General features: G+C 41.4%; 1 protein-coding gene across 1 annotated transcript; it reads right to left on the minus strand.

The window, feature by feature from the left end:
- Nucleotides 1-2,655: 2,655 nt before the first annotated feature.
- Nucleotides 2,656-60,152, minus strand: IPCEF1 (interaction protein for cytohesin exchange factors 1). The gene is made up of 11 exons (XM_065401444.1): nt 60,034-60,152; nt 55,004-55,055; nt 49,864-49,900; nt 49,051-49,220; nt 38,231-38,304; nt 35,692-35,763; nt 33,175-33,236; nt 28,993-29,084; nt 21,296-21,662; nt 6,348-6,538; nt 2,656-2,820 (listed from the first exon to the last, which is right to left on the minus strand). The coding sequence occupies exons 1-11, from the start codon at nt 60,150-60,152 to the stop codon at nt 2,656-2,658; spliced, it is 1,401 nt and encodes a 466-aa protein (XP_065257516.1).
- Between the last annotated feature and the right edge of the window lie 11,937 nt (nt 60,153-72,089).

Raw genomic sequence — 72,089 nt, forward strand, 5'->3', positions numbered from 1 at the left:
CTTAAAACAAGAGAATCTATACACACACACTCAGACATAAAACAAACCTTCATCATGTTACAGTTAAGGTTGCTAATGCAATTCAAGAGAATGGTCTGAATGGTAAAGGCTGGTGTCAGATCTATTTATGTCACTTAGCTTGTGCTTTCCATAGTTTAGGAGGTTTAGTTAAAAGATTTTGTGGTTTTGTTTTTAACAGATGTGCCCAGTGATTGTTTCAGTTTCTTTCTCTGATTCCTATACTAGTTCTTACCACCCAGTTCCAGTCCCCAGCCAGTCCTTGTTCTCTAGCTACAGCTCTCCATAGTCCAGTACTAACGCTGATTCAACAACCAGTCCCACTCCCTAGTTCCAGTCCAGAGGCAGTGCTGGTATCCCAAATCCAACCCTGCGTCTGAGCCACAGCACCCAAGCACCTCCTGCTTTTGCCTCCTGTGTCTCCCCATCCCTCAGTCCACTCTTCTCCTCCCGCTAATATCTGCAAAAGGGAAAACCTGCTTCACGGGAACCTATACAGTCCACCTAGGCAGGGCTCCCTTCAATCAAACTTTAGTAGACTTACCAGCTGCCAAAAGTGCCCATACATCAAAGTTCAGAACCTCACTTCTTCCTGGCTTCCTCCTGCATTCAATTCCCACATCCAACCCATCTCTAATGATCCAACATCTCCGGGATGTTCTGGGATATAGCTAAGTGTTTAGATCTAAAACATTAATTGCTTAGTAATGAAATAATTCCAAGCAATTAAAACTAATTGCTAAGCAAGTGGAGGAGAGCCAATCTGTTCCAGTGAAGATGGTTAATATTCGTTTTCATAATCAAAATTCTAGTAACCCACACTATGCATACAGGTAGGTCAATATCTGCATTTCTCTGATTTTTGGTATTTATAGTGTATTCTGTTTAAAGCTAGATGAGTCCAAAAACTCTTAAGAACATTTTTACACACTGGCTAACTTTAAATGCTAGTTAAATGCTAGTTCCTGTGATGGGGATCCATTTAATAAGGAGGATTATTTTTTAAAACTCAGTGACTTTACAAAGTCATATATGCTGAAATGTGCAAATCAAACTATACTGCACATGGCCCAATTAGGAGTTCAAACGCGTATCCTGTGCTGAGAAACCTAAGGCTGAAAATTATGCCACTTTGCAGCAAAACAATGTAAGTGTTAATTTTTGATTAACTAGTATGTTAATCAAAACTATGCCACCTGTGGTTATGAAATTTTATAGTAAAATATTTTCCTACCCTAGAATATACAGTGAAATTTTTAAACAAATCTCACCCTGAGATGAAAAAGTAGAAGCAAGGTAGTTAAAATAAAGCTTACAAATGCAACTCCCAATGCGTCCATAACTTTAGAATGATATGAATATATAAATTTATATTAATTATATTTGGGTATGAAGACTGAGCAGGCATTTCTCTTGAAATCAACAGATAAACAATCTCATCTATAACATGTGGTCCTTTTTACAGTAGGAAATGTACAGTACATAAATATATAAATAAAAATATATACAGTACATGGTCACACATTCACGTAAGCCATAAAGTGACACATATTAAAAAATATATAAGCAACTATGTTTTATATGTTTGGATCTGCCCAGCTCCATCACTGCCTGCTGAGTGTCATCGGGCAAATCACTGCCGTCCTGTGCCTCAGTTTCCCCATCTGTAAAATGGGGATAATATACTGACCTCCTTTGTAAAGCATTTTGTGTTCTACTGATTAAAAGCGCTATATAAGGTCTATTATTATGAACAGGAATTCAAGATAAACTTGTACTTTACGTATTCACTACTGTCAAAAATATGTAAGCAGAAAATTGTCCTTTACTGAGTCCTATATTCCATAAGAAAAGTTGAAACTTGATGAGACAGAGTTTCCGCATTGCAGAACAAATTTATTTGTCACCAACACACAATAAGGGACCCTCTCCAGATGATGTAGGAAAACAGCATCTTGATCTTGTCCGTACACAATTAGGAAATGTTTATGGTGTCCACTGACTGGGTGCCTTGAAAATTATTTAAAATTCAGATGTATGCATAATAATTATCCTAGTTGCCACTGTTTAAATGGTAATGCAGTCAAAACAAGTGTAAGTAGAGATAAAAGTTCTTATTTGTAGTTATCTTGAAGAAACAAGTGGTAGGAGAGAGGATTGTATCCTGTTAGCATTATCATAGCTTTAAAAAAGTTCCTTCCATCAATAGGTTACATGAATAAAATGACCCCGAAGGTCTAGTATCTACAATATGTACATTCCTCTGTGACTTTCAGGTCTTTGTGTGCTCGGTTTACCTCTGACGAAAGATCAGCCATTCTTGAATGTCAATCCATTTCCTCTCTGCTTCAGATAATGTTTGCCTCAGACATGTGCCCAAAGGGGGCATATTTTTTTAATTTTGGGGTTCCATTTTATTGGCATGAAATGAGTTTGGAGAGAGGAAATAATGCTTTGGCGAATGGGTTGTTTTCCTTTTAAAAGGGAAGAGATAAGCACTTGGAAAAAACAAAACCTGAAACTGTAGTAGCTTAAAGCATCAGTAGGTAAAGAGGGACAGGGAGGAATCCTGTCATGTACTTCAGGTTCCACTGTCCTCAGATAGCGTTTTCAATTAAAGAAAGATGGTGGATTCATCTATGGCTCCTTGCTATTCCCTCCCGGCACAGCTAGGGCATCCTGCTGCTGATAGATCTCTTGGATCAACATTGTGTTTGTATTCTTCCATTCTCTATACTTCCTTGCTGTCAGCTCAGGATCCTCCAGCAATTGGTTAATCATGGCCAGGTCATGCTCTTTACACTAGTAGGAAATCAAGAGGGTTAATAAATATATATATATTTCATACAAACTGTACACAGTATTTCCCTTAATAAAAACTGTATGAACATAAAGCTGGCAAATTGCTCATTTTGGCAATGTGATTCCCTTTTTGAGTATGGGAATTTTAAAACACAGCCCATGGCAAAAGTTTCTTCCAATTGAAGTTACGTTTATACCTGGGAATTTAAAATATACCAGATTTTTCACAAAAGCTCAAGAGAAGAGTTACATGAAGAACTGATCACTTTTCACATCATTTTACAAAAATGCTTAATTTAAAAAAAACTGGTAACAGCAGCAGCAATTACTGCAATTCAGACATAGTTTTTGACTTTCCTGAAAAACACTCCCTTCCCACATTGTAAATACCCTACTTTAAGTCCTAGACATATTCCATTTAGATGTAATCCATACTCACATAGGGTAGTTATCTGTCCCACTCTAGTGGCTAGACCACATAGGGAGGTTTACAAGGCTGCTACTACTTTTAAGTTAATGCACCCAGTTCCTTTAGCTCAGTATGTAAAGGCTCACATTTTTAGGCCCAGAGATCTCAACTTCAGCCCTCACAGAGGATGTGAGCAGAGACATCAGTACATGGAGAATAAACACCTCAAGGTGGACAGGGATGGTGTCCCTAGCCTCTGTTTGCCAGAAGCTGGGAATGAGCGACAGGGGATGGATCACTTGATGATTACTTGCTCTGTTCATTCCCTCTGGGGCACCTGGCATTGGCCACTGTCAGAAGACAGGATACTGGGCTAGATGGACCTTTGGTCTGACCCAGTATGGCCGCTCTTATGTTCTTATGTTTTCTATTGCAGAGCTCCATTTTCCTTTTCCAGGTCTACAGTATCTTACTATCCTTTTAGTGTGTCCCAGGCACACAGGGCTCCTCCAAGTGGTGATACTGGATTTCAACTATGGACACGTAGACGTCAACAAAATGTTCTTAGTAATTGGAGGGTGAGGACAAAGGGATCTGAACTGAAATGGTTCTCCACCAATCATCATTTAACTATGCCAGCTCCGGGCAGAAGCCTCTGTTGAGACAAATTAACTGCAAAAGTGGCCAATTCCCTCTGGCATATGCTCGGAGCAGGCCTCTGCTGTTAAACAGCCCCGTGAAATCAAATTCTAGTGTTATAATAAGAAGGGATAAGCAAATACCCATTCTGGGTAGAAAAAAATAATAAAAACTATGTATGTGAGGCAGCGGACCCCTCCACTGGCCTATGTCAAGCACCTCTAGTCAGCCTCAGGCAAGGGTCATTACGGAAGAAAGGCAAAAGTAAGACAGAAAAGGTTTCCAGGTCAGAGCTAGGAGGATGAGACAGAGAGTAAGTGGGGAAGTAAAGGCAGGTAAGTGGGCCCAGAGCTTTCTTGACCCCAAGAATTATGCACAAAAGTGGTCCTGACCCATAGCCTCAACAACTTTCCCGGAAGGCCTGACCTCTGTGATCTGTGCTTCTTGAACCAACTGGAACTGGACAGCTTATTAAAAAGGCAGATTACTCAGGTTCAACCCTATGTCTAGCTGGCAACCTTTATAAGAGGACAGCATAAGGCACAGGACAGAGAAACAAAGACGTGCTGGTAACGTAGAAGAGGGGATTTTTTTTCCCAATGGGGAAATTTTCTTATTTTGTGGATCTTTCTTCCATATCTCTGGAGAAAAGACTAATTTCCCCCATTCATTTAGCATGTGAAACACTCTGCACACAGCTTCCCTCTCTTCCTAGCCATCCGAAGTATGTTTTGCTAATGATATACTGTGGCAGCAGCAATGATTCATTGCTAGAGATGTGGAGTAGCAAGTCCAAACTAAGAATCCCAGTCAGCTTCGGTATGTTCATAAATCACTCTGCTTTAAGCTCATAAAGGTTTAGTCAAAGCACAGCAAATATGGATCAGATGTAAGACTTCCCTGAGTTCTGCATTTCCAATAGATCATGCAGGGTTAATTATGTCCTGCTTCATATAATATTAAAAAGAAATTACTTTAAAAGCATACTTTTCTACTGATGCACAGTTTGGCATTTTCCTTACTATGAGAATGTGCCTTTCACACTAGCTAATGTAAACACCATTGCTTAAAGAATTCTATTTGTCTCCGTGTGAAATTCTCTAATGCCATATTTATTTTGTTGACACTCCAACCTCCTGGTTTGAATATAGCAGAACCCATATTTTCTGCATTAAGAAAAGTATCCAAGAAAATTATCTTTCCATATTCAACTAGTGTTAGATCAAAACAAAAAAGTCTGAAGTTCTAAAGAGTGCTATCCATTGTCAGGTCCATGATTTACTCATTTACTTTCCCAGAGGGATGTGAATCCCCTTAGGAAATAAACAAAAACTCTATCCCCAACTCACCATTATCCCAATCTGAAGATTTAACACTAACATGTGAGCTACCAATCCACTTGGCATTAAGCGGTTCTGTTCTTTCCTTTACTGGTGATACACATTACACTGGAAAAGCCATGTAACGTTTTTCTGTCTCTCAGTTTCCTCACCTGTAAAATGTGGATACTATTTATCTATCTTACAAGTGTGTGGTGGGGCTTACTTCATTAATGATGAGATCCTCAGACAGCAGATGCTATAGAAGAATGGATTATTATGAGTCTCAGAACAGCTGATTTGGCATTAATACCAGTGAGAAATCTCTTTATAAATTTCTCCAGAGTAGACATGACTTAAAGCTAAGTAAAAACATTTGAGGTAAGATACTCGGTTCTTACTTCTAGTGACAAAAAAGCAAGAGGATGGGGAAGGCAACTTTTTTAATGTTCATTCAAATCTCTCTATTTACAATTTAATTTTATATTAATAAGTTTTTTTTCTCTCTCTCTTCCAGTAGCACCCAGAAACAGGACTAGAAATTCCATGAGACACAAATGAGGCTCCAAATGATTCCTATCCATCAGAGCATCGCAAAGTCTATCTATCTCTCAGACCCTCCAGGGAATGTTCTGAGAAACCCTCTCATCCTCTGCCCATGGTAAGATTCCAACATGAAAGCAGGATGCCTGTGTTATTAAAACTATTTTAGTTCCAGGAGGCCCTTAAAATAGCTTTAGCACATCCTGTGCATTCTACAGTAATCCCTTAAGGAAAACTTTCTTGGATAAGGATCATTTGTTTGTCCATTACCATCAGTGTACTTTTTCTGCTCTCCCTCCTTTGAGGCTGCCCCATTCAGTGCACTCACCAAACACCCACTGAAAGTGTGAATTTTACAACTGACTACAATATGATCTCTTATAAATTCCTGACACCTTCTCCAATCAGGCTGGAACTACAGCAAGACCTGAACTATTGCTTCCACTTTCAAATATAGCCACAAAACACAGAGGCAGGAGAAAGTGAAACATTATTTCAAAGTCTTAACTGAACAACATTCACTTTGAGATTTGGGTGAAGTTTAGGATTGTTTCTTTTTCAATTCAAACTGTTTCCCCTCTTTTTAGGCTGGAACTTTACCCCTGGTAACACCTCACCTTTAATGTGCTATTCAGCATTCGGATTTGGTGGAGTTTCTCGTTCATGGAGGGGTTTTTGCTCCGTTTGGCGAAGGACTTTCTGAGTTCTTTTTTGGTTGAAGGTCGACGGTCCCCGATGGGAGACAAACTTGCTTGTTCTAATGACTTGTAAAGTCGCTCCATTTCATCTTCGGAGCATTTTGCCTGTTCTATAAAGAAAAGAATAATAATAAATAAGAATGTGACTATGATAGCAAGTTACAGTGATGCTGGATTCAATTAACAGGATTTTAACAAAGTTAAAGTGACTATATTTTCAAAATAAAAACAGATGGCAATTTTTCAGTAACATACATATGACAAAAAAAAAAAAGTAAGTGCTAGTATTGATACTTCCAGCTTCTGTCTCAACAGTGACAAGTCTATTTCTTGAAGTGAAGGGCTATTTTGTGTTCTGAATGTCTTTACTATGTAACTCTGAACAAGTGTTAACAACATTCACTTTGAGCAAAAAGAAGCTTTGATAGAATCTACTCTCATTCAGCTTTTCCCTTCACTCCAAACACTGTTCATCACCTTGAACACTTGTTCCACTGGTCTCTTTCTGTTCCTAGAAAACACAGAGCAAATTCTGTTTGATACAGCAGCATATCTTGAACTAACATTTTGTAGTTTTTAAACACACAACCAAAAATATTTGATTGAGGGAATAAAAAAACAGGGCATTTCAGGAGTCACGAAAGAAGTTTCCAAGATGCTGGGACTATGTATGAACAACTAGGACATATGGTCACATTACATATAGTTGCCAAATTTCATACACTGACAGTGGCACAGAATTCCTCATGGAACTTTCACAATGAATCCTCGTTTAAGAGTGTTTCAATTATTCCTTTCAGTATGACAGCTTTCTAGGTGCAGCACCATCTCCTCTAGATGGGGACATTTGGGAGAAGGAGAGAACAGCTGGGAATTAAGCAGAAAGATAGGACAAAAGCAGCCCTGTATAAACGGTAAATTTTTAAAGACACTATTTAATATGAAGGCGCAACAATTAATATGTGCCAGGTTTAGATGACTGAAGGTTAGTAAAAAGCAGGGCTGTCACTTAATCACAGTTAACTCACGTGATTAACTCAAAAAAATTAATCGCAGTTAAAAAAATTAATCACGATTAATCGCAGTTTTAATCACACTGTTAAACAATAGAATACCAATTGAAATTTATTAAATATTTTCGATGTTTTTCTACATTTTCAAATGTATTCATTTCAGTTACAACACAGAATACAAAGTGTACAGTGCTCACTTCATTATTTTTATTACAAATATTTGCACTGTAAAAATGATAAAAGAAACAGTATTTTTCTATTCACCTCACACAAGTATTGTAGTGCAATCTCTTTATCGTGAAAGCGCAATTTACAAATTTTGTTACATAACTGCACTCAAAAACAAAGCAATGTAAAACTTTAACGCCTACAAGTCCACTCAGTCCTACTGCTTGTGCAGCCAATCGCTAAGAGAAACAAGTTTGTGTACATTTACGGGAGATAATGCTGCCTGATTCTTATTTACAATGTCACCTGAAAGTGAGAACATAGCTGGCATTGCAAGGTATTTACGTGCCAGATATGCTAAACATTCGTATGCCCCTTCATACTTTGGCTACCATTCCAGTGGACATGCTTCCATGCTGATGGATGTTCATTAAAAAAATAATGCATTAATTAAATCTGTGACTGAACTCCTTGGGGGAGAATTGTATGTCCCCTGCTCTGTGTTTTATCCGCATTCTGCAATATACTTCATGTTATAGCAGTCTTGGATGATGACCCAGCATGTTGTTCGTTTTAAGAACATTTTCACTGCAGATTTGACAAAACGCAAAGAAGGTACCAATGTGAGATTTCTAAAGATAGCTACAGCACTTGACCCAAGATTTAAGAATCTGAAGTGCCTTCCAAAATCTGAGAGGGACGGAGTGTGGAGCATGTTTTCAGAAGTCTTAAAAGAGCAACACTCCAATGCAGAAACTACAGAACCCAAACCTGACTCAGATGATGAAAATGAACATATGTTGGTCTGCACTGCTTTGGATAGTTATAGAGAAGAACCCATCATCAACATGGACTGATGTCCTCTGGAATGATGGTTGAAGCATGAAGGGACATATGAATCTTTAGCGCATTTGGCACGTAAATATCTTGCAACGCCGGCTATATCAGTGCCATGCGAATGCCTGTTCTCACTTTCAGGTGACATTGTAAACAAGACGCAGGCAGCATTATCTCCTGCAAATGTAAACAAACTTGTTTGTCTGAGCAATTGGCTGAACGAGAACTAGGACTAATGGACTTGTAGGCTCTAAAGTTTTACATTGTTTTATTTTTGAATGCAGTTTTTTTTTGTACATAACTCTACATTTGTAAGTTCAACTTTCATTATAAAGATATTACACTACAGTACTTGTATTAAGTGAATTGAAATATACTATTTCTTTTATTTTTACAGTGCAAATATTTATAATAAAAATAAATATAAAGTGAGTACTGTATACTTTGTATTCTGTGTTATAATTTAAATCAATACATTTGAAATGTGGAAAACATCCAAAATATTTATATAAATGGTATTCTATTATTGTTTAACAGTGTGATTAATCACAAATAATTTTTTTAATCACGCGATTAATCGTGATTAATTTTTTTAATCGCGGGATTAATCACGATTATTTTTTTTAATCGCGGGATTAATCACGATTAATTTTTTTAAGCACTTGACAGCCCTTGTAAAAAGGCATTTTCAATATGGGAATCTTGACTGTAGGACTCATTTTGCTGCTGGTTTGACAAGGCCAGAGATTTTTGGTCATCAGCTCATACTACAAGCTACACAGTTTAGGCTCATCTAGCCCACATAATCTCTCAGGAAAAAGGCCTGGGTTTATTGTTTCTTTCAGTGATATTGGGTCCTTTAGCTGGCAGTGGTATAACATTCAATTTTATTTCACTTTTTTTTTTTTTTTTTTAAATGGCCACCTATGTGCCAACTGAATTTTGTTGATCAGAATATTTTATAAACTGAAGTAAATTAAAAAGTGAAAGTAATCCTTTCCTTTCATCCTACCAAACTGTCTTTTCTTGTCTGAAGGAACAGGTCCCACCCATCTTCCCCCCCACTCCCCCCAACACACACACTCTCTCTCCTTTATACAAAAGAGCCTTCACATTATGACTGCCCTAACCTCTCCAAGGAAAGGATTAATTAATACTGCCCAGAGTGATCCATCTTCTTGGATCTCCACAGTAAATATTTTAAGGAAAAGGTAAATGGAAGCCACCACTGTGTCACACGCTTCTTTTATAAGCCTATGTCGTACAGGTTCTTAAGTGACACTTGCCATTAGAGAGCAGCACTAAGGGAGATCAAAGAATCATAGAGTAGGCTAAGAGCCAAGATTTGATCCTAAGAATATCTTTGTAAGGTTTTCCTACAGCACCCATGACCATAATGTCTAAAGGCCTCATCCTGTATCCACTGAAGTGAATGGGAATCTTTCCATTGACTTCAATGGGCAGTGGCTCAGGCACAAAATGTTGAAGTAGTATAAAAGATGTTTCCCACATTCTAGAAAATGTTGCTCTCTTTCCCCCTCCCCACAATGCTTTTTAAAACCCTTTGGCTATAGTGAGAAAACTTTAGCTTTATGATACTTTACACATATTTGTGTTTCCAGTGCTCAAGGCGTGTGTGGGTTATCAGACATTTTTACATTACTTTGCAAATATAAACAGACTGACTGTACCTTGACTGGAACTAAATATAGCTTATGGCTTTGATACAATATTTGAGGGGAGGGGGAAGCAACTGCTGTATATTTAACAAGCTACAGGAAACAGAAAAAAAATGCACGTGCTAGGCATAATACACGGCAGTAATATTTCCTGAAAATTGCTGGCTCGCACTGTTTACTTTGGAAGAAGCAGCTGCATTTGGTTCAAAAGTGGATTTCTGCTCATGGCAGGGTTGGCTTTGCTGGTAACATGACATATTGGGATCGTAAATGTGACATTCAATTTCAGAGTGAAGGTAACAATTATCAGGTGTATAAGCAACTCAGGAGACAAAAAATAAATGGAATTTTATTTTATTAGCTTCATGCCACAGCCCAAAACACACTAATTAGGGAGTAGGGTTCAAAAAAGAACTAGATAAGTTCATGGAGGATAGGTCCATCAATGGCTACTAGCCAGGATTGGTTGGGATGCTCTGAGTGTCCCTAAACTTCTGACTGGGAATGGGCAACAGGGGATGGATCACTTGATGATTACCTGTTCTGTTCATTCCCTCTGAAGCATCTGGCACTGGCCACTGTCAGAAGACAGGATACTGGGCTAGATGGACCATTGGTCTGACCCAGTATGGCCTTTCTTATGTTCTTACACAAGACTTTCTTTTGGAGCTACTCAATGATGACCACCAATGCACTACAGGGGCCACTGAGGAGCATGAGACATGCCATCCATGAACACACCTCTTCTGATTTCTGCATGCTGAAATCTCATAGAGCAAAATTACTATTCTTAATAATAATAAATAAATAATAATCATCAGGGTATTTTATGTGGCAACACAGAGCACTAATTCCTAGGCCAACCAGACAATTTTCAAACTCTTTTTGATCAATTCCCCTTTCCATCGCCTCCACAAAACAATCCAATTGGAAACATTCTCAACTTGCTACTAAAACACTCACATGGTCGAAGGCCAAAACCAGCTATTTATCTCAGAGCCTATATGACAATGAGCTGATGAAAATTCACATTTAATTAAATCACTTCATCAATTCGGAGCGGTTAAGGCCAGAAAGGACCATTAGATCATCTAGTCTAACCTCCTAAATCTCACAGGCTATTAAATGTCACTCATTTACCATTCCACTGAGCCCAATAACTTGTGTTCTCATCCTACCTGCCTATTTTCTCAATTTAAACCTTATGATACAAGAAGGGAGGATTTCCTTATGGCCAAAAACTCAACACAGCAGCTCCCAAGTAACTCCATACAGTAGCTCCCAAGTGACTAGCACTTCAAAGGACAGACAGAATAGGGTGACCAGATGTCTTGATTTTATAGGGACAGTCCTGATATTCAGGGCTTTGTCTTATATAGGTGTCTATTACCCCCCTCCTCCCCATCCCAATTTTTCATACTTGCTATCTGGTCACCCTAGACCAGAATTTTGAATTCCACTTCCAAAGCCTTTCAAAACTGCAGAATTAAAGATTTTTTTCCCCAAAAAGGTGGGTCAGAGTCAGTAGATTTTACATAGAATGTTAAAATACGAAGCTGTTTCGCTCAGGTGAATAAAAGTAGCAACAGTGTAGAATCTAAATGGAATTTTAGAAAATGGTTTAAAACAGGGTTCTGTTGACCATGGTATGTGGAGCACTGGTGGACTGGTCACATGATGTTCTTGGTTTCCAGTTGCTCATCAACCAGGAGCTATAACCAAGGAGAAGAGTTGCCACCGGAACAGTTAAAAATAACTAAGTAAATACTTGCCTAATATTTCTCTTTTGTAAACAAATCCTGTAGTTATCAATAGATAACATGCCTGTCTATAGATCAGAAGATTTCAAATTTGACTCCTGCCTGGCTTGTAGTCCTGACCTCAGCAGCCTGCCTTTTGAGCTCCCCTTCCCCAGAAGCAAAGCCCAATGCTTTGTGGTCTTGAAGGTTTTACTCAATGCTTCATATTCAATGCTATGTGATTGCAAATGTGAGAAGTGATCCAGGTGACTATAAATGGCAAAGGAGTTGTCCACAAGACACTCACTTTTCAGATGTGGTCCATGCTTTTGAAATGCCTCATTTTAATATGTCAATTAGGTGTTTCAACAAGTCCAATAAACAATTTGTGATAATAAAAAATACTTAGCACTTGGACAGTGCTTATCAACTTTGAAGTGTTTCACAAGCGTTTTGTCATGTCAGAAAACAAGAAGACATGAATTGTAGTTTTGTTTCCATAAAAATATTAGGGAAAAAATTAAGGTTGGATGGTTGTGATAAAGTAAGCACTGACCCAAACCTTGACCTGCAACTGAACTTTTTCTGAAGTTCAAATCATAGGTGCTGACTCCATGAGTGCTCCGGGGCTGGAGTACCCACAGAAAAAAAATAGTGGGTGCTCAGCACCTACAAGCGGGCCCTGCTGATCAGCTATTCAGCAGCGGGCAAGAGGTGCTGGGGCGGGAGGCGGAGGAGCAGGGGCAGGAAGAGGCGGAGTGAGGGTGGGGCATTGGGGGAAGGGGTGGAGTGAGAATCGAGCACCTCCGGGGAAATCTGAAAGTTGGTGACTCTGGTTCAAATAATGTGATGTAATCACAAGTTATTTTCTATCTTTCAGCTTAGTGCTTCTGGTTCCATCCATGACTGGAAACAGAGTACTGATACAGTATATCACAAGAGCAACTCAGTATTTCTATTCCAAACAGAAGCAGAAAGCATAAGAAATCTCACAAGGAAGCCAATTCTCATGAGCTTGGTGAACAGATGTTTTAGGGCCCAGTGAATTCAATAGTTCATATAAAACTTGAGCAATCTTGGGTGTATTATTGTATCATTGCAATATGTTTACTTTGGGTCAGATAGTGAAAGGATATGCAGAGAGTACACATCACTCAGTCTCCCATGTCTGAGTCATCTATATTGTGACACTCAAATGGGGTTTGTTCTGATGATGTACAGTAGAACCTCAGAATTATGAACACCTCGGGAATGGAGGTTGTTTGTAACGCTGAAATATTCATAGCTCTGAACAAATTGTTATGGTTGTTCTTTCAAAAGTTTACAACTGAACATTGACTTAGTACAGCTTTGAAACTTTACTATACAGAAGAAAAATGCTGCTTTTAACCATCTTAATTTAAAAGAAACAAGCACAGAAACAGTTTCCTTACCTTGGCTTGCCTTACCTTGGCAAATCTTTTTTTTTTTTAAACTTTCCCTTTATTTTTTAAGTAGTTTACATTTAACATTGCCTTTTTTTTTCTTTGTCTTTGCTGCTGCCTGATTGTGTACTTCCGGTTCCAAATGAGGTGTGTGGTTGACCCGTCAGTTTGTAACTCTGGTGTTCATAACCCTGAGGTTCTACTGTAGCAGCAAAGTGCTGAAGAGTTTGGGTAGGTGAGCTTTCTCTAGAACCTCTCTGATCTTCATCCTTCCAGCTGGCTCATCTAGCCAAATTCAGGTCAAGTTGTTATTCATCTCCAGCAACTTATTTCATAACTCATCACAAATTAGTATTTTCTCTACCCCTGCCCTTCAGAATGTGTGTATTCTCTCTAAAGCCATGCAAGTTAAGCCATAGAAATGCAACTGCAGCACTTCTTTATCTCATCCAAATTTTTCAGTTCAGAAGTGGATGATACAAACATGCTCATTTTTCTCCCAGCAGCTGCAGAGGGACTGGGAATAAAGTGAAATGGTGAAGATTAATAGAGAAGAAATACAGCTGTTATGTACTTTTCCATTTGTCTGGCATCGTTAGCTACAGGCTTCTAAATTGTAGGATGTTACTGATGATCATACCACACTGATCAGTTTTACAGCATCTTTCAAGCAAGGATCCCCCAGCAGTTTACAAACATTGGTATGTTAAGCCTCACAACACTTCTGAAGGCATTATGTCTGCTACATAGGTGAGTAAATTGAGGCCGAAAGAGATTGCGACTTGCCCATTGCTACAGAGGAAGGAAGTGGCAGAAAAGGGAACAGAATCGAGACACTCAACTACTTGTTCTCCATTCCCCTAAATACCAGATCACACATCTTGCCAATAATGTCAGATAGACAAACCAAGTAATCTATCTGCTGCATCCTCATTCTCCTCTGCTGCACACAGCTATTGCTTGTGGCCAGGGCCGGATTAATGCAAGGGCTTTAGGGGCTGCAGCCCAGGGCCTCAGCTAAGGCAACAGGCCCGCCGACAGGGGAGGGGGACAATTGCCCGGAGGCCCGGGTGATTTAAAAGAGCCCGGGGGCCCCAGCCACCACCAGTGGTGCAGCGGGGCTAAGGCAGGTTTCCTGCCTGCCCTCGCTCCACGCCGCTCCTGGAAGTGGCCGGCACGTTCCTGCGGCCCCAGGAGCGGGGGGAGGGTGTCTCTGCACGCTGTCCCCGCCCCAAGCACCAACTCCGCAGCTCCCATTGCCCGGGAACTGAGGCCAATGGGAGCTGTGGGGGCGGTGCCTGAGGGCAACGACATGCCGCAGAGATCCCCTGTGCCCCCCCTCCTAGGAGCCGCTGCCAGAGGGGTCTGCCGGTCGCTTTCGGGAGCCACCCATGGTAAGGGGCAACCCCTGGCACCCTTCTGAACCCCCACCCCCTACCCCAGCCTAGAGCCCACATCCCCTCTCTCACCTAAATTCCCTCCCAGAGCCCACACCCCCTCCCGCACCCAAACTCCCTCCCAGAGCCTGCATCCCCTCAGACGGGGTCCCACAAAATCTAATAGCCTCAGGCCCACAGGAGAGTTAATCCAGCCCTGCTTGTGGCTATCACAATGCCCCGACTGTACCAAATATTTTGGTGTCAAGGTTCACAGAAGAGAAAAGAGATCGGAGGGAGAAATGAAAAAAAAAAAAAAAGAGAACTCTGCATCTCCATCTTGTGGCTCCCTTTCTCTCTCTCTCATCTCATCTCCTTTCCCAGTTATGTCTGTGGGATTCCACTGTCTGCTTTTATGGTAATAGAAGACATGGAACCTGTGGTTAAGAGGAAACCAGGGAGACTCAAAATCTTATTGTTCATTTTTTTTAAAAAGTCCTGTTTCAAGCTTTTGATGATGTTCCTGGGAAGTTAATTACAGCTCCCTCAAAGCCACAGACAAAAGAAACTGGGAAATAATTTACTTAAGAGCATAGATTAAACATACTAGTCCCAGTGAATGCAGAGCTGCAAAACTCAACTCTGTAAAAGGGAGAGACAGAAGAAACAGGGAAGACATGTCATTACAAACATTAAATACCAGGCCATTTACCCACTTGTACTTTGGGTTTAGAACTGAATCAATTTTTAAAGAACTGAGACCTGACAAGGAGTTGCACAGTTAAAAGCTCATTTGCAAGGTTCTGAAAAATGTATAGGTAAATTTTCACTTTAAAACATTGATCCTTTTCTACATCTATCAGAATTATCATCAAAATAAAGCTAAGGTTAGCCACGTCCACCTACAGGGCTACCTTCCACATGCAGCACCAGATTCTCTCCTGAAGCAGAACTCCACCAAGAGAACACTGTTGGTTAGCTACAGCCAGAATCTTACCACTTTATACAGTCAGAGCAGGAAAAGGGGGTCAAGGCATAGTAGAGAATCTGGCCCATGGCATTATTAGCAGAGATGGGTTAAACCAAGGGAAGAGAATGTCAACTCTGAAAACCAGGAACTGTTCAGATCCAGATCTCATTAACAAATTCCTTCCCACAGAGCCACCCCTGCCAAAGTTCAAGGAGTTTGAAGAACAGGCGCCAGTTTTGCACCATCTCTAATTATGAGCATGTGACAGATCATCAAATGTTACTGGCTAAAATGAAATAACAGAAGAACCAGCATGAGAATCATTTGCCGGAAGAATTTCTTTCCTTAAGCTTTAGGCCATTAACTTCAGCTGGCCGTAAATCCTCAGGAAGAAGGATGTTATTGCTGTTGTAGAAGAAACTTATATAAATATAAATAAATGTTCCCATTCTCTTGTAGCAATGTTTCAATATCTTCTGCTTCCTTTCTTTCTTTGTTGTTGTTGTTATTTGTGGTGATGGTCATAATCAGGCAATTTGTTCCAACAGTTGCCAAAAGAAATAAAAATTATAGGGATTGGTTATTGAGTGTATCTTGCTGCCAGGGAGAAGGTAAGAGAAACCCCTGGATACAGAGCACGTAGTCAGATACTTGTTTATATTCTTAACTGACTGGTGTTTACTTCTCTGTTTCTTTATGCCAGGTGGAGTTTTGATTCCTTTGTCTTATGTACAGCAGGCAACAATATTAATTTCTATAAAAAGCAGACGATGGAATCAACTTCCTATTTCAGAGTGAGAAACCTGTTACATCTCTCTACAGAAAATAGTCCCCTCCGTCTTCTCTCTTATCTAGGGTTTTGTACCACACTCATCTCTACAATATCTGAACCTTCCTCAAAATACAGAGCAGTGGATTTAATACTACTACTACTATTTAAAAGTGCTGTGCAAGTCTCAAAACGTTCAGCATTTCAGTTTGAATAATAACTCGAGTCTGAACATTTAACTGAATCCTTTGCTTCTCTTAACGACATAGCCATTTTAAAAAGTGAGAATGGGTTTGTTTCATTTCCGTTTTCCTGTGTCCATGTAACGTTACTTCTTAATCATGATATTTACTATGACCCAGTGTATGTTTTGGGGTCTACTGAATTCTATCTCCAAAGGTGTATCACGTAGTAGGTGTAGCTGGGATTGTATTTCATAAATTTACTGTTGCTTGTTCCTATTCTTATCAGCTCATTATTATACAGTTGGTTTTCTTTGCAGCAAAACATTTTTTAAACTGGTGTTGCTGTGTTTCTTTTTCTCTTGCCAGGATATCAGTAAAGCAGAAGTCCTTGTTTAGTTTTGCACATTCCCCCAGGTTTAAAATAACTGTTTAAATCTGTTTTTATCCCAGTTTATTTCTTCACATATATAGTCATCCATGGCGCACACAAGCCTAATAGCAAATGGCAAAACATCAGGCTAAACTCAGCTGAAGACAAACAAGCAATGTATATACAACTAACCTGATGTTGGGATTTGCAATTGGAAGGTCTCATTTTGGGTTATGGAACCCTTTACCCACCAGGCCCCCTTCTTTCCTGCATAGCCCTTCCTACAAAGTCAGAGATACTCCTCCCTCCCCGTAGGTCAGGATTTTCCCCATGTAGATCCTTTTTCCTGGCTGTTGATAACCAAAGAATTCATCAGTTCTGGCAACCTTTCACCTAGGTCCTACATGCCACCATGTTAGAAATTCCATTCTGGTTCTTCCCTTTGCCAAAGGGCCTCAAAATAGATTGTGTGACAGGTTATTTCTCTCCCCTCAAGAGTGAAGAGGGAGGCGTGTGCATGGAGCTGAATGTTTCAAAGCCAGAATATTCATCTACTCTATAACTGTTCTGGTTACAACGGTTCAGTCCATTAGGCAATAGGAGTATTGGGCCTTCAAGGAGCAGCAATATAAGCTGGGACCTTGCCCCTTACATCCTATCTCAGAGGCAGAAGGGTATGTAAGAGCAGGGGTGCAGTACATGTACAGAGAAGAACCAATACTCGTTGCATTAACAAGTCTTCAAGCCATGGTATATTTCTTTCACTGATTAAAACAATCCTTTCATTCTGTTGTTGCTTGCTCTGAATAGAGTATATTTACATCTGGCTTGCCTGTGCTTTGCTAATGTACTCACAGGGTTCAGACACATCCCTATTAGCTATCTGGAGTGGGAAGGTCCTGCTTGATGAGCCTCAGAACCAGCATTATATTCCTTCCAATATGCTCATCTCAAGCTGAATCCCTGATTTTCTCAAATCTCATAGCTGAAACACCATGAAATTTATCTGCCACTGAGACTTCACACTCCCCCCCCACAAATCTGCTACAATAAAAAGCTTTTACTCTCCACCCCCACCCTCCCCTCCACTGCACCCCACCCCCACTCCCAACCAAATGAAGGAGAGAAAGACGTGTACAGTATGTAATTGGATTACTTGGTAGTGGGTTATGATGCACACAAGCAAACACGGAGGTTATTCAGTTTCCATAGTGACTACTCTGTTGAAGTTATCTATTTCTGGAGTTCCATCACAGAACATCAATAGCTAGGGATCAGTTTACAAGCACTTTGCCTTTTTTGACAGCTGCCAGCTAGACAATGCGGGAGGAGGAAACGTTACTTTTCTCCAAAATATGTTCAGCCATTTTAAACCAGTGTACCAATGGGACCTTTATAACTTCACAAGACAATTATACCAAAAGGTTCACAGATTTTCTTCATTGTTTTTAGTGGTTGGTATTGTGTCATCTTAGTAAGATTTGCTTCTGAAAAATTGTATTCCTAATTTATTATATATTCTTGTGCCTATTCATTATCATGCTAAATCTTAGAGACAAGGTGGGTGAGGTAATTTCTTTTATTGGACCAACTTCTGAGACAAGAGACAAGCTGGTCCAATAAAAGATATTAGCTCACCCACATTGTCTCTCTAATATCCTGAGACCAACATGGCTACAACTATACTGTACAGGGCTTTGGAGCGGAGCCTGGAGCTGGAGCGCGGAGCAGCTCCGGAGCAGTGGAGCTGCAGGTTTTTGCCTGGAGCTGGAGCGGAGCCGGAGCACAGCTCCAAAGCCCTGATACTGTATACACTAAATCTTAGTAATACAAGTAATTGTCAAAACAACTGATTATATCACAGTAGTGTATACTAAGCAAAAAAGGTACAGCTACAAAAATTTGAATAGCAACCTCTGAGCAATTGGGACAGTCCTCTCCCAGAGGCATGGAACCAAGCAATTACTGCACCCCATCACCTACTATTTAAGGAAGCTTACCCTGCCTGAATGAAACTGTGAGCTCTTGGACAAAGAGCTCTTGGCAATTAACACTGCCTTTGAACAGTGGTGTCACTACTTGGAAGGGGTCCATCATCCAGTCCATGTATTTACTGAGCTCGAGAACCTCAAGTACAGTGCAGGGCCAAGCCCATAAACCAACGACAACTCCAGTGGGCCCTATTCTTCTCCCAGTTCAGCTTTACCTTGACCTACCTCCCTGGAACTAGAAACAGCAAGGCTGACACTTTGTCCCCAAAGGTATGGCTCTAACCCACAAGGCCCTAGTCCAGAACCAGCCCACATTCTCAAGTCCAATAATTTCCTTCATGTGACCCACTGCCAGGACCTGCTGATGCTCATCCGCTCTGCCTCTGTCTCTGGAGTTCCACCAGACGAGATGGCCATTACTGATCAAGAAACACATGACACCCAGGAGGGGTTCGTCAGGGACCACATCTATGTTCCCCCTCGACCTGCAAGAGTGGTTGTTCTTCAACTGTGCCAAGACTCCACCCAGGAAGGACACTTGGGGTGACATAAAACACAACAATTAACATCCAGTACTTCTGGTGGCCCCATATGCACCCTGCAATAGGGATCTTTGTTGCTTACTGCCAGGCATGTGCCTGCACCATGATCCCATGCCAGAAAGCCTATGGTCTCCTCCAACCTCTGGACACCCCATCTCTGCCCTGGGAGGCCATTTCCTTGGACTCTGTGGTAAAACTATCAGAATTCTGACAATGGTGGATTGCTTTTCCAAAATGGCCCACTTCATTTCCTGCTTTGGTTTACCCTTTGCAGGGGAAACCACCCACCTCTGGCTAAACAATGCAGTCTATCTTAATGGACTCCCAGATCATGTCACCTCTGACCAGGGGCTTCAGTTCACTTCCTGCTTCTGGCACTAGGCCCTACATCTATTGGGGTCAATGTGCACCTGTCCTCTGTCTACCATCCTCAGTCAAATGGCCAAATGGAAAGAATCAACCAGATCCTAGAACAATACCTATGATGCTACACCAACCATCACCAGGATGACTGGTCTACATTATCACCATATGCTGAGTTCTTGTATAATAATGCAGACCATGCAACCATAGGCCACAGCCCCTTCTTTGTCAACTATGGGTACCACCCCTGACTTCACCCACAACTATCAACATCCTCACCCCCCTTCATTGGCGTTGGACCTAGTACAATACATCCATCACATCCAAGAAGAGATGAAGGAGGACTACAAAAGGCACATGGACCAGCATAAGCAATAAGGCTCTACCTACTCCGTAGGACAAAAGCTATGAATTTCTATAGACAGACAAAAAGACTGTCTCGGAAACTAGACCACTGGTTCCTTGGCCCATACCAGATTTGGTGACAAATCAATCTGGTCATCTTTGAGCTCCAACTCCCTCAATCCCTTGAGTCCACCTTGTATTCCATGTCTCACTCATAAAACCTTACACTGAGAACACATTTCCCCATAGACTCCAGTCACCACTCCTACCAGTACAAGTACAAGATTAGGAGGAATATATTGTCCACAAAGTCCTCGATTCCAAAGTCAAGCAGTGTAAGTTGTGGTACCTGATTGACTAGGAAGGTTATGGCCCAGAGGAACGCACTTGAGAGCGAGCTGAGAACATTCACGCTCCTGCCCTGGTTCAGGTCTTCCATAGGAGCCACCCTGAGAAACCTAGACCCATGTCTCCCAGAGGGCACCCCTAGGAGAGGGGATGATGTCATAACCCACAGACCTTGAACCTTGGCCCACAGGGTTCACAGGAGCAACCACGCTCCAGCCCTCCCCTTGGCAGCCTGCTGACAACTGCTTACCCAGGACTCACGAAGCCCAGCCCGTTTGAGGCTCCACCCCTGAGGTCCTATTGACGGAGTCCCACTGGCCTGACTTAAGCCAGCAGCAGGAACAGGAAGGTGTCTGAACAACTGAGATCCACCCTGCTCTGGGCTGTGTGCTTCCCACTCCCACTCCCCCAGCTTGACTTCCTGGCATCCCAACTCAGCTTGACTCCTGGCATCTGACTTGTGGTTCTGATCTCAGGTCTGTCTCCTGCGTCTGATCTCTCGGTATCCTGACCTGGCCTGACTCTTGACTCCTGTCTCGTGACTGTGGACGCTAGCTCTGACCATTAGATCTGGCTGCCCACAACCCAGCCATGACAGCAGTTTATATACTCAATGCACTGTACAGACATTCTCTCATCAATCACACTCCACTGGCAAGTTATTCAGAGAAAAATTAAAAAGAAGAGAGGAAAATGCAGATTTCATGTTCTATAGTCCTGCAGAGAGGTGCCTCTCCGATATGCTCACCTTTGGATAGTGTCTTCGTTCCTATCAAATCTTCTGGCACAGTTAGGCGATCCCTGCTGCTGTCTGATGAAGTTGTGCCTTCACTTAATAAAGAGTTCTGAGATCCATTATTAGATTTGAGAAGCCGGCTTTCTGCCATTTCACTACTGTCTGCCATTGGATGATCATCAGCATGAATCTGGACACAGAATGATAAAGGCTGATCAACCTCTTCCGTGTTAACTATGTCAAGCCAAGACTGTCTCTCCGAATGAGCCATTTTGGCTAGCAAGGAAGATGAGGAATCTTGTGACTTCATGGTGCTTTCCAGGGAGGAGAGAGAACAGGATGCTTCACTTGATAGCGGCGAGATCAATAAGGACTGCTGCTGAGCCTGTTTTCCGGAACAAATTGAGAGAGAAAAATAATTATCCAACCGCTCCTTCTTTTCTTATTATAATGACCCATGAAACAGTTTCACACATTTTCAAAGTATGCAAAGAAGTGCATGGTCACAAATCAACAACTGCTCCCCATACACATTTTCACACATCCCAGAGTGCACATTCTCTTTTGAAAATGTGGGCATATGGCTTTCAAATATCAGCTAAGGCCTTGTCTATACCAGAGACCTGTTCTGCTTAAGGCCATTGGTTGCCAGTCATTAGGAGTGCAGCAATGGTGCAAACTCCAGTATAGACATGCACATCCACTATTTGCACTAGTGAGACTTACCCCAGTTTCAAACTGGGGAAAACTCCACCAGTGGAATGCTTATGTTTTGGATTTGGTCTTCTTGGTACCTCAAACTTCAATAGATTTTAGTTCTCCCAGCTTTAATGATCTGTGTTCTGGTGACTACAGGTGTCTGTCCTACATGTGTCTCAGGCCTTGTCTACACTAGGCAGTTTCACTAGTGCAACTATACTCATAGCTGGCCACTAATGGCAAAAATCAGGTCAAAACCCCATTGTATACTAGGTCTGAGGTACAACAGGCAAGGTCCTTCACAAGAAGCTATTTAAGAAAGTAAGAAGTCATGGGTGAAAGGCAAAATATTGTTATGACTCAAAAACTGCCTAAGACTGAAAACAAAGAGTAAGAATAAATGGTTAATTTCCATCATGGCAAAAGGTCAACAGTGGGGTGCCTTCAGGTTCTGTATTAGGTATGGTGGTGTTTAATATATTTATTAACGAACTAAAAAAGGCAAGGGGGGGGAAACAGCGAGGTAGCAAAATTTGCAGAGGACAAAGTTATTTAGGTTAGCCACACCCAGAGAAGACAGGGGAATTTCAAAGGGACTTCACCACGATAGGTGAATGGGCAACATGATAAAGGATGAAAGTGAATGTTGATAAATGCAAAGTAAATTAATGGAAGCATATTATCCCACATCTGCCAACTGTGGGGTTCTTACACCTTTCTCTGAAGCATTTGGTACTGACCACTGTCAGAGACTCAATGGGACACAGCACTGAGTCAGTATGGCAATTCCTATGTGGGATGGGGTGTTCACCCCACACCAGAAAGGATGGGGTTAAAAGCAGCCTAGGGAGGCTGCACACGGAGCAGCCAATCAGGGCCCAGTGGGCTTACATAAAGGGAGATGCAGGGCATGAGACATTCAGTTGCCGCAGGGAGCCCAAGGAGAGAGGACTGTATTCTTAGTGGGCTGCAGGAAGGTAGCACTTTGAGCAGAACAGTTGCTGTCAGGGACCGGGGGAGCAAGTGGGAGCTCCTGGCTGGCTGCCGGGACATGCTAGCTGTAGGCCCTGAGAAGAGGGTGAAGAAGGTGCTGGGACTGTGGGGAAGTGGCTCAGGGAATTGAAGCAGTATTGCCGGAGCAGTTAAGCAGAAGGCTTCTATCTATAGGGTCCCTGGGCCAGGACCCAGAATAGTGGGTGGGCCTGGATCCTCCCCACTCACCACGGGGGAAGTGGCTGAACTATAGAACTGGGAGTTGCTTCCCCTCCCGGAAGAGGAAAAACAAGGATAGTGATGCAGCTGGAGGGCTAAGTCATAAAAAGGATGCTGCAGTTCCTGGACTGGGGTGGGTCTACAAGTGGAGACAAGGACAGGAGAGGCACTACCAGGAGAGGGTGCGCCAGATGAGGGAGCTAATGTATGTGATGGCGAGCAGGAGGGGCCGCTCTAGGGAGCAAACTACGTCACACTGTGTTCCTAAAATAGGAGAGATATCTGTAATGATCAGAAGAGAGAACATCTAAACTGAGAGCACTGAAAAATGTTGAAGTTGGGTTGCTAGGGAAACCTCCTGGCTAGGCATGACAAACATAACACACAATCATATCCTTAGGGCCAGTCTAATATACCTATTAACAATACACTAATGATCCATAGATTAACAGCATATCTAAAAACCAAATACAACATTTTATATTATGCTGTGCAAGCTTTTGCAATTCAATGCTGCTGTAACATGCACTATTTCCTTTTAAAGTTGGGGGGGGGGGAGGGGAATGAAGCACAGTTTCTTCCTGGGGTGTAATTATTAATCTTTTGCAGAAGACAAAGAGTGCTGATAAAAAAAAATCCTGAGTAGAGCTATGATTTTTCAGTCACTGGTTGGTCTGAAAAAATTGAAAAAAAAATATCAGTTTGGGTTGAACAGAAACTGAAATTTTTCAGAATTCTCAGTGAATCAAAAAAGGTGAAAAAAATTTATTTCATGTCAAACAAAATGTTTTGTTTGGGTATTTTTAATAAAAGGAAATGAAGGGCTAGATTCACAAAACTGGAGGTGGGGGGGGGAAGAGGCGATGCATGGGGTTTACGTGCCCCCTCACTTGCGCCTTGGCTTGTACTGAGCATGCTCAGTAACACTGCTGAAACTGGCTGCCCTTCCTCTGTCCCCCCACTATTGGCAGGCACAGGTCGTCTCTGGGGGTGCCCTTATACCCAGTAGCCTGGTAGCTAGGGCACTTCCCAGGCATGGGAGAGATACAGGTTGAAATCCCCTCTCTGGAGCAGATATTTGAAACTCAGACCTTCCCTTTCCCAGGTGAGTGACTTAACCACTAGGCTATTCTGGAGTGGGTCTCTCTCCATCTCTACTGTTCCACTTTGTATAAAATATTCATTGGGCCAGAGAAAGAGAATAGGAATGACTCTATAACCCAGTGGTTCAGGTGCTCACATGGGAAGACTGATGCCTAGGCTCCAGTGCCGGCTGTAGAGTAGGGGTTTGAACCTCGTTCTCCCATATCTCACATGAGGGCATAACTACAGGGCATGAAGAGGGTACTGACACCACCACTAGCTCCAATTTTGTGAATGGTGAATAAATCCCTTTCTGAATCTAGCCGCAACACCGAAATGTTCCATTCTGATAATGACAAAAGGGTTTATTTTGACATTTCCAAAATATTTGCTTTTTTTGTTTTGACTGAAACAATTCACTGACTTTAACAAGAATTTGTGAAATGCTTTGGCCAACCCACATCTGCATATTTTAATAAAAAAAGGTCAATCCAAAAAATTTCATCCAGTTCTAATCCTGGGACCCTGTTTATAGCACTGACTGGCTGCATTCTGGTAACTATATTAAAAACGTTTTTTCAGAGCTCTTGAGCCTAACCCAGCTGCTTACAGAATTTAAATTATTTACACTGTCATAAATTTAATCTGCTAGAGTCAGAAGTTCCTCATGGTATCCCAAGAAATAAAGCTGACAATAAGCAAATCAGGAGGGTTACTCTTCCCTATAATTTAAGTCAGGGAGAGACACTGGCCAAGTATCTGTTCCCCAAAGCAGTACAACTAAAACATAAAAATGAATGCCAATGTGATGTTAATGTTCTGATTTTAAAAGCTCAAAAATCAGGACAGGAAAATGTTGGAATTTACATATGTAAAAGAAAGCCTTAACGATATGTGAACTTTGCATCTTTGTGAAGGACTCTTTTTCTTTTCATTTTGTATTAAAGAGAAAAAGGATGACGGGGGTGGTAGAGGAAAAAACTCTTCTAGTTCTCTCTTTTTAATTAATTTATTTTTTTAAAGCTATCCAGTATTTACCTAAGTTACCACAGTGGTTGCTTTGGAGCTATTGCAATCTTCCATATACTAGTAAATCTCCATTTTAGGGACATTTTTAAAAGCAGATGTTTGACCAAGGCAATCCTAAGGATCCCACTGGAGATAAATGAGTCTTTAGGGCCTCTTTTAGAGAGAAATTACTGACATGAAACACATTAACTGTCCTCTTGGGACCTCTGCAGTCTATTATCTCAAGGTAGCTGCTGTTTGGGAGCAATAAATCCACTCACATGTGGACCTTCCTGCCTGAGAAGCCATGGTTTTCAGGAGAGCCTAAGTGACTCTAAAGCTTGAAGTATATAGTACAGCTTGAGGAGATATACCTGCACTAGCTCTGACCAAGTATGTACCTATGGTCTTGGATGGGCTCATACTCAGGGTGGCTAGCTCCTCCTGCTGTTAGCACCGCCAGGGCTACACTAATTCCTAGCGTGCTGGCTCCATCAACTTTACACCTTCCAGCTCTTGTGTAGACATACCCTCAGAAGCATAATTCCCATTTTCAAAAGTGACATAGACACTTAGGGGCCTAAATGTCATTGAAAGTCAGAAAGATTAAGGCCTGGTCTACACTGGGGGGGGGGGGGTGTTGATCTAAGTTACTCAACTTCAGCTACGTGAATAACGTAGCAGAAGTCGATATACTTAGACCTACTTACCTTCACTGCAGTAAGTTGATGGCTGACGCTGTCCCGTCGACTCTGCCTGCGTATCTCACCCTGGTGGAGTACCGGAGTCGACGGGAGAGCGCTCAGTGGTCGATTTATCGCGTCTAGACTAGACGCGATAAATCAACCCCCGCTGGACCAATCACTGCCCGTCGATCCAGTGGGTAATGTAGACAAGCCATTAGGCTCCCAAGTATATCACTTTTGACATTGGTTTGTGTTCCTAAGATAAATGTTACTTCTAATAAAATTAGAAAGTATGTAACTAGAGTATGGATTCCAACCTTGGGTGTGTCCCAAAGAGCAGATTTTCATACAATAGCATCCAAAGTCTGGCAAACTTGGGGGATTTATAGCACAAAAATCCTATATTGAAGGCACACGTCAAAAGCATTACTTCACATACCTTCTCAAAACCAGCTGCTCCATTCCAAGCATTACCCCAGTATGAGGCATGCTGTTCATTTGTCCAGTGGCTCTGCTGCTCCAACAGCTGCCTCTGGCAATTTATGAAATTTTGGCCAAAGAGGACTTTGATATGACATTAAATCAGGTCTGCTGGTGTCTAAGTGTGCTCTGCTAGCCGTGACTAGTAGTAGCCAGAAAGCTGTGGGTAGGACCAACCAGTTAGGGTGACCAGACAGCAAGTGTGAAAAATTGGGATGGGGGCGGAGGGTAATAGGAGCCTATAGAAGAAAAAGACCCAAAAATCAGGACTGTCCCTATAAAATCAGGACATCTGGTCACCCTACGACCAGTGCCAATCAGTGCACTGCCTACTGACTAACTAAAAAAAGACTGGGTTGCTTAGTGGATAATAGGCTTGTTTTTATCAGGAAGGTGATGTGGGGGTGGGGAGATGAAAGCTAAAGGGGGAAGAGGGTGGAAGAAAGAAAAGAGGAGCTTGATGAGGGGAGAGATCAAGGAAATGCGAGTCCCCACAACATCCATCTTGCTTGCACCCCTCCCACTCCCCCACCTTGCTAAAATCCTAAAGCCAGCCTGACTCTTGATGCAGTGGATTTCACATACAACATACAACAGAAGAACATATGGGAAGGAGATACCCAGTGATGGCCTTTGCAGAAAGAGAATATTTAAAATAGTATGATTAAACCCGCCTATGGAGAAATGCAGAGATATTCAATTAAAATCTCAAGATCAACATGAGGGAAGGGCAGCTACAAAGTATTGTAACAACCCATTTGCTTTTATGCTGGCACTATTAAGTCAATGATTCACTGCAGTATAAAATTCCAGATACTTGATTCATTACTAGCCTTTGACCCAGAATAAATCTTTGAGCAGAGTCTTTAAGGTTCTCATTCTCTGCTCTATTTATAGCCACTAGACCACATTTAACTTTCAGTTAGTGCAGTGAATAAAGAAATCTTGAATTTTACATGCCAGTGAACAATACATGTTCCAGGAGTGCCAGGTGGGTTGTTTTACAGTGTTTAACATTTGACAACTGTTTTAGGAGAGGAAGTGCAGATTCATTTATCTGACTGAAACAAAAGGGGAAATAAGTGAGCGGGTGACACATAATCCTAACTTTATAAAAGCAAATTTAGCTCTGGTGCTGGGTGCCAAACAGACATCCCTGCAGGCAGATTCTTTTTATCCACAGAACAGTACTCACAACTACAGTGTAAGCTTCATTGACTAACCTATGTGCCTCAACATATTCAGGAAGAACCACTTCTATAGGTGAGGAGGTATTTAGGGTTTGACTTTTTGCTTAGGGGAAGGGAACATAAAAACAAAAATCAGTCAAATCAACACCTGCCATTAGTTGCAGTGTCAACATTTGGGCTCATGCTCCAGACTGAGCCCAAACATTGACACTGCAATTAAACAGCTCCTTAGCCTGAGCCTTGCAAGCCCAAGTCAGCTGGCCTGGGCCAGATGCAAGTTTTTAATTGCAGTGTAGAGAACCCTTAAAGAGTCTAAAAAGATAAAGAGAAATGAGGGAGTGGGGCAATGTGCTGCAAATGCAAGGAAGGTGATAAGTAACTAATGGCAGGTGTTGATTTGACTGATTTTTGTTTTTATGTTCCCTTCCCCTCATCCAGGAGCTGTTTACTTTAATCTATAACAGAAGCCAGGCAGGAGGGAACGGGGGAATATTCTAAACAGAAGCTCTATGGGAAACAGAAAGAAAGAGACAGCCAGCCTACTGAGCCTAGCTTTAGTAATAGTACTTTTTTCCTTCTTCTAATCGTTTGCCTGTTCAATGTTAGAAGAAAGTGATTTTTTATCATTGTCACATAACATCATCCTCCCTCCATTCACCTCTCTCTCTCTCACACACACACACACACACACACACACACACACACACACACACACACACACACACACACACACACACACACACACACACACACACACACACACTTCCTTCAGTTCCAACGCTTTTAGGACCTTCTCTCAACACCATACCCCCTCCTTCCATGCTAATGAGAAGCTTACTCATGAGATAAGTAGATAAAAATTGATATGTTGGGTGACTATCAGTTAGATTCTTTTCAGTATCACAGAAGAAGAGACTCTTTGGGAGGGATTTAAATGAGGGCAGGGTAGTGTCTTTATGGACCAGCCCTGGAAGGATGTTTGATACACAGTGTGAAATCCACCACTTCCCTCAAAGATACATTCCGCCCTCCAACTTTCGTTCTAAAAGGATCACTTTTGGTTTAGCTCGTCACGCAGATTAATCATTTCATCCATGTGTTCAATTCTCAGTGCACTGTCATGGAGAAGGCTGACATACTAGTGTGCACTGTCACTGGGAAGGGGGGAAGGAAAGGAGGGAGGGGAAGGGTGCAGCAAAATAAGTGCATTCATATTTCGCAGGCAGATTAAATAAATGCTTACAGCCCTTATTGTAAATTATTAGTCAGACATGCACCTACTAAGAGGGTGTGATGACATTTGTGCCAGCGGTTTAGCAACTGGAAACAAGCTAATTACTGTAATACATACCAAATGAGGAGAAGGTGGCTGTTCTGTGTACGGAGGGGGTGGAGTCTCTCCTGCTATTTCTGGATCTTCATGTTCACTCTCACTATAGCATTCTAGGAAAAAAGAGTAATATGAAAAAAAAATAAACACCCATTTATTCCTTCTAGCTGCTCAGCAGTTGAAGATCATTATATGATTAGATTCAATTATATGATGGAGTTGCCTCCGATTGAAGGGAACTGCACTCAATGACCCAGGAGATCCCTTCCAGTCCTATGTATTTTGATCTGAAGGCCAAAACCCATTGTCTTAATGTCTCCTACAGCAATGTCTCCTCATTGCTATTTTATGGCAACTTGTTTTGAAATGTATTTTTATTCCAATTTTATCGTTATGGCAGGAGTCATCAGATGGCGCTGCCATAGACAGTTTTACCAGTTCCTTTTCTTTGCATGTGAGCAGTTTTCAGTCTGAAGAAATGCTGTGTTGTTAGTTTTGCAAGTTTGGGGAAGTTGTGGCAAGCAGTAGGGAAGTTTGTTCCCTTCTTTAGTCTCTCTATCTAGTGTCAATTCCTGGGGCAGAGTTGCTCCCGGGGAAGGAGGCACTGGTGTTTTGACCAAGATTCCTGGAAGAGGGCAATTGCCTGAATACTGTTTGTGACCATCTTCATTCTAGGATTGATGTACATAGGGTCAAATAAACAAGTTGCACTAAGAATACACTCAGATTCCACCTCACTATTTTTAACTCCAGCAAGAAAGACCTGAAAGGCCCCAACATCTGCTACTGCTCAGCAGAGGGACAACAATATGAATCAAAAGGAAAATAGCAGGGGAGTTAGTGGAAGTATTCACTGCTGCCACTTGGGAGGGTTTTTTTTTCAACTAGATTAAACAAACAAAGCATTCACAAACATGGTATAGGTTCTAATCCAGTTATACTCCTTTACAGACCAAGAAATTGAGACACAGAGCTTAAAATGACAAAGAAGGTGACAAAGGAAATCAGCATGCTGTTGGTCCTAACTCCCAGGGCCCTGCTATAGTCACTGGAAAACACTGCTTCCACTGGATTAAATCCCTCAGCAGCAGCCACCAGCACTGCAGATTCAAAGTCAGAGCAAGTGTTTATATGAGAGACTTCATTCTGTTTAAATGCTTTCCTGTACCACATACCATGTGCGACAGAGTATGCACATACCCTGTACCTGTACATCTGATCTGAACTGAGCCATCGTGTGGTTAGCAAGAATCAGTTAAGCAAAGTGTAATGACGACAGCATCAGTGGGTGTTGGGAGACTGAGGTACTCACTGCCCCTGTGGTTTCAATTGGAACCAGTATTCTTCACTTCCTCTTATAACCTGTTGCACAATATTACTATGTGCTGTTAAACAGCAGTAGCAATATCACCTTACTATCTTTGACATAACTTACAGGGTGTTTGTGAGGTTTCTGTTTTTATGTTCATGAAGCATTTTGTGGTTCTTGGATTTCATGGCACCATACAAGTGTGAAGTATTATTTATTAGCATCACCATTTGGTAACAATCAATTATCATATCTTTCAGATAAATTATTGGTTGTACTTTTTTGTCTCCCTTCTTTTATATATGGAAAACTGTGTGTGTCACTTTTCTGGTTCTAATAATTTACCTGTCTGCAAAAAGCATTGACGTGAAGATTTTAAGCAAAAGAAAGATGTCACAAAGATGTTGACGAAATGACATTCAGGGGATTTGCCAGGTTTTGTGTAGTTTTTCACATGTTCTCATTTTATTATTGGCAGAACTAGAGGATTATTTTAGTTTTTTTTTAACATAGCTACGGTTTTGTTTATTGCAAACTTTGCCCAGCTACATATTTTAAAATCATGTTTAGAATAACAGATTGAAATTTTATGCAAGTAGAAACATTTAAGAAATCAAGGGAACTACTGATTAATAAATGAAATATTCTTTCTGTGGCTTTTCTTTTATTCACACATATGACACCGGAAAAGTAAAATCTATATCTGATATTGGAAACGGATTGAAGGAGGGACTAAATGCACAGAAACCATTCCCCTCACTCTCCCCTCAAAAAAGCAAGAATCCAAGAGTGGGAATCTAAGAGCTCCTTGAATAGTTATGTCGTGTGACACTCAGGAAAGAGTTACGGTGCTGGAAACTGTAGCATGTCCTTAGGCTATGTCAGCATTTTCCCAAAATGGGAGGAAGATGGATAGGCCTTTAACAACACACACATCAGGAGTACAGGGCAGGAGATGGGGACGGGTACATTTTCCTGAAAATAGCAGTGCGGCGTGTCAGCTTTAAAAAGTTTGGACAATACTTGACAATGTTATGTTTGTTCTGATGATGAAGTGCTGGTAACTTGGTCACCTGCTGCAGAGGTTAGCTGGGTAGAGTTTCTCAGGACAGGAGCTCTCTCGTCTGCTTACATAGTTCCCATTAAGCTCAGTTGACTTTCCTAATTTTAATTGCTTCTTATTTTCCTAACTCTTCTCTTGCTTCAGCTGTTTCTCCAAACACAACCAGCATACTGTACTTCCTGGAACTTTCATTTTTAAGTTCCTATTTGTATCCATAATATTGATAGGTTGCCAGTTAAATTATTGTCATCATCTTTCAATCAGCCATTCTGCTGCTTGTCTAAACAGCTCAAGAAAAGCTGGACCCCTTCCCTCCTCTGGTAAAATTATCAGACTGGGTTCCCTGCTATGAGACCTAAGATTCAGTGTAGCAACGTGCCCTCCACTTGCCCCAAACCGCTCTGCTCTAACACCTGGGTGAGGGGATGAAGAGGCACTAGGGAACGTATCCACAAATGGCAAGTTTCTGGAGAAAGTTAGTGGACCAGTGAATAGAGGTTTCTGTTAAAGAGAAGGAAGGGGAAATACACTGTATCCCAGTCAAAACAAAGTATCCTGATTCTCCAGGCACCTCAAGTTATCATCACCAGTGATTTCTATCAGCACAAACAGCTTGTAATACCACTCCATATGGCACTAAGCAAGCTCAGCAAAGTTAACACTAGCACTGTATGAATGAGTCCTATGTACGAGCTACGTCCCCATTCACAGAGGTAGCAGAGGGCCTAAAGCAGGGGTGGTTAACCTTTTTTCTATCATGGGCCCATAGGCGCCAACTCTGTGGGTGCTCCGGGGCTGGAGTACCGACGAGAAAAAAATGGTGGGTGCAGAGCATCCACCGGCAGCCTCCCTACCAGAACCTCCCCCTCCCCCAGCGCCTCCTGCCTGCTGGTGGGCCCCGCCGATCAGCACCTCCCCTCCCTCCCAGTGCCTACTGCGGATCAGCTGTTTTGCAGCATCAGGAGGCTCTGGGGGGGAAGAGGAGAGGAGCAAGGGCGGAGTGCTCGGGGGAGGGGGCGGAACTGGGCAGGGAAGGGGCGGGAAGAGGCGGGTAAGAGGCAGGGCAGGGGTGGAGCGAGGGTGGGAAGAAGCAGGGCAGGGGTGGGGCCGTGGGGGAAGGGGTGAAGTGGGGACAGGGCCTGGGTGGAGCCAGGGAGAGCACCCCCAACAAATGAGAAACTTGGCACCTATGCACGGGCCATTGACCCACATAAAAAATCAATCATGGGCCACACACAGCCCCGCAGTGAGGTGTGGAGCCTCAGGGCTTCCTGCCCACAGTGGGGCAAGCCAGCGCTCACAGCTCCAGCCCCACGGGGGGGCGCCGAGGTTCAGGGCTTCAGGCCTGCAGCACCAAGACTTGGCATGAGCCGGATGAAATTAAGCAACAGGCCAGATCCAGCCCACAGGCCGTAGGTTCTCCACCCCTGGCCTAAAGAGATGATTGTATCAGAGTTCTCTGGTGCTCATAAACACAAATAGAGTGAACCATTTAGGCTGTAAACTTCTTGGGTGCAGGGACCTGCCATTTTATGTCTCTAAAGCACCATCTACACATATAGTACTGTATTAATGAATAAATAATGGAAACTCTTTTAAATCATAAATTCCACAGTTGTCAGACGGTTAATTGTTGTGCCTTGGTTGATATAGAAATCAGATATTTCAGGGCACAACTGGGTTTTTGGTGCTAGTGAAACATGCAACAGCTGATGAGCCACAAACTGAAAGTTTAAAAAGAACAGCGTTGATATGAAATTCATTGTAGCAAAAATCTCACTGTGTAAAAAAAATGAAATCTTTCCATGCAAAAACTGTGATGTGAACATACCTTCTTCATTCTTTCCATTGGATGCCTGAGGAATTACAGCTAGCCCCAGTTTATTTAGCCACCTATGTTATAAACAGAAAGCAAGCACATGTTTAGGGATATGTGTATTCTACTCTGCAACACCTCTGACAATCTTCAGATACAGTGATCTTCCTATCTTTTATTATCACCACCAGTTCTTTTCTTTCATCCTCAGTTTAAACTTCCTGTGGGAATCAGAGCAGGTCTACACTACCAAGTTAGGTTGGCTAATCTACATCACTCAGGGCTGTGAAAAATTTTATGCCCTCTACAATGTAGTTAAGATGACATAAGATCCAGTGTAGACACCACTATGTTGATGGAAGAATTCTTCTATCATCCTACCCACTGCCTTTTGGAGAGGTGGATTTACTACAGCAATCAAATAACCCCTTCTGTCGCTGTAGCAAGTGTCTATACACCACAGCGCTACAGCAGCACAGCTCAAGGTGAGCCCCCCTGTAGTGCAGACTCTCCTTAAAAGGTGCTGAATACCCCTACTCCCATTGATTACAAAGGGAGTTGAGGAGCATTCAAGCACCCCCCAAGGAGATATGTACTCCTCACCTCACAGGCTAAGGAACAGTTTATAAGGCTATTTAGAAATCCCTCTATTTTTAAACTGCTTCCATACATGGGTATCTGAACCAGTGACTTAATTATTTAAGATACTGTAACAAATTATTTATTCCTCACAGTTACACAATCTTGCGCTCTGATCAGATCATGGCATACTTTGTAAGAATAGGTCCTTTAACTCAGGCTTCCTGACCAAATTTAGAATTGTGTAAGTTATGTTCTGCCTTCCTAAATGTACCCTTCAGTTTTATATAGCATTCTTCACTTCCTGTTCTAAACTGTTAGGTAGCGTTGCTGCATGCTATTAACAGCCGCTGCGTTTCCCTCCTTCCCTAGAGGGCTGTGTTTTCTTAGTGCATGAAGTGACAGCTGGTTATAGTTTGTGTATCTTTTCAATTGATAAATCGTTTGGATCCTTTGAGCTGTAAGGTGCTATAGTGTGCAAGATACTATGTGCTCATTCACCCCCTCTTCAGACTAATCTGTAGGTCTAGTGGACCTCTGGAAACTAATTATTCAACAATTAGATGACATAGTGTCTCATCTTGTTCACCATTGAGGCCACTGGGAAATTTGCCAATAACTTCAGTAGGAGTAGGATTGGGTCCTTAGTCCCACCTCCTCCTGATCACTGTATGAAGTATAGATGTGCATAACAACTAAAGCTTACGGGTTGTCATTCCTGTAAAAGTGAAGAATGAATTTTGGCTCCAGTTTATTAAGGACCTTGACCTTACTCAATGAAGATTAATAGAAATGAAAGTAAAAAAGAAATCTTAGTATTTCAAACAGAACGGATAGGTCCAAAAAAATCCAGATTTAAAAGGTTGCCATCATGTAGGAGTGTAAGGTGCACATTGTTAAATGCAGGCAGCTATCTGCTATCCAACATTCGTTTGCTTTTTATGTTTGCATGACTGCTGCAAAGAGTTCATCTTCTAGCACATGTACTAAATAAATGAAGCAAACTACTCCCTGAATAAACCCATTAGTGGTTTAATGGATGGATGCCTACAAGAGTTACAAACAAAGGTCCTACTCCTATAAACATTTATGTACATGAGTAACTTTACACAAATGAATAGTCCCAACGAGTTCAGTGGGGCAAGTGTAAACAGTTTCAGGACTGGGACCAAGAAGGCAGATACCGCTCACTCTAGTTTTATGCATGTGTGACTTTTGTTTATAATACATTTCCATGGAAAACATTAGTATTAATACAACACTGAGAAATTAAGTTCTCATAAATCAGCAAATCCACAAAGATTAACTCTGACCCTATGCAGGGGTATCTCACTCAATCCTCAAGAAAGATTTTCTGCAAACTGCAGTTGTTAAGTAAATTTCATTATGGCTTAAAAAATCAAGGCCAATATTAAATTACTGTATGCCCTATCGTACCGTACCTTACTCTGAAAGGTTGTATAAGAAATTTCAGTTTGTATTATATAATGTACATTAAAATTTGTCAGACAATTCATAATTTACAATACATGCCATATTTTAAAGGCCTAAATTCAAGGGTCAGAGTTAATCTTTGTGGATTTGCTGATTTATGAGAACTTTAGGAACATTGATTTATTTTTATGAAACATTGGCGGACTTATTGAAAATTGGCCTTATAATGGGATCCTAACTTAACCTTACCTATGGAGCAAATATTTCCACTCCATAATATCTTAATTAAATTGGCATGTTTTTAAACAGCCACCACTAGAGCAGGGTGTTTTATCTTACATTTACCTGGAAGATAACCACTGCATCAGCAAGAAAAACAAAAACAGCACTCTTGAATCACAACAATCACATACTCTTGAATCACAACTACTACTTGATAAGTAAAGAACCAACATGCAAACAAAGCAATGGTTCTAAGATGGTGGGCAAGGATAGAGATATTCAGTTGCTGTTACTTACCTATTCATTTCCTCCACATTCTCTGCTGCAAAATAAAATGTCTTGATCTGTGGGTGGCTGACCTTAATAGCACTTCAAGAAAAAACAACAACAACAATGCGCACACACACACACACACACACACACAGAGGAAAAGTTAATTTAGGTAGGAAAAAACAATGAAATTGTGTGAGCAAATTATCCAAAGCATAACACCTTTGTACACCCCATTCTATTAATGCAGACCAAGTTATCCATCAAGAAATGTATTTCTTTCCTCAAAATTCTGTGCCATTTTTGGAATTTTATAGGTCTGTCATTTTAGCAAAGATACAAAGAACATTGGGTTGAAATAGATAAGAGGCGTTCCAGTACTGAAAGGACATTTTCAGAAGAAAAAAAACTACTAACATATTTCTAGTCTATTAGCGTCATTATATGGCCTCCTGATTTGTACACCCTTTTGGTGAAGAGAAGGGAGTAAAAAAGATACACCTCTACCTCGATATAACGCTGTCCTCGGGAGCCAAAAAATCTTACCGCGTTACAGGTGAAACCACGTTATATTGAACTTGCTTTGATCCACCGAAGTGCGCAGCCCCGCCCACCCGGAGCACTGCTTTACCGCGTTATATCCAAATTCGTGTTATATCGGGTCGCGTTATATCAAGGTTGAGGTGTACTTGTGAAAATAAATGTTATAATGATATTAGCTGCCCTCTAACAAACCAACATGCTTGGGAATAAGCGCTAAAGTATCACAAGAAAGATGTGCCGGCTAAAGAAAAAAGTTTCCAATTCTGGATGCTCACATACCAAGAATCCATCTCAATTCACCTCTGTTCTGTTGCCCCCGAAAAAGAAAATCAGCCTGTTTCAGAAAAGCAATAAAGTTGCCTTCTAGTGAAGGACTGGAGGGCCAATGGGACTGGAATCTGCCCACAGGACTGCATTGAAAGTTGATTCCATTCGATAGTTGTTTGGTGGCTTATATAAAATGAATTGAACTCAGTCCAAATACTGCAGGCAAGTATCCACATAAACACCCATCATCAACTGTGTCAATAAGTGGCAGCTACAATGAAGAACTATACAGCAATGGAAACTGAACTAGCTAGTTGAAACACACTGGTAAGTTAAAACAGAAGAAATGTACATTTCTACAGCCAATTTTATCTCTGTTCTGTTGATAACTAGAGGATTTCAGGAAGCCTAAGCAGATCATGGGGCACCTTTTCTCAAAATACCTATGATTTTTTCATTTAAGACATCTCACCATTTTTAAAAGGGCACAACTTTATATGCCCTTCTTCCTACATGTTATTAGGTAGCATTCTAATTATATGCACCAAACTCTAGAAAGGAGATTATTGTTCTCACATAATTTAAATAATAAAGCAAATTATGCTAATTTCTGCATTTTGAAAATAAGATCATAGCAGGTCCCCCATATGTGATAATTAGAACTGGGAGAATACTTCAAAAGTTTCTGGTAACATTCATTCCAATTTTTAGATGAATTCATTGACTGTTTGCAGCCTTTTTGTGTTTTATTGCAAATATTCTACCAAACCAATTTCTGTCCGAAATGATCACTGAAACAACCCGTTGGAAATTAATTGGAGAATATCCACAGAAAGCAAACATTGAATTTGCAAATAAGAGTATTCACAGAGGAATCCTCATTCTAAGAGTTTCACTCATCCAGTCAGTGAATGTAACCACACCCTGTGACTTACAATTGAACATTTCATACTTGAGCCCCTAACCTTAGGCACCTAGAGCCCCTCATTTGCAAACACTATCTATCATGCTTAACATTGCAAATGGTCCATTGATGCCAAAGGCAACAGTCAACACTTGCTGTGTGTTATGTGGCTCAGCAAACAAGGGCTCTGAGAAACCAACAGGGAACTCTGGAGCCATAGACTCTCATACTCATTTTGCCTCTGTTCCTCAAGAATTCAAGTAACAGGCCTGCCAGCAAGCGTGCCTCAAGAAAAATGTGGGGATAGAGCATAGGGAGGAAGGCATTCTCTTAAAAGCCAGGATAAAACCATGTAGTGTTTTATAGATTAAAAACCAAAGCCCTTGGCATAAAGACATATTTGTTGTTTAATAGAGTATTATGACTCTGCATACCATAGATTTTATCTTTACAAGGGTGCACCAAATTCACTTTCCACAACTCCTAAAACTGCATAAATCCCATGCCAGGGTTCTCCAGGGAAGGCTAGCTGCTCAGTCCAGATAGGGCGGCAATACACAGGAGGCGTAGTGAGCAAAAGGCTTATCAGGAAAATAAAACAAAACAAAATAAAGTAAAAATAATAATAAGAATAATTTTCCAGGCAATGTCAAACATACAAAACTAGCTATTCTTTGCGCAAAAGTTAAGCCCAGTCATGGTGAAAGTAAGAAACTCAGAAGTTCTTCAGATAGTCTATTCATGACATTTCTGATCTCCATCCCTTTTCATTGACCTCCACCAAATTCAAATGTAGCTTTTGGCGTGTAAAAGCTTTATTCAGCCAAGCGTGGGGCTGAGTGACAAACTTACTACTTTTTCTTGCATTCACTCGCTCGGTCCACAGTGAAGTCTGGCAGGTTGATGAATCCTTCAGCTTTCTCAGCCTGCAACAAAATACGTCACCGGCATTAACCCAGGCTCCAGTGGGGGACACTGCTGACCAAGGTTACATTAATTCCCGACAACCTTTTATTCCGTGCATATACATTTCTACTGCAAGGAGCCAGATAGGACTGACTTTTATGTGACTGTGTGTTGGGGAATCAGAAACCCTGCATGGGTTGCCTATCTCATTGTGATGGCGGTGCCACTACTCCGCCTCCTGTGCACGTGAGCAGGGTGTGGGCATAGCTTTTGCTCCACACCCCCAAGAACCAAGCAGCACAGGTGAACTGGCACAGCAGGGAATGGAATCTGCACCTAGTATAGGGTTAGGGAAGATTACTCCCCCCTCTGGACCAACCATGCACTGACTCAAAGTCACACCCTGGTCCGTAGGGTCAGCTATGGATACAAGCTCCAAAAGCAAAATTTAGCCTCAGGTCTGAACAGGACTAAACTAGAGGAGGCACTAGGGGAATGCAGCTCCCTTTGTAATGATCAGTGATCACATGCAGATACTGCTGTACATGAACAAAGTCATCAGCCAAACCTCATATATACAGCATGGGAAACTGAACTCTTAACCTTCAGCTCCAAAAAACAGAAGCCTCTTCTCATTTGAGGTGAAGATTAATGTCAATATAGGTCAGTAGGAGTGAGGACCATATCCTCTTTTCAGATATGGCCATTAGAGACTCAGAGGCGGTAAGCACTTGAGCTGGTTTGACATTCAGTACAACACTGCTTAGTACACCTTGCTAAAATAAAGGGCCAGCTTTCCCAGGCTTCCTTTATTCACCCACAACATTGCCAGTGCAATTTAGACATCTAAATATCTGATTTGCAGGTATAATTAGTTAATTAAGCATTTACAGGTGGAATTTTTAGAAGTGCTCATCCTGGACCCGGTTAAATGCCTGGTATGTGAAACACAGGGGTACTGAGGAAGGACGGACAAAGCGCCCCTCCCCAGATTTGAGTTAATAAAGTTGCAGCCTGCTGCTGAAATCCATCCCCATATCTGTCTTCATTCACCTGTGCATCCTGCTCAATCACTATAGACCTGAACCCTTCCCCTCCTATGAATGGCAGTGATGCAGACCAATAAGAACCTGCATCTGTATGTGTGGGGAAAATATGGATGTGTTCTTTCAAAAAATATTTGAAATATTAATTCCTGAACTACTCGTTTTTGTCCCTCCCCCTCAACCCTACCACATTATAATTCTGAAAACGTACACTGTGAAAAGCAGCTGAGCTATCTACAGATATTTCAAAGAGCAGGGATAATTCAGCTGGAGCAGAGATGCAGAAGACTGACAGCATCTCAAACTACATGGTTTGTGTGTGAATTTGAAGAGACTATAAAAAGGAGGATATTAGCCAAGAATAGTCTCACATTTTTATACGTCAAAGATTTAAACTAGAGCGACTGAAGACATTGATTGAGAAATTAAGTGCAGAGGAAGCAATGAGGTTAATCATAGGAGGTGAGGAAATTGCAGTTTTGTGGACTGGCTTCTTCTGCAGTGAGAAATGTTGTTGGTTTGCTACTGTTGTTTTTTGTCTTCTCTGGATTATAATTTTAATTATCTGTCAAGGGTGCCGAGAGACTGGGTTAGGCTTTCTTTTACGTTTCACATGTTGAAATGTAATTAAGTTAAATTAATAGCAAGCTGGAGATCAGAAGTTTTTAAAAAAAGGAAAAATAAAGCGTAGGAGAGAATTTTACTAAAATCGCATCATATTTAAAATAGGATAAACAACACCCTGAACTAATGCTTTCAGTCTAGCAGCAGCTACAGTAAATGAATGGAAAAGTAAAGGAAAGCCCATAAGAGAAAGAGGAATTCCAGGAAAGTGCCTTCCAAGGTTTGGCTACTGATGGTACTAAGGGAAGAGAACAAGTTATGCAGGGTTAGAGTACCGAAAGCCTGGTTACCTCCTGAGCTAAGTACAGTAAACAGACTACATCTACATTTCTCTTCCCAGTACAAGCTTACAAAAACAAATGCCAACACAGACAAGTGCTCCATGTGGTGCCTAGCATATCATTGAAACAGCTGTTATTAAATGCACCATTGGACTGGAAAGGTACACCCACCATGCTGGTTTCTCCACTCCATCCACCCCCAATCTAGCTATACAATTTTAGAAATTGAGATTAAGATGATCTTTTAAAAAAGGAACCTCCCTTATACCCCCCACCGCCAGCCCTACCCACACACCAACGAACTGAAATTTAAAGAACCAATGAACTTTGCAACACCAGGTGGCTCTTTGGCAGCACATAATATATATCTTCATTTATAGAAGAAGAAGAAGAAGAGTACACATTACCATAGTATATGTTTTTTATATCTTCCTTGAGGGATCAACAAGATACTACTTGGTGGTAAAGTTTGCCATTACTGAAAATGAATGCAAATCCAAAGCATTCAGAGTCATCCTAATACACGTTTTACCATTTTTAAAGGATGTTGAAAAATTGGAGAGGGTTCAGAGAAGAGCCAAAAATGAATCGAGGGCTGGACAAAATGCCTGACAGCAAGAGATTTAAAGCTCAATCTGTTTATTTTATCAAAAAGAAGATTTAGAGATGATTTGATTACAGTGTGTAAGTACCTTCACAGGCATGATATACCAGGTATTAGACTCTTTAATCTAGCAGAGAAAGGTATAACAAAAACCAGTGACTGGAAGTTGAAGCCAGCTAAATACAAATTAGAAATAAGGCACTGTTGTTTTTTTTAACAGTGAGGATGATTAACCATTGTAATCAGCTACCAAGGGAAGTGGCACATTCTCTATCGCTTGATATCTTCAAATCCAGATGGATAGCCAAACACTTATTATGCTTCAGTCAAACAAGTTACTGGGCTCAACATGGGGAGAACTGGGTGAAATTCTATGGCCTGTGGTATACAGGAGCTCAGACAAGATGATCTAATGGAAACACCCTTCCCCCCCACCTTAAAAATGTATGAATTTATGAATCCAGGTCCTAGCCCTTTTCATTCATCTACAGAGGGCGCATCTCTATAAACAAGTGTAGTATATAGCTGTAAGTCTCATTTTGGGATTTTTCAGGTTACACTTTTCATTCCACTGTGGGCCACTCAGTTTTAAAGGGAATCTTTCCCCTCAGTCATTTAGGAAGATGGATACTTACAGCCTCAATACAACAGTGCACTTAAACACAGGTGCTTCAACTAAGCATGTGATTCAGTCCAACTGAAGACACACGACTATTCATGTTCTTAACGTTAAGTAGGTGCTTAAATGCTTTGCTGGAGTGGAACAACAGTGCTCAGCACTTTTCAGGATCAAAGTGTAAGTGCATTTTAGGGTTCCATGTTCATTGTGATTTCATAATTTCCACATCATATTTGATTCATTTGCAAGTTGGACATGCTATTGTTGGGTTGGCGAGGGGGGGGGTTGTTTGTTTGTTGTTGTTGTTTGCTTTGTATTTTTTTTGTTTCTGTTTTTGCTTTGTTTTGTTTTGTTTCTGTTTTAAATTGACAGCTCTATAAACTAGACCTGGTATCTTCACTGCAATCTCAAGACATGCAGCAGGTATAACTGAGAACAGAGTTGTGATAGCTGTGTTGGCTCCACAATATTAGCATGCGTAAAAACCAGTAAAATCTTATTGTTGTCACAGAAATCAACAAATAGGATTCTAAATAAGCACAGGGAGCAGATACGTGAAGTAAAGGTGCCATTTTTATCGTAATTTTTTGGAATGGAATGGCATTTTAAAAGCTGAAAATTCTGTGAAAGTCATAAGCCATTATCATTTGTCTCAAGAATTATTTTCTAACATGATTTTAAATGTACCATTATTAATTTCATAAGGATATGGTCAAGCTTCTCTAGGATCTTGTTGTAATATCTCAAGATGGCCATGAAGGATTCAAATTAAAAGAACTCTGATCTACCTTTACAGCAGGATGTTCAAAAAGTGAGAACAAACTGTTACATTGTGGTTTTAAGATGGGTTGCCCTAGGTATAAAGGAAAACTGCCCAATAGTTTGAAAGTTCACAAATCAAGATGTGTCATCATGAATAAACTGGGACGTGCATTTTTTTTTTTTTAATTATCATTGGTGTGTTAGACCCTAGTATTGGAAGCAGCCATCTTGCTGAAAAGTCAGTGACTATAGTTGGTTTGTGAAAAATTTCAAAATTTTTAAGCTGTCAAACGATTTAAAAAAATAATCACAATTAATTGCGAGATTACAAAAATGATTGCAATTAATTGCACTGTTAAACAGTAATATAATACCCGTTTAAATGTATAATATTCATTTCAATGGGTTTGAAATAAACCCATTTGTTTTTTAATTTTAATGTTTTGCGATTTTAAAGAAATTTATTATTAATCATTTCAGTTTTAGGCAAACAAAAAATATCTATAAAAATCTTGAAAAGTATTTTGATTAAAAATGTCTCCAGATTTATCGCAAAACACAAAAACTGGCTCACTGATGCCAACTTTTTTGAAAACTTTTTTTAAAAACGGACCAATTTTAACCAAAAAACCCCCTTTTCATTCAAAAGATTTCAACCAACTATATTTGTGATAGACACAAAACACAGGATCCCAGTGAAAGATACTAAGCCACTTTACCATTTACTTTAATAGGTTGTATACCCTCGTCTACAGTTTTGGATTCTTATCTTTATTTTTTACATGTTATTTATGTGATACTGTATGGAATCTGGGGGATACTTGAGGATATTATGAATATCAATATTGTAAAATTGCAATGAGTTGTGCCAGATATGCCCTGTAAAATATCTGAAAAAAATGTTATAATTTGCCAAATATGATAATCTTGTTTATGTTTGTATCACCTTTGTATTATGGGTTACAGATATGTATGTATGTCTGTATTTCAAAACTTGTGCTATGCTTCTGGGTGACACCCCCAGACAGTTTCAGCAGTGCCTAGCCTGCTTGATGGCACATTAAGGACCATCAGCTATACGATTGACCCATTAAGAGAAGGCAGATACACCTTGTGACTCAGCAAGGCCTGCAGGGACACGCCTATGGACAGATCTCTAAAGTTTCCAAGCCATGTGCTGGGCAGCTTGCGTTTGGGACAAAGGAAGCACAGGCCGCATGGCAAAAGACTATAAAAGGCAGCTGCATCTTCTCCATTTTGTCTTCAATCCTGCTTCTTACCTCTGGAGGGACTTTGCTACAAACTGAAGCTCTGAACAAAGGACTGAACGACCCATCCAAGCTCTGGATGTGTTCCAGAGGGACTTTCAAGCCAGCAAACACACCAATCAGTATTGGAACGTGATATATGGACTTTGAAGTCTTTCTACGTATGTGACTGTTTTACCATTTAACATCTCTCTTCTTGTTTTTTCTTTATAATAAACCTTTAGTTTTAGACACTAAAAGATTGGCTGGCAGCGTGGTATTTTGGGTAAGATCCAAACCTATATTGACCTGGTAATGTGACTGACCCTTAGGAGTCAGAAGAACATTTTTTAAAATAACTTCTCACTGTACTGGACCTAGGTGCTGGCTGGGAGCCAGAGAACTGGAATGCAATAAAGAAGATTGTGTGATTTCTTTTTTGCTTCTTGATAACCGGTGTGGGGAATCAGAAGCATAGTTTGTGACTGGTTGGGGAGTTTAACTTCAGTGTTATCCACCAGTTTTGGGAGTATCTGCTCTCTCTTTTGCAGCCTGCCCTGCCCTTGGCATTTCCAGTGAGGGCTATCCCAGGTCACAATTTAGTTTTAACTTTTAAGAGAACATAAGCAATCGGGGGGAAAGGTGCGAAATTGATAGCGCTGGAGATTGAAGTTGTCACTTCATCCACAGAACAGCAGAACACTGACAGCACAAACTGGTTTCTGTGGCCTCATCAGCGTGCTTCAGTTGTGGCTGGGGGGGGGACCATTTGTAGGCATGAGTGAGAAGTTCAACCTCCATGTCTACTCAATGCTCTGCTTCTCTGATAAATCCTAAGATTGCCAGTTGTGGATAATTTTTGTAATGTTTATCCAGGCCTGCAAGGAACCTCATAGTTGAACAGTCAGCAGAAGGCAATGACTTTTTGACAGTGCCAAGGGGTCTGATGAGCACAGTTTAAACACAATTAGTTAGAGCAAGACTTAAGTATAAATATTGAGTCCATCATCCCCTGAACCCCCTTTTATTGTACTCATCAGAAGATTTTTCTAAGCTGATTCCTCATGAAACAGTGTTAGAGATCAAGACTTTGAACAAGTGCATTGCTATAGAAGGGAACTTGCAATTTTTGTCCATCCACTGAAAGTCACACAAGTAATCCTAGAGATACACAACAAACAGTTGATTAGTCTCCCACTTTCCAATGAATCACAGGTGCACATGTGAGACAGACATGAGATGAAACAGGAGTTTAGCACCAGAATTATTTATGTTCATTTTTTTCCTTCCATGCAGAAGTAACGCCCCACTCACAAGGTTTCAGTATGAATGCTCCAGACTAGAACTAAAACTGCTTGGGGAAGACAGAACCTGATGATGTCCTTTCTAAATGTTCAGTTTAGAAGCATCCATCTGTACAGAATAGCAACAAAAAGAGGGAACTAGAGACTAGCAAACAGTGACTCTCAAAGATGTCTGGAGTTCAGTCTGGATACGCATTCAGACATTTTGGAGCTTATCAGACTAACTTATTAAGATTGCCCCACTTACTCCCAAATCAATTCTCATTCACACCTTTCAACCCCATCAGATCCTTCTCAGTTTCCTTCTCCCAAGGTGCTTCCTTTTTTATTCAGGTCACAACTCTGAAACTGTTCCTGTTGAGATTTCCCAGCTGCTGTCTTCTGGTACACTGCTGGTGAGACGTGAATGCATTCGTTCCCCATTCCCTCTTCTATGGAAGACTCAAGGTTTGAGCACAATAGCCAGACCTACAAAGAGTTCCAGAGCTTCTGAGGCCCTAGGATAGATTTAATCAAGAGCATGCAATCCACTGGGGATGGTGGAGAATACCCACCCTAAAACTTGAGAAAATATAAATGTGGATTCTGATATTTCTCCAGCCTTACTAGAAAAAGGCCATCAACACCACACTGCTGTTGCTGTGCTACCGTTGTCAGTATCTGGTTGACTGTAGCATCTACAGAAAGCTAAAAAAACTCTTGCTTCTTAAAATAAAGAAAGTGGTCATACAGAACCACAGATAGCCAAGGTCACGGACTTAATTCATTCATCTGACCTCAGCTTGATTCCACCCCCACCACTCTTCACTAGTGTGTCCCCACTCTTCACTAGTGTCTCAATGTCTAAGAGGATCTATGTTTATAGGCCCTTTTTTATAGTAATCTGAGTTGAGTGTTTAGATGCTAAAGTGGAAAGTGACTCTGCTGCATCCTCCCAGCCTGACATACAGCAGCTGATCTCCCCACATTGTTGAAACTACAGAATATTCTAATGATCTTTAAAACATATAGGGCCCAATTCTTATGTCAGTTGCACTGAGGTAAATCAGGATTAACTCCACTGACGGTAATATAATTGCATCAGTATAAAAATTGGTGTCATGCAGGTGAATTGGGTCCATGATATCTTTCAGCAAGTCAATAAGAAACCAGCAGAATCTTATTATATGCTGGTCCACAACACTGCATCTTTATTCTGCTTCAGGCACTAGCATTTAGGAGCAGGAGTGATTAAGTGACCAAGGCATTAACAAGCATTTCTAAACATCAATGAAGAGGTGGAAATATTCACTAAGCTATAAAATACGATGGGCCAAATACAGCCCTAGGGTAACTGCACTGAAATTAATCAAACTGCACCTGGGATGGCTGTGACCTAATAAAGGTAAGCAATAAAGCCTTCCTCTTCCTTTGACCCCTTTTCGTTGGTGTGATGCTGCTGAGCACTGTCTAGAACTACGTTGGGCAGAGGCCTGTACTTTAAGTAGGCCACGGTAACAATAGTCCAACTCAGCCTGTTACTTAAAATTTTTTATAAAATCAAGAAAAGGTGGAGACAAATGGACCAGTACAAACTGGATTGCTTACATTAGAACAACGGTGATGAGGGGTCTTCCAGGCTCCTGGCATAAAGCTGCAGATTGTTATGACAATGAGCTGAAAGAGTCTCAAAATGGGAGGAAATGTTTATAGTTGAAATCACTGAAATGTGTTTTGAATGGTTAACTAAATAAGGTAGCCACCCCTTTTTGGACATGGTCTATCTGGGGGGTCACTCAGTGACAATCAGGGGTGTGGGACATGGACTGGAAGGAGACAACTTTATCACCATGGCTTCCATCTGCATCATCTCCTCGGACCCCAGAATCTATCATTATACCATTGGGCCTTCATCATCCTGATCCTAAGAGAGAGACCTGAACAGAGCAAGCCAGGGAAAGGAAACTGATGATATCGCCACCTCCACCTGCTATGTGAGATTTGCATTTCGCTCCTTCATGTCAATTTCCTTCCCAGTCTTATTTTTCCTCTTTCCTATCTCTCTTAGGGTGACCAGAGAGCAAGTGTGAAAAATCGGGACGGGGGTGGGGGGTAACAGGCACCCATAGAAGACAAAGCCTCAAATATCGGGACTGTCCCTATAAAATCGGGACATCTGGTCACCCTAATCTCTCTCTTTCCTTTTACTTTCTGTCCAAAAAAATTCTGTTTAGCAGGCCAAGTCTGACATGTCTCAGAGTGGCTGATAAAGCTCTGCTATGCCCATGTCTCTCCAGTAACAAGGCTGAAAGTCAGATTCAACAGCAGAGTCAGGAGCTGCATTTTCTATCTTTGTTATTCTTCTCTCCTCGTGCGTCCGCAGGGCCGGCTCCAGGCACCAGCTTAACAAACAGGTACTTGGGGCGACCAAGGGAGAGGGGCGGCATGTGCGGCAATTCGGGGGCGGCAGGTCCCTCACACCCTCTAGGAGCGAAGGACCTGCCGCCGAACTGCCGCCGCCGATCGCGGCTTTCACTCCCCCCCCCCCCCCCCCCGATTGTGATCGCGGCTTTTTTTTTTTTTTTTTTGCTTGGGGCGGCAGAAATGCTGGAGCCGGCCCTGTGTGTCCCTCTTCTTTTTATCTTAAAGAAAGAAGGATTGGACTTCAACGACAACTGCGGCAACAAGAACTGCTGCAAACCACCTCAATGGTCTTCTCTTTTCCTCTAAAAGAACAGTTAATAGCATCTAAAAAGAGCCCCGGAAAGGAGTTTCTCTAGAAAAGAACTCTCTACAGCTAAAGGGATGTTAAAATGAAAACCTTTCTTAATACTTTCCATTTTAAATGTTTTAGCAGCTTTCTTTGATAAAAGGTTTTAAAAAATTTTAACGGTAATTGTTACAATGTAACTAAGCCAGTGATTACTTGACAAGAAATCCCAGACCACATTTAACTGTTTACTGTTGTAATTGTAAACAAAGGTTTCAGTAACATCTTACCCCTTGTTGGGCCCAAGACATCCCTTTTTCAGTAGAACAGCTATTTGCATTTAGAAAAGTTAATCATTCACTATTCAGCAATTAAACTTCATGGTTCCAATCCACTGTGCTGTCCTAGTCACCTAATCCCCTGACCCCTCCAAATTCTGGGCTCCCTCAGTGCAGGTGTCCATAAAAAAATACAGTAGGAGCTTTTGTGCCAGATCCATGGGACACATGAGTGAAAAAGGTGTAAGTGGGAGGGGGAAACGCTCCAACTTGCATCCTTCTGGTCAGCAAATGCAAGATGCTAGCCCTGCCTAATCAAGTAGGGTCACAACAAAGTCTAAAACAGGTGTATTCACTCTTCAGTACACACAGTGCCTTTGCACGCAAGCCATAATCTTTCATTAAACATCCAGGTAAAGCATCTTAGCTAAACAGGACTGGCTCTGGGCGATTGGTTGCAGTATAGATCGCCTGACCATGCCAATAGAAAGGCAATTATGCAGTATTTAATCTCTGCTACCTTGACACATTTTTTTATTTCTAATTATTTTTTATTTCACTTGATCACCAAAATCCAGGGACTGCTCATTGTCTCCATCATAGGCTGCTTCCCATTCACATTGTAATAGAAGAGGGAATGTCTGGGGAAAGCAGAGTATTGTCATAAATAGAAAGGCTCTTTTAGGGAAAGTTCATCCTCTGAACTGAAAGCTGACTCTTGAGTTGAAGTGCAGTGTACAGAGCAGCAGGTTACAAATTAACAAAACACACAACAGTTTAGTTACAGACACTGAATGTGACAACAGAAAGACAAGAGATAACACCATAATGAGCTGGCCAAGCTGTAATTCTGACACCAGCTTTCCTATCAGACAACAATATCAAAAGGAGAGTAAAAGACAGGTCAAGCAAGGTTCAAGCCGGAGGTGGGGGAAATAAGCAAGTCCCCTTATTAAAATTAAGCAATTAGTTCAGTTGAGAACATGAGAAGAGTGCTGCCCCTTGTGTGCCTGTCAGCTTCTTAAATTGGCAAGTTCCTTCCAGCATTTAAATGACAGTGGAGCCTGTAAAGAACACATAGGTTTAAAGGAACAGACTGTTTCACAAGTGCTTACAGAACCAAAAAATGTGGCAGCAAGTTTCTAGCATTTGCTCATTTTGCAAGAAATCTTAAGGCTGAACAAAAACTAAATTAGCCTGATCATTTATACATCTCCAGATTACACTTCAGATCTGCCCCAAGCCTTTCCTTCCCAGTGCCAGTAGTCCCTGCTTAGTCACTCACACATAGTTAGGAGTTTATTGTACTCACCAATTGGCTGCTGTACCAGTATAATGATGACCCCTTCAGCACGAACCAGAACTTTTTCCATTTGTTGCCAATGAAAGGTCCTTTTTCCTTTTTCTTGTAGAGCCACCCCTGGTAATCAACTAGTCCCAGATCCTTGCACGATATCCTCCGTCGACTCATAATAACAATCCCTGTGCCATTAAAATAAATGGTTCTGCTTGTTTAAATGTACAGTAATAAATAAAGTAAATATATCAGTCCATCTACATTTGCTATATTAACAGTCATCCGAGTGTCTCTTAAAATGCACATAGAAGTCAGATGGTCAGTCAGTTTTATGATGTCTGTTAGACACAGTCATTTAAAAGGCATTCTAAATGTACAAAGATAAAATGAGAAGATGTTCTCAGAAAATAAATTACCCATTACTCTAAAGATAATTGCACACAAATAAGACATGAATTATTGTAAAATAAAACATACTAGATAAAAATGTGTCTCGTCCTTCTTACAACTGCATTAGAAAAGAATGGATCTATTTAAGTCACAGCTAGAGAGGACTAGCTTTCAACTAAATGAAAAGCTGCATGTCTCTCTCTCTCTCCTTCTCTCACTCTAGAATCTCCAGCTTGGTGTCTATTGACATACCACAAGGGCTTAGTCCAAATGAACAGCACGCTGTCATTTTTTCAGAATCGATGCAAAAGTAAGCAGAGTTTAAACAACAGTCCTTCACCAGCTAACCAGCGGTATGAAAACCTCGACCTCTCCCGAACAAGACACATTTAAAAAAAAAAAAAAGAGGAACAAAAGAGGAGGGAAAAGATCTGTTACCTTGACTTTTCTGTTTGGTCTTCTGACGCAAGGGAACCTGCAAGAAATGCAGGAAGGAAAGAAAGGAAATTTCAGATTGTATTACAACATTTGCAAAGAAAGACTGGGGGCGACTGGAGGAGGTGGTGTTTATACGGAGGATGGAATCTAAAAACCCACTTGCAGCTAAAGGGAAGCTACTAGCTGAAGCATAAAATGTGTTAATTAAAACTGATGTATGTGCAGTTAAACAAGAACAAATGTAGCACTATTATATATATGAATCTATCCACTAGTGCTTCCTGTTTCACACCCACAGGCAGCCTCTCTCTGACTGCTTTTTAGCTGAATCGTATAATGTTCTCTGAAGTAGAAAAATAAAAGTTAAGCCTGCAACATTTTAAGCCTCATTACCTTTATTAGGGATAATTACTGACATGTAAGGGTGAAAAATACGTCAGGTATTTTGTTGTTATCACTGAGCTCTTAGCACATTGTGGGCATGCTTTTTTCCCCTTTTTTTCTTTCTAGTACACATATCTTCCCCTACATGAGTAAGATGTTGACAGAATACGTGACAGATAGGAGGATAGTGTCTCAATATTAAAAAAATATTGTCCACATTTGGCTGATTTTCCTAATTATAATGTATAAATATGCTTAGTTGATTATGTTATCCCATATATATTTATGTATTTTAATTATATGCATTCATTTGCATATTTACATATAGTATATTTTATCCAACATTATTATATGGAAAATACATTTGCCTTACTGAACAATAGAGAAATGAAACTAAGGGTTATCAGCTTGAGTTAAAAATTACAGGGGGGCCTGAGGTTGAACTTGAGCTGCCAACTCAAATTAAAAGCTGAGTTGTGTGTTTTCACTGCTATTTTAGCCTGCGTTAGTTCACATGGGTTAGCTAACCCAAGTTAAGAACACGCCATTTTGTGCAGTGTAGACATCACTTCATACAGTTTAAGTTGAGTCCGGAGAATAGGGAATTAGGAATCAGAAGTCCTGGGTTCTGTTCTTAGCTCTCCCCTGACCTGTTGTGTTACCTCAGACAAGGCAACTCACTGCTCTTTGTCTCAGTTTTCCCATCTATAAAATGGGGACAATAATAGTTATTCTTTTTAAAACATTCAGACCTCTCAGTGAAAAATGATGCCTACAAGCTTAGTATTTTGATATTTGTTTATGCACACAACCCAGCTATGCAGAGGTGATATTCATCTGATGAAGTGAAGAACTATGTAACAAAGGACTATACTGTATCTTTGACCACTTAACTTGCCAAGATATTCATCTTTTAAGTTATATTATCTTTAGGGACAGAAAAGCTATTTTATGCCCTTTGGGAAGGTTTTCATGGCTCCATGTACAGTTGAACTCATGGTAACTAAGACACTTGGCTTTAGAGTGGCAGGGACATACAAAAAAATATCAAAATCATGTTTTTTAAAATCTCAAACATTTTCTCAATATTTTTCTCTGTAACATAGTTAACACATACATAACTGTGTACCAGAAAGTTTTTATTGGTGCTTATTTGGGATGACCTACCTAACTCACTTGTGGATGGCTTTGACAAGAGTGAATGAAACCAGACTCATGTTAATCATCACATATTCCATATTATTTTTTATTTATACTGTGGTCCATTGGGTGTTTTTCTCGGGACAATGCTCCATGGCAATATGGAGCATGACAATGCTCCAAGGAAAACAATGAGCAAATAGACCAGTTACATGGGAGCCACTAATGTTCCCCCACTCCCATATGGGCTGACCCTGAAGTCTTCTTTCCAAAGGAAGTTGTACCTGATTCAGGCCTGAGCCCATAGGAAGATAGTAAGAGCTGCCAGGACTACCTCCTTGGACCCAGTACCTCCTACCTAGCAATTACGATGGGATGAAGAAAGAGAAAGACGAAATAACACCTCTTATGCAGAAGCCAGGTAGTAGGAATGATGCTATGATGCTGTAAAGATGACGCATCGTCGAAATCCAGATTAATGAAATGTCATGATGGTAAAATTGCAACACAGTGACAGGATGTGGCTCTCTGTAACTATTTGATGAAGAAGTAGCTCTCCGGCTAATGCACGACCTTTATCACTGAGCTAAAGCAAAATAGCTTAGACCATAGACAGGTCTGAAGGGAAGAGACAGAATCCCCATTGCATGAATCATTTATAATTGAACGGAACAAATCACTGGTAAATATAATGGCGGCATCCCTGGAGCTGGGCATGGATTGCCGTCGCCATGAATTAATATACACTTCTGGTACCAATTTCCATGGTTCTAGTAGCAGAAAGCCATGAACTTTTCTGTTAGATGAAAAACATAAAACCTGTGATTAGTGTGCTCTGTTTTCACAAGCACAACAGCCTTTATTACTTGTTAATAAAATCATATAAAATAAAATCATATAAAAATAAGAACAGGAGCACTTTCTCCTGTAAGAACTATTCCATTTATTCCTAACAGGTCATGGGCACAGTCAAGGGTCCCTGTAGTCCAGGATTCTGCAGCAGTGGAATTTGTCATGGAATCCCCCCACTCTCACAGAATTGTGCTCCAGAATTTCAGCTCCGATACCCATCCTGGTCCCAAAGCTAATAAATTTAATATGGGGAAAAAACATCTGTACTCACTAAACTCATGTTCATATTTAATATTATTGAAACCTCCATTTTTTTAAATTTTAATTAATCTACCACTAAACTTGCAGTCTGCAGTGTGACAAAGAATCCAGAGACTTGCAATATTTAGGTCCGGCTTGTCACAAAACACACAGGATGTTGAGTTGTACTAGCAAATGGTTCTCCAAAAATCAGATTGAAGTTTCCCATCTTCAAGATATCCAGATATGGCCATTATGTGTAGGGAATCTTTCAATTCAGGATACTCGGGTGGGTAGCATAAGGAATCATCAATAAAGAGCCACTTGGGATTTTCTGATTTGCAAGTTTAACTTCAGACCAAGAGACAAATCCCTTTAACAAGGAGGAGTTTTTCAAGACAATGAGAAGCAGCTAAAAATCAGTATAAAAACAGACCCAACCATAATCAATCAAACTAATGGTCCAAACCAGTGGTATAGCAGCCATGTCAAAAAAGACTATATGGATTACAAAAAGTGCACTCACTGGCACAACATAAGACTACAGTGTGCCAGATTGTTGTGTTTTCATCATGAGTGCCATGATATTTGGTATGCTTCTTAAAGCCCCAGCTCCTGGAGTCACCCAATTTATATGAGAATCCCATGAATCCCCTAATGGCCCCAAAATAGAAAGGCAAATAAACCGAATCTAATTTTTTAAAATCTCCTTATTTTTAAGCCACTCATGATTTTGTTCAGCCTGACGTCTGATTTTTGCTTGCAGTTGACAATAGTGGAATTTTTTCATTGTAGTTTTACACATCAGGAATGTGGTGGACAGTAAGGGGACTAAAAGAACAGGAGTACTTGTGGCACCTTAGAGACTAACAAATTTATTTGAGCATAAGCTTTCATGGGCTACAGCCCACTTCTTTGGATGCATAGAATGGAACATATATCGAGGAGATATATATACACATACAGAGAGCATGAAAAGGTGGGACTGTGGCCTACTGGAACCTCTGCACCTAAATGTAGACTGCAAACCTATGGATTACTATCCAGAGCTCCTCCCGCAGAGTGCAAATACATATATGCACTAGATGTAGCTTGATGAAACTGCAATGCTCAAACTAGGTCACATTCACTTTTCTCACTGGCTGACCCAATCAATAGGCAGGAACTTATAGAGATGTGACGTTTTGGGGGATATGTTTGTGTCAACTGACAAATTCCATTTTGGTTTTGTGAACATCACATTGTATTTTCAACCTCCGTCTAGAAGGTAGCCTTTGGTGTGGCTTCGAGCATTCATTTGGTAGCATAAACTTGACATCTGGTGGACAGATTATGAGTATGCTCCATAGTGTAGCATAGCTCCATAGTGTAGACTCAGCCTAGTGCCAATGGAAGGGGTTTTTCTGTTGCTGTAGGAACACCACTTCCCTGAACAACGTTAGCTACGTCAACAGAAGCACTCTTCCATCAATATAAATGAGTCTACACTGGGGGTTCTCTTGGAATAGCTGCAACACTAACATATGTGGATTTTTCATATCCCTGAGCACCGACCTAAATTTTAAATATAGACCAGGCCTTAAGGCATCCTGTAAATCTCTTGTGTTTTAATGGTAGAGTGTTAGAGATTAAGGCCAGAAGGCACCACCAGATCATCTAGTCTGACCTCCTGTATAGCACAGGCCATCAACACCACCCAGCAACCGCACACTAGCCCAACAACTGAAATGAGGCCAAAATATTACAGCCCACAGGAGACTAGACTATTGCACTGCAAGTAGAGAATAGGAGAGCCCAAGGTGCACCAGTGCCTGAGGGACCCACAATGGTAGAGAAATGATTAAGTGAGAAATACCCAGATCATCCTGGCAAGTGACCCGCATGCAGATGCTGCAGAGGAAAGCAAATAATCCCCAAGGTCACTGCCTATCTGATCTGGGGAAAATTCCTTCCCAAGCCCACATATAGCAATGAATGAGAGTATGAGAGTGAATATATAACATATTCCTTTGCTAACCCTGTGTTCCGTGCTTTACTGCCATGTTATACCTGAAAGGTGTAAGTAGAAAACCAGAGCTCCCACACCAGGTGATCTCTGGAGAGAATGTGTCTAAACAACTGGAGGTTTGGGAGGGCTGATGCACTGGTTCTGGGGTCTAGGCTACCAGATGGTGGGATACCACTGCCCAAGAAGGGTCAGACATGGGATCTGCACCTGAGAGAGTGCCAGAGAGACCCAAAATCAGGAACAGTGACCAGAGTCACTACCAAGACCCAATGGGCTTAAAAGCACATGGGACTCAGCTGTTGGATCCAATCAAAATAGACTGGTGCGCCTCCAGAAAGCAGGACTGGACCAGGTTGTAACAATCTCATTGGCTGGCCCAATCAATAATCAAGAACTTATTTAAAGAGTGAACGTGACCTCAGACTTTTGGAGAGCAAAAGTACACACACAAGTAGGGCACTTCCCTCAACCCATCCTGCGACTAATGGCTCTAGCCAAAATTGGAGATATACTTACAAGAGCATTCCCATCAGCAGCCATGTAGGATTCCAAAACCCAAGGGGAAAAGCTGCAACAAAGAAAAAAGATGTTTATTTAAGATCTAAGCCACACTTTTACAGCATAAATCTCAGTGAAAGGGGGAAATAGTTTTCAAAAATGTTCTAAATTGCCTAAGTTTACAAAAGTTATGTTCTTCAAACATAAGGGTGCTGTATATGATGTAACTTTACTAGCAGAGAAGTAAAATAATGATCTGGACCTGAGGTCTAGCTTCATCAAGTCTCTTTTCAAGATGCGCAATATAAAAGCTCAAGGTTAAAATTTGTTTTAGGCAATGGGTAGAGCTGGTCTAAAACTAATTTTCCCTGTAGAAATTTTTGATTAAAATGAAGAACTGATAAAAAAAAACTCTAAACTTTTCATCAGAAATGTAGAGTTTTCAGACTAAAGGCTTTGGCCAAAAATGGGGTAGTGTGTCAAAGGAATTTAGTTTGTTCCTCATGTACCCATTCTCCTCTATGGCTAGGACCCCCAGCTGGACTACATCTCCCATAAGCCATCCTGGTGTCCACTTTTGGTGGGGAGAAGAAGTGCAATATTAAGTCCTTGGCCAGGGTGTGTTATAGGAGATGTAGTCCAGCAGGGGATCTCTTCCAAAGAGAGAATCTCTCTCCAGGTTTTAGGCCACCAGTCTAGATAATATCAGCTGCAGCCTCAGTATGATTTTGGAGAGCAATATTCTTTTGGACCCTGAAATACGTATTTGTGTCAGGCAAAATATCAAAGCAACTTACCGGACAGAAGAAAACCACAATAACTTTACTAGGACCAGCTAACTAACTAGAAAACCAATCCCTCAAAAATAATGGACATCAAAGAGTCTTTCAGTAAACTGGAGAGTTTAGAGAATATAGTATTTTGTTTAAATGAGCAGCAGCCGGAATGTAAGGAAATATAGTCACTCTTCAGGGAACTCTATAATTAGTACTTTTTTTCTGTGCTGTCTAAAACTGTGAATTTAAGAGATATGCCATTCTTAATATGTAATATTTGTTTTATTTTGAAAATAAAAACAGTAAACAGAAAAATACATATATACAGAGTCTGGCCCCCAACAGTTTCAAACCAAAAATAAAAAGATGAAAGTAGCTAAATCTGAAGAAATATATTAATAAGGAGAGATGCTATAGAAAAGAATGTCAAGGTTTAGAAGTCATATCCAAGTATAAACAGGAAGAGAGGAAACATCTTAGTTATACAAGCAAATTAAAGCAGAAGCATCAAATGCTGAACCAGAAAACAAGGGAATAACTGAACCAACAATTGACAATGGTGATTACTGTGATGTGACAGGTCTTCCCATAATTTTTCATTAATTTTTTTGTAATTACACAGCTTTAGATCACTCTGAGCCTGTGAGTGAAAGATAAGAGATTTAGGTAACTGTCAAGGAAAAAGTTTCTGTATGGCTAATAGGGGCCATTTATGCTAAGGTGGCTGAAATTGGTTTCAGAAAAATCTTTGTTATGACTTTGACTGAAGGTAAAAATTTTAAAAGCATTGAAGTAACTTGAGAGCCAAAGTCCCATTTCCAAAAATGACTTTGACACATAGGCATCTAAGTCCCATAGACTTTTTCCTCATGTTAGTAAACTTGAGTCAAGTCCTACAATTGAATAATCTACTGTTATAGCCTCACATTCAGCAGGTCAATGGTCTTATGATAGAGGCCCAGGACAAGCAAATGATCAGTTTCTAAGGTAAAATGTCTTCCCACTAAGTAGACTTTGAATCATACAATAGTAAAAAACATTGCCAAGAACTCTCTGTCAGTCAGGGAATACTTTGCTTCCAGTGGGGTGAGAGTATGAGATGCAAATATAACCAGACGTTCCTCCTGGAGTAGAACTGCACCCAACTCCTGATTGCATTCATCAGTTTGAATCACTACAGGCTTCCTTGGATCAAAAAAAGCAGAGGACTGGATCTGACAGAGGACTTGATGCAAGGTTTCAGAAAGCCTGATTTGTCTCTTTAGTCCAGACCAACTGGCCCTGGCCCTGAGTTAAATCTCACAGCAGCTTTGCAAGGATACTAAAATGGGGCGAAGCACGGCCACCTATGTATTGAGTTAGGCCAAGAAACAAATGTAAACCCTTATGATCAGTGGGTACCACTAGTAAAGCAACAGCTTGTACCCATTCACCTGTCAGTTTCAAACCATTGGCTGACAGAGAATGCCCTAGAAAGTCTACAGCATCTTTTGCAAAACTTAATTTAGCTGCATTCAACTTTATGACAGCTTGTCGGAATTGGGTTAGCACCTGGTCCAGAATACCATTATGCTCAGGAAGAGTCTTAGCAATGACAAGAATGTCATCGAAATAGCAACATGCCCCCTGGATAGTATCAAGGAGCTAAGAGACCACTCTCCAAAATACCTCAGGAGCAGAGACTAACCCCAAAAAACAGACGTTGATAGCAGTACCTCCCAAATGACATGTTGAAAGTCAATAACAACTGTGAACTTCCAGCCACAGGTATTTGCCAATAATCTATCAGTAATCCAACATAGAGAAAACCCAGGATCCACTTACCCGGCATGTCACCTCTTTGAAGTTTGGCCGTTAAAGCTGCTCATGCTCCACCTATTTATTAAGTGCACTAAAATCTGTGCACAGTCAAATGTCACCATTCTTCTTGTATACAATCACTGTGGGTGAGCTCCTTTCCACATCCCGAATAATACCATTATCTTTCATGCACTGCAGTTCTGCTTGTATTTTGTCCACAAGTGCAGGGGGTACGAGACATGCAGGCGGTGCAAAGGGCTTGGCATTCCAATCCAACTGCAGAGAATACACACATCCCATGGACAGAACACCATCACTGTTAAATAAATCATGGTGAGGTATCTGAACAATACATTGGGTATGCCCTTCTAATCTAGCCGACACAAATACACCTGAGGTGTCCTGTGCAAGTTCACAGATCATATGACAATAATGGGACTATCTGCACAACAGTGCCTTTAACAACGTAAAACTTTGAAGTCAAAGCTATGCGTTTGTAGAGCACAGAGCGTACAGCTTCACCCAGTGTCTGCAAAGCATACCAATTCCAAGCTTTTATATCCACTGTAGTCAGAGAAATGTCCAGATTATGAACTAACCCAGAGGGGAGTATGTTAAACTTCAGTACCGGTATCCACCATGCACTTCATCGGTGTACCATTAATTTCTACAATACAGGATACCAACTGCAGTGCCTTGCCACATGAGAAGATCAGATTAAAAGGTGACATCAGGGTCCCTGGTAAAGGTAGTCTCATGCAGCTTCATATTCACAGTATGCACTTCAGGCCTACCCTTGTTATAGTGTACCACGGCACACTAACTTAAAGTGTACTTCCTTCCCACAAGCCCAACCCTTAGCAGTTCTAGCTGAGCTCACAGTGAAATTGGCTATGTGACCGTACTGCCACAACAGTAACAGTGAGGAGCGGGCCCCTTTTGCTGATGTGGTCATGTTGCTGGTCTAGGTGGCATTGTATGACTCCAGGCAACTGAAGTAGAAGGAGGAGCTGATGGTTTAAGAGTAGACACAAAGGTAGTAGCAGCCTGACACACAGAACCTCTTTCAGCCTGGACCATGTCAACTGCCTCATTCTTAGCAACTACAGCATCAAGAGTCAGCATTCTAGAATCTTCCACCAGTAACCATTCGCCCAGGCAGTCATCAGCTACACCGGTCACAAAAATGTCCCTAACCACAACTATCATAACATCCCTAAATTCACAGTCCTGGGCCAACCACTGCAAACAATATGCAAACTCATGTATGGTTTCATTGGACTGCTAACAAGCTTCAAAATATTTCTTCCTCAAACAGAACAGAATCTCCAGTGCAAAAATGCTCATTGAGGCACTGCCCAACCACACTAAAGGAGGACTTGGGCTCTGGAAGTCCATCCTAAATATCAATGTTATCATGGCCTAAGCAGTCGTGCAGCAAGGGTAACCTAGCAGCAAAAGAGAGTTTCATGATCTGCACATATATCCCGCCATCAACACTTTACTGATCTTTCCCAGTACTAATCTCTCAGCCTCCAATCTTCAAATAAAGTAGCACCGGTCAACACCAGAAATGATGTTCAGGCAGCATGGGTTGCACAATAGGAGTGCTTGTTACCATGTCATCACACTCAAATGTACCCCAGAACACCCAGAAAAAAAGAAGCAGCAGCAGCAAAACATGCTGGTAAGTTGTCAATCAAAACATGTAATAACCATGAACCAGTCAAGTCAGCAACAGTCTGAACAAAACAGGACAGTCTAAAATAGGATTGCCAACCCTCCAGGATTGTGCTGGAGTCTCCAGGAATTAAAGATTAATCTTAATTAAAAGTAATGTCATGTAATGAAACCTCCAGGAATTCATCCAGCCAAAGTTGGCAACCCTAGTCTAAAAAGACGATATGCAGGAGCAGACCAAGAGTAGCTGCACACAACCAATTTGTCACAGTGGGATTTCTTCAAAGATGAATGTTTTCATTTTCAGAAATCATTGATATTGAAAAACTATTGAAATTTCTGCACATTCTGTCAGGGGGAAGCAAGCAGAGTTTAGACCAGCACAAATTATTAGTACTCTTTACTCCTGTTCTTACAAAATCTACATTAACCAAGTGGCATGTGAATAACAGATTATGCAATTAGCATGGGAACACAGCAAGTGACTTGTAAGAAATATTTTGCAATCATTTCCACCTGGCTACTGCCTCCATTCTGAAAAATAGAGATATCACTGTCGAAGATCAAAAAACCACAGAGAGGAAATAAACAGGTATCCACAATCCTCATGTCAAATGGGAGCCCTAATCTGCTAATCACATTTTTCTTGCAGAATTTAAAAAGTACAGTGTCTGAGTTTGTAGCTCCCAGGTTGTAAAATACAGTGCATGTGCTGATTTCTAGAGCTTTTTCTACTATCTCACTTGTATCTCAAGGAGATGGAGGATCATCTGTAGATTTTCTCTGACATACCTGTATCCAGGAAGGTCAGAAACTAGACTGATCAGTTGTTCCACCAGGCCATCTTCAGACCCAAATGATGAACACTTTTTGAATTCCCCATGTACTGTACCCCATGCTTTATTCAACATTGGTGAGGCCTCATCTGGAGTACTGTGTCCAGTTTTGGGCCACACACTACAAGAAGGATGTGGAAAAACTGGAAAGAGTCCAGCGGAGGGCAACAAAAATGATTAGGGGTCTGGAGCACATGACTTATGAGGAGAGGCTGAGGGAACTGGGACTGTTTAGTCTCCAGAAGAGAAGAATGAGGGGGGATTTGATAGCTGCTTTCAACTACCTGAAGGGGGGTTCCAAAGAGGATGGAGCTCGGCTGTTCTCAGTGGTGACAGATGACAGAACAAGGAGCAATGGTCTCAAGTTGCAGTGGGGGAGGTCTAGGTTGGATATTCGGAAACACTATTTCACTAGGAGGGTGGTGAAGCACTGGAATGCGTTACCTAGGGAGGTGGTGGAGTCTCCTTCCTTGGAGGTTTTTAAGGCCCGGCTTGACAAAGCCCTGGCTGGGATGATTTCGTTGGGAATTGGTCCTGCTTTGAGCAGGGGGTTGGACTAGATGACCTCCTGAGGTCCCTTCCAACCCTGATATTCTATGATTCTATGATTCTATGCTGCATTCTGGCCTATGTTGGCTGCAATTAAATAACATTTCAAAATGTAAATGCGCTAAAGCAGCTGCAAAACTACAGATTCCCCATTTGTTTTTTTAAAGGACAAGAAATCTACACTAAAGCATCGTCAACAATTAATGTTTTTCCAAAGAGTACCTGCACCCTGGACTAGAATTATATATTTAGGGGTTGATGTCACCGCCTCTGGATAAATGGCCCTTTGAAAGGTTATGATAGGTATAAAATCAAGGCCAGTCCTGGAAGCAAGAAATGCATTTAACAGATTTATACACAGCTTGGTTAGAGGATTTCATACCTCCAGCATCCTTGTTTTCAAATAGGTTGAAGGGGATTCAATCCCCTCACATGGATCTCCCCCAAAAAGAAGATTTCTGACTCCTCTTGAGAAAGGCCCAAGAAAAACTGGAGCAAGGTTCACTGATATAGATATCAGGTTCTGTAGATCTAATCCTGACTGGATTGCAGCCAGTTACTGAGCTGTCAATCCAGCAGGGAGATGTGCAGACAGGCTGCATGTGCACGCACTTCTGAGGAAGTCTGAAGGAAGCAGTTCCAAGAGTAGCTGGCTCCCAGAAGAGAAGGGGAGGAGGAAAAAGTAGATTCAAGGGAATAAGGATGCTGGTGCTAAGGCCACTCCTGAAGCACTCAGGACAAAAACAAATTGTTATGGTGGCTGACTGTACTGGGGGTATATTTCTACCCTTTATCTGCACTTGCCAGTGTAACCAACTGGTGAGTGTCTGGTGTAGGATCCCTTTTGTACTGATCCATAGAAGGTATGAGCTGTTACAGCCCCTAACTATAGCACTTTGGCTCCAGCTCTAGCAGCTCATGCTATTAGGTCTGGAGATCTCTGGTTCAATCCCCAGCATATCAGCCATGTGAGCAGCCCTCACACTTGCAGGCTCATAACATGCTGCAAGTCCAGGTGGGTGAGGTGATTGGCAGCCTGGCTCTGAAATTTACTCTGCTGCTATCCTCAAGAGAATCCCAAATGGGTTGCCAGAAAAGCAGAGGCCTGCTGGGAGACAGGACTGTGATCTTTATGGTGCTAAAGCCCTCTTACTGAACCTCTTGTAGTGTCCTCAAACAGTCATACAGCAAAGCTAAGCTACTGGTTGCTAAAATGGGTGAGAACAGCTGCTGAACACGCATTGCTGGTGGGTGTAGGTGCTGGGGGAAAGTGTTAGTGCTAAGGGAATCCTTCCCAAAAACTGCTCTCCATTCCAAAATGCAAAATTCCCTTGGTAGTCCAGAAGATGAAAGAAAGGATGAGGCAGCAAAAAGGCCTTGCCTGGAATCCTTCCTGAGATGTTGAGGCCCAGGGAAGACTGACAACAAAGGCAATGTAGGGGTCCTATGATGTAGTGTTTTTCCTTCCCTCTGTGGAAAAGTAAAAGTAAACTTTTCACCCCAGAAACAAATCCCCTGCAAACAACACGCACACGGAACAGACAAGAAACATCTACTTCCCCCTGTGGAAGCCAACTGCAGAGAGCCCTGTCCATTCAGCAAGCATGTCAGCAGGGGAGATTTCAAGTATCACCTTCCAAAAAGAGAAAAAGAGGAACTGTGCCTCCATTCACCAGAAATGGACAAGCATACCCAGAGCAGTCGCTCCAATACAAGGTAAACAAACATCTCTCGTACTCCAACTGATAATCACTGAGTTCTTGGGACGCGGAGTGGAAAGGGGTCTCGTAGGGAATCCCAACAATATAGAGCTCCAAATTTATTCTTAGTAGGCATATTCATCTGTCTAAATATAGCGAGTGCACTTAAAAAATTTCTCCCAGTTGTAGAAATAGAAGGTATAGTTCTGGAACATTGAAAATAGGAAGTGCAGCTAGAACTAGTACACGTTTTTAAGGGCACCCACTAAAATAAAATATTTGTTTCCAAAACATTTCCTGAGGTTTTAGCTGCACAACTCACATTAGTCAAGTGAAGGAACCCTGGGAATAAACCACTGACAGACATTTAGAAAATGTAGGGGGTACGGTTCATTGTAGAGCTGGTTAGAAAAATTCAGACAAAACATTTTTTCAGTCAGAATTTGGTTCGAATTTGTCAAAAATCAAAATCTTTTGAAAAGACCGGTTGGTTTTGATATAGTTCAAATGTAACCCCGCCTTCCAGGCGGGTTTCCAGAACAAACCTGGGTTTGTTGTCAGCTCCTCAGTAGCCCGCCTGAAGAGGAGCCAAAACCTGGAAACCCCAGCTCCCAGACTCACAGCACCCTGGTGTCCCAGGGTCCCTTGCTGTGGGGCAGCGCACCTACCAGGCTGAAAAGGAGCTGAGAGCCTGGAAGGCCTGGTTCCCAAGCTCCCAGCTCAGCTAGAGTTCCAGGCTCCCGGCTCCTCTTCAGCCTACCAGGCAGCATTTCATTTTGAAATTATCAACGTGTTATGATTTTTCTAATGTAAATGTATTTTTTTTTATTTCTGTTTTATGTAGAATTTCAATTGGGTTTTTTTGTTCCAAATTGGAAGGAAAGTGCATTTTAAAATCCTCTGAAATGGAATTTACAGATTCTCCTCCCAGCTCTAGTTCATTGCTATTGTTATCCCCATCAAAGTCTTAATAAGGAATTTACCCTGTAACTGTATATATGCACAGAGCCATCTAGTGGCCAGAAATAATTTAATTTAAGACAGTGAACTCATTAATAATACTTCAGAAACTAACCAACCCACCCACCCATGCCTAGAATGCCCTCTAATTTCATTAGAACACTTCATGTTCCAAACTGAACATAGAACAATCTAATATCTGAATCTAATATAACTGACTGGCAGGCAATTGTGGCAAGAGCAATCAGTCCTTTTCAGAAGTGATACTAAACATGTCACGACTGTCAGTGTAACAAGGTAATAGTAAAGCTGCTGTAGGATTGTTCAGTCACTAAGACTCAGCCTTTCCCTTTGGCGCACACATTTAAAAGTAAAAGAAACAGAATGTCACTACAATTTGTGCTCTCTCTGGTTTGTGAGTGGATCTTCTCCCTGATCTGGGCACCCTTGTAAGTCCATTGTATATGTATAAAGATCTGGCACTGGGAATCAAAGAGAAATGTCAGAGAAAGAGCACAGATTATAAAACAAAGCAAAACAAAATCCATGATGCTGGTCAGAAGAGAGAAAGCTGTGGAGAAATAGCTTGGGCATTACTGTCCTCTTCCATTAAAAGCCTCCATCCTATATTAATGAAAGTGAATTTCTTAGAGGGCTAAAAGGATGCGAGGCTGTCATGACAGGATGTAGTGGTGATGGACAATGCCACCATTCTAGAATGAAATCCATTCAGATAAGGGCCATTTTGTGCACGTCCTGTGTATAGAATGGTGAAAGGCACTTCCACAGCAACAGGGTCTAGGGGAACCAGAGTGCCAGCATCGGAGTTTTTGTTGTAGTAGTTTAATTGGCAATGACTCCAGAATTTAATATCCAATCCTAAACACCAAGACGGTGCAGAGCCAGATTCACCAAATCATGCTGCTTCAGATATTTATGAATCAGAGCAGGATGTGCTCCACTGAAGGGAAAAATTATATTTTAAGATATTAAACTCAAAGAGCAACTGTACTGTAGACACAGTTTGCACTGAAAAATATTTTTGCTACTTATTGGACTATCTCCCCACTTACTCTATTATTGATTTTAGCAATACATTTCATTTCCTTTTAATCCCCTATTTGATTGACCTTCACTTTTTTTACCATCATTTTAGAAATGAAAGTTTGACTAGAAAGGAAGAGGTTTGTAATTGTACTTATACTTAGCACTTATGTAGCATTCTATAGCTCCAGACTGCTACATGAACATTAAGGGTGCAAAGTTGCAGCTGTAGGAGGAGGGTTCAGATAGAGAGGGGGGTAAGCAGAGGAGTATGAACATACAAGAACAATCAGTATTAATTTCATTCAGTCCCCACAGAATGGGAAACTTTCTCCTTCCTCTGTCTTTTAGGGCTTCCTTTTCTCACTGACTCCTGCCCAAGGAAAACCGGCAATATGATTAGCCTCTAGCACCATGTGATGGGTGAGGATATTAGACTGAACTGGTCTGGGTAAAAGGACTCTGGGAATGAGACATGATAATTGTTAAGAAGAGAGAAGAAAAAACTGACCCTGAGCACCCTTACAGTGTCATCTAGGGAGGGGTGCAATGGAAGTTTTCCCACAAGTGTGAGTTCCGCACTTTTAGTATTTATATAGTATTTTGAGTCAAGCTGGTACTTTACAGATTCTGGCACAGATTTTCAGAAGCGACTAGTGGTTGAGACATTTTCAGGAAAAGATGAGCACCTACCCAATGAAAATCAGGCATTTTCAAGGTGTCTCAAATGGCGCGCTCACAACCACTAGTCGCTTTTGAAGAAAATTTAACCATAGCTTTATTACTGCCGAAGCTAATAGGATGTAGAAGAAAGGGGATTTTCCCCGCTACATTCAGTGTTGCCAACTCACAATTTTATCATGAGTGTTGCAATGGGTGTGGATTTTTTGAAAGCCTCAGCTCTTGGGGTCACATAAGTATGTAAGAATCTCAGCTTCCATTTAGAAAAGTCTTCACAGTGGGAGAGAAAAGCTTTAAAAATGTGAACCCCAAAGGTTCTGGAAGCCAATTAAAAAACCACCCAAAGTTGATTACTTTTTACAATCATGATTTTATTGGGGCCTGACTAATTTTAAAAGCTGGAGGTTGGCAATAGAATCCACAAACAGTGACACAGGGACAGGCAAAAGATGGAAGTTGTAATACGCTGCATGGCGTAGTTCAAGCATTTCCTTTATACACACCCATAAAATGTAGCAATCAGTCATAGTCTGACACCGTTTGTGCAGAAGGAAAGAGAGAAAATGGTGTTCAGTGAAAGGCTAATTAGTACTAGTGTGTTTATATTGTTAAATCGTTGAGAATTCAGACCCCCAAGTAAAGGAGGCAGGAAGGATTGAAACATGATGTGTGAGGAGTGACGCTCCAAGCATTGGGAGCTGCATGTAGAGCAGGGTAGGCAACCTATGGCACGCGTGCCAAAGGCGGCAACGTGAGCTGATTTTCAGTGGCTCTCACACTGCCTGGGTCCTGGCCACCGGTCCGGGGGGCTCTGCATTTTAATTTAATTTTAAATGAAGCTTCTTAAACATTTAAAAAACCTTATTTACTTTACATACAACAATAGTTTAGTTATATATTATAGACTTATAGAAAGAGACCTTCTAAAAACGTTAAAATGTATTACTGGCACGCGAAACCTTAAATCAGAGTGAATAAATGAAGACTCGGCACACCACTTCTGAGAGGTTGCCGACCCCGATGTAGAGAATGTCTCCTGTAACTGAACCACAGATAGTATTCTAGTTAAGCAGCTGTTTCTCAATACAAATCTGTTATCTTCACCTAGCACTCAAATGCTATACACCACCAACCAGGGAGAAGTGGCAGAGCTTAACTGTCCTCTTTACCACCTTCAAAGCTTCTAGAAAAGTGTGACAATTTCAGTTTGGAAGTAGGAATTGTCTGCATGGAAACTGCCTCCTTTGGGTCATTAAAGAGACAAGCAGTGAGATAATATCTTCTATTGGATCAACTTCTGTTGGTGAAAGAGACAAGCTTTTGAGCTACACAGAGCTCTTCCTCAGGTTCTGGGAAAGGTAACAAGAGTGTCTCAGCTAAATACAAGGTGGAAGAGATTGTTAAGCACAAGGAGTCAACCCACATGTTGCAAGAGACCATTCAAGTTGAAGTGGGCAGTTAGCACCTCTGCAGTCATAGGACAGAGAGTTTGTGAGTTAGGGATTGTTGTAATGAGCCATAAATCCAGTGTCTTTACCAAGTCCATGATTTTTATTGTCTAGCAAAATTATGAATTTAAGCTCCAAGGGTCATCTTTTCAAGGTGTAGTGCAGGTTTCCATTGAGAACAAGGACTGAGAGGTCAGTTGTGGAGTGATTATTCTGTGAAAAGTATTCACCCCACAGGTGATATGGTATATTTATCTTATTTTTCTGTGAGAGTTCATTCGGGAGTGTAGGGATTGTCTCATTTCACCTACATGGTTGTTACTGGAGCGCTTAGTACACTGGATGAGGCATACCATATATTGTGATGGGCATGTGTAGGACCCATGGATCTTGAAAGAGATGTTGGCGGGGAGGGGTTATTGATCATTGTAGCAGTGAAGGTATGTATGAAGGTTTTGCATCTGTTGTTCTGACGGGGCTGATGCCGCTTTGAGTTGGTGTGTCTTGATCTGTGGGGAGGTTGCCTCTGATGATGAGTTTGATGAGGTTTAGGGGTTGTTTGAAGGCCAGAAGAGTGGGGTTTGGGAAAGACTTCTTTCAGGATGTGGTCTGCATCAAGTATGGGTTGTAATTGGTTAAATGATGTTCTAAAAGGGGTCCAGTGTGGGGTGGTAGGTGAAAACTAGGGGTCTGCAGTCAATGGTTTTGTCCCCTCCCCTCCCTCCGTATTGAAGTAGGTTCTCTTGGGATATTTGGGTGGCCCATTCCATAAGATGATCTATTTCTCTGGTGGAGTGTCCTTGTTTGGTGAAAGCAGTTTTAAGTGTGTCAAGGTGTCATGATGACCACAAAGAAACTCAGAAGCAAGACAGTCACTCGGAAGAGGCACCTCTTTGTAGGGATGGAAATATCTCCAAAGGAATCTTACTGCTGCTCTGCTAAACTTGAGCTAACCAAGCCGTTCTTCTGTCTCTGAGTTAAAGTCCAAGAATTTATGAAAGGCAGCAAATAGCCAGATTCAGATTTTAAATATACAAGAGTAAATCCAGAATAAATTCTTTTAAATCCATGGCTTTATTTGGGTTATATCAGTGGGTATAAGGCAGCAGATTCAGGCCCGAAATTACAGATGTTTGTGCACTTGTACCCTTCACAGATCTCAGACATGCCCCGGGCCGTTTTTGATTAGGATAGTGATGATGGAGAGGAGACAGAAGAGAGGAAAACCTGCTGTGTCTATAGATCACACAAAGAGCCTATGTAGAAATATTTGGAAAAATTCCTATACCTATTGACAGGCTGGAAAAGGGATCACATATGTACCAGATGTTTAAAAAAACACCACCACCAGAGAGGCCTAGGAGCAAGAATAAAACATTAGCTAAGCTCGCTGCTAATGGCAAGGGTAGTTGGAGATATTTTACTGTTGTAATCAGCCAGACTGAACATACTGGATCTATTGTAGCTATAGTTTCATGTTTAAGCCTAAAATGCACAGAAATGGATCCCCAATGGAAGATTGTTAATTACCACTCATAGGGGGGTAGCCCTGTCTCAGACAATTGCTTTTGGAACTTTGTACTGTTGAATAGCTGATGAACACACTCAACACATAGATTAAGAATTGCCACCATTGCACCTGAAATTAGGTGATTGCAGCCAAGTTGGTCCAAAATAGTGATCAAAACTCATCTCTTACCAAAAATGGCCCTTTTTGTAAATTAATTTTTTTTTTTTTACAAAATGAAAATAGTAGTGGAAAAATTTTCATCATTTTTCCCCATTAAAAAATGGAAAATTTCTGTGAAAAGCCTGGAAATTTTTCAATTTTTTAAATTAAAAATACTTACTATTTTGTGACCAGGTCTGTATTATATTTTTTGCTCTTATGGGCTTTAGAGTGTGGAACTCATTCCCTTCTAAAATCTATCTTATTACAGCTCTCTCCACATGAAACACAAGTTGAGGGCTCCTTTTTTAAAAGAGGGGAAAATGTATTTTTGAATGACTAAAGGTGACCCTCTATCACCTTCCCTCTCTCCCATGCCCCTTTTTTCTCTAAATTGGACCCAATTTGTTTGTATGTGTTTGTATTTTAAGGAGATATTTTATTTGAATTTACACTGTTGTACAGCACCTCATAATTTAAAAATAATAATTTCTTCAAAATTATTGGTGCAGTTCTGGTGGGAAAAGAAAGCACACTTTCAAAATTTTAGAGTGATAAATGCATGGACTACTTTGTTGAGTATAAAAAGTACAAAATAAAAACATTGTAACAAACTGTTTAGGGGGTTTGTGTAGTTTAAGTCTAACTCTATAGCTTGCATATGCTGTATTTCAATGACACATGGGGGGATATGGATCAGCGATCACGTCGCACTCCCTGTCAGTACCCAGTCCAAGCCGGGGAAGCTAATGATCCAACCAGCGGACCAAATTCGTTGATCAATCCTAGTCACGTGCCACCCGAGGCGTGCTGTGCATATGCTAAGAAGAATGACACATGGTGAATAGAATTAGGAATGAAGACTGAAGAGCAGGGCCGGTTCTAGCGTTTTTGCAGCCCCAAGCAGGAAAAAAAAAAAAAAGCCGTGATCGCAAGCGGCGGCAGCTCTACCGCTGCTTCATTCTACGGCGGCAATTCGGCGGCAGGTCCTTCGCTCCGAGAGGGAGTGACGGCCCCGCCGCCGAATGTGCCGCCCCCTCTTCATTGGCCGCCCCAGTCACCTGCTTGCTAGGCTGGTGCCTGGAGCCGGCCCTGCTGAAGAGATTCATTTGGACACATCACTTCTTGAACATGGCATATCTATGTTATCAAAAAGCAGTAAGTGCCTGGAGGGTAGCTAACCCACATTCAATACATCCAACAGTCATGTACATTGATTTCAACTGCAGTAATTTAAATCAGCTAGAGATTTTTTAAAAAGCTTAATATCAGTACTTTAAATACCAGTGATTTAAGTTGCCTTGACTTAAACCAATCCACCTGGCAGGATAGTGCTTTTGGACTGAACTCTTGCCTAACGTATGGAATGGCACTTTTGTCCCTCCCATCTAATATTAATGGCCTGTCCAAGTACATGCTGCTATACATCCTGTTTTTGTTGGCCGCTACATGACTTTTCTCACCTTCTGACCAGATATTCTAATCTAGCACATATGTTTCAAAAGTGTTATCATGCATCAGATAATAGCTCAGCGGTTTGAGCATTAGCCTGCTAAACCCAGGGTTGTGAGTTCAATCCTTGAGGGGGCCATTTAGGGAACTGGGGTAAAAATCTGTCTGGGGATTGGTCCTGCTTTGAGCAGAGGGTTGGACTAGCTGACCTCCTGAGGTCTCTTCCAACCCTGATATTCTAATGTCTTACAGAAGTACTGTAATGGTAAGTTACTTGGGCAAGTCACACAGGCTATGTCTACACTGCAATGAAAAAAACTGCGGCTGGCTCGTGCCAGCACACTTGGGCTCACAGGGTTTGGGCTGTGGGGCTGTTTCATTGCAGTGTAAATTTCCAGGCTCAGGCTGGAGCCCGGGCTCTAGGACCGTGCAAGCTGGGAGGGTGCCAGCCCGAGCCCAGAAGTCTACACTGCAGTGAAACAACCCTGCAGCCCAAGCCCGAGTCAGCTGGCCCATACCAGCCACGGGTGTCTAGTTGCTATGTAGACTTAGGGAACTGCAGCACAGAGAAACTATCTGCAAAATGGGCTTAACAGCACTTCCCTACCTCACAGGAATGTTGTGAAGATAAATACATTACAAGTTGTGAAGTGCTTTGCGACCTACTAGGTATTATTATTACTATTATTTAATGTTTTGGATGTAGCTCATCTAAGACCAGTCTTTGGCTGGCACTAGTACCCTACCATAACTGAATCCGTGCCTTGTGACCAGTGATGATGCCTTTCTGATGCCTGGGTCTGACTGAAGACAGTTAAAAGATCACAGAAAGCTGTAAGTGCACTTGCAGAAAACCAGGTTCCTATTCAATAAGGGCAAAAAGCCAGTCTTCCTGAGGTAGGGTTGCTATAATGCATGGCCTCAAACCTGCTTTTAAATAGTGAAGACATATTTAGGAAAATTTAAAGGCACATGACAAACACCACAACTGAGGGACAAATTTTGTCCTTGTGTATGCACATCTCACAAATCTAAATCATATCCGTTGAAGCAAGAGCTGGCCAAACCAAAAAAATCAATTATTCACCCAGCTCTAGTTAGAGCAGAATGTGTGTAGAGGAATGTACTACATAAGGTCTTGTTTACACAGGGAAAAGTCCCAGAATAGCTCATGCAGAATTGTTCTTGCCAAATAGCTATCCACATTAGCTCACTGGCTCCCTATGTGGATACTCTTATTCTACACTAAGGGCTTACCTACACAGGGACAGGCAGGGAAGTTAAGGTGACTCAGCTGAAGGTGTGATGTGAATGTGCCTGAGTTAAAGCGTGGTCTTTGGCTTGGGCTACACTTAAAAGTTATATCAGCATAGCTATAGCAATCAAGGGTTGAAAAAAAACCAAACAGATGCCAACCAACATAACTATGCTGACAACAATCCTAATGTAGATGCAGCTGTGTTGACAGAAAAGCACTTCCATGGATGTAGCTACTGTCACTCAGGGAGGTGGTGTTCCAACATTGACAGAAAAACTGTCAGCATAGGCGGCACCTACACAGGGGGTCTATGATGGCACATGCTCTGTAGTGTAGACGTAGCTTTAGTGAGGAATAAGAGTGCTCACATGAGGAGTTAGTGCAGAATAGCTTTGCACTTTAAATTCACACCTTATCTATTTCTCATTAACTTTCCTGCGACTTGCCTGTGTAGACAAGCCCCAAATTGTAACTGATCTATTGAAACCTTATTCCAAAATAGGTGTAACAGCAACAAAGTGGGGAAGTGTATATAAGGAACACCAACAGGTTTACTGCCTGATAGATATTTTTAAGAAGTTATTCAAAAGTATTCCTGATACTGTTTGCAAATGTCTGTGTTTGTACTACATGTTTGTCAGTAAGAACTTGAATGGTACTCTCTCTTTGAGGCTGTGTGACAGCTATTAACAACACTTACATTTAGAGTTTTGCATTTCATAGCTCTGAGGTTTAACTCTGATTAACACTTCTCTGAAAAAGTTGTGAAGACAGAACTCTGGTCTGTGCTGCCTCAGAGAGGTAAGCTGAGGTGCAAAAAATGGGGACTGTAAAAAGAGTGAGTGTATTTCCTGCTATCAAGTCAAACCCTGGCAGGTACTACAACCCCGTAGTACAGGGGTGGCCAACCTGTGGCTCCAGAGCCACATGCAGCCCTTCAGAAGTTAATATGCGGCTCCTTGTATAGGCACCGACTCCGGGGCTGGAGCTACAGGTGCCAACTTTCCAATGTGCCAGGGATGCTCACTGCTCAACCCCTGCCTCTGCCACGGGCTCTGCCCCCAGTCCACCCCTTCCCTGAGACTGCCATTCCCTCACTCCTCCCCTTCCCACCCCACCCCACCCCCCAGAGCCTCCGGCACGCCACGAAACAGCTGATCAGGAGGTGCTGGGAGGGAGGGGGAGGCACTGATTTGCAGGGCTGCTGGTGGGTGAGAGACGCTGAAAGCGGGTGGGGGGGAGCTGCTGGGA

This window comes from Emys orbicularis, chromosome 3, assembly GCF_028017835.1.
Source record: "Emys orbicularis isolate rEmyOrb1 chromosome 3, rEmyOrb1.hap1, whole genome shotgun sequence".
Taxonomy (NCBI): domain Eukaryota; kingdom Metazoa; phylum Chordata; order Testudines; family Emydidae; genus Emys; species Emys orbicularis.

Bases quoted from the DNA above. Each gene is read 5' to 3' on its own strand.
- IPCEF1 (XM_065401444.1), bottom strand. From the start codon at position 60,152: ATGTTGAATAAAGCATGGGGTACAGTACATGGGGAATTCAAAAAGTGT. The intron at 49,221-49,863 runs GTAACAGATCTT...TTAATGGCACAG, and splicing joins GACCAAACAGAAAAGTCAAG to GGATTGTTATTATGAGTCGA. The intron at 6,539-21,295 runs GTGAGCATATCG...TTTTCTTTATAG, and splicing joins AACGAAGACACTATCCAAAG to AACAGGCAAAATGCTCCGAA.